Source organism: Ascaphus truei, chromosome 2, assembly GCF_040206685.1.
Source record: "Ascaphus truei isolate aAscTru1 chromosome 2, aAscTru1.hap1, whole genome shotgun sequence".
In the NCBI taxonomy this organism is placed as follows: Eukaryota; Metazoa; Chordata; class Amphibia; order Anura; family Ascaphidae; genus Ascaphus; species Ascaphus truei.
Genome location: NC_134484.1, coordinates 238,815,635 through 238,887,723, shown reverse-complemented (window position 1 = coordinate 238,887,723; position 72,089 = coordinate 238,815,635).

Below are 72,089 nucleotides of genomic sequence, written 5' to 3'. Positions count from 1 at the left end.
GGTGGTGTTGGTGGTGGTGATGGTGCTAGGCTCCTGCAGTCTGTTCCACTGGAAGAAGGGGAGTCCAGTCAGCATCAGGCGAGCTCAGTGGTTGCCGCTGGACGTAAGAAGCATATAGAAAAAAAACGAAATATACGTTTCAACGATGAAGAGAATCAAGTTCTTGTTACTAGTTATTTGGAGCATTATGATCGGCTGTATGGGAACTTAGTTGGTAATGAAATCAATTGTAATGACTTTAAACATTTTTATAGCCATCGATGACCTAATATATAGGAATTCACATTGAGCGGACATTTACATATAAATGCAATTGTTTATATATACACATGTTATCATTGGGTGTTTCCAACCAGGATAGGAATCGAGCAGTTTTATAATTGTATGTAAATATGACATATTCTCATTCATCATTTGGTTATTATGTATCCCCATTTTTTTAATTTTCATGTGCCACACATATTATTTATCAAACAGCATGTTAAAGAAATGTAAGAAGCGTTCTCACATTTGTTTCTAAAATAAATTGGAATATAACATATTTATATGAACATCTTTTTTTTGTTATATCTAAATGCAAGACCAGTTCACACGTCAAAAAGGATTTGTGGGAACATATTAGACTGTCTGTGTCCGCCTGTGGAAATCAGGTCAGAAGTCATGATAATTGCAAAAAGCGGTTTGATGATATTAAACAGAAATTGAAGGCAAAAATGCAAAGTATACGTTTACTGCTTCAGGCTCTGGAGGAGGACCTCCAGGTCCCAATCTCAGGTTCACTCCATTGGAGGAGGAACTGAGTGAAAAATTGTTACCCGTCATGGTTGAAAGCTTGTCTGGTGATAGGGATATTGGGGTGCACGATCACCCGTTTCCCCCAGGTCAGTACTTTTGCAGAAGTAACCGTTTTCAATAGGAATGTTGTTAATTAAAAATTAAAACAACTATATCATTAGTGTTTCAGATTGTTTATTTTGTTATAATAACATGATTTTATAGTGTATGTGAAAAAAAGAATACTTAATAGATTCTGTTTATGTAGACTCACATAAACTGTATTACTCGCCCCATCATACATATCTGCATTCACATAGTATGTAATAGTATTCACATTGTATTCAAAATTATGATACAGTTAGGTCCGGGAATAATTGGACACTGACACAATTTTCATAACTTTGTCTCTGTACGCCACGACAATGGATTTGAAATGAAACAACCAAGATGCAATAGAAGTGCAGACTTTAAGCTTTAATTCAAGGGGCTGAACAAAATTATCGTATGAAACGTTTAGGAATTGCAACCATTTTCATACACAGTCCCCTTATTTCAGGGGCTCAAATGTAATTGGACAAATTAACACAATCATAAATAAAATGTTCATTTTTAATACTTTGTCGAGAATCCTTTGCTGGCAATGACTGCTTGAAGTCTGGAACGCATGGACATCACCAAACATTGGGTTTCCTCCTTTGTGATGCTTTGCCAGGCCTTTACGGCAGCTGTCTTCAGTTGTTGTTTGTTCGTGGGTCTTTCTGACTTAAGTTTTGTCTTCAGCAAGTGAAATGCATGCTCGATCGGGTTGAGATCAGGTGATTGACTCGGCCATTGCAGAATATTCCACTTCTCTGCCTTAAAAAATCTCCTGGGTTGCTTTCGCAGTATGTTTTGTGTCATTGTCCATCTGTAAAGTGAAGCGCCATCCAATCAACTTCGCTGAATTTGGCTGAATCTGAGCAGACAATATATCCCTATACACTTCAGAATTCATCCGGCTGCTTCTGTCTTCTGTCACATCATCAATAAACACTAGTGGCCCAGTGCCATTGTCAGCCATGCATGCCCATGCCATCACACTGCCTCCACCGTGTTTTACAGATAATGTGGTATGCTGCGGATCATGAGCCGTTCCAAGCCTTCTCCATACTTTTTTCTTCCCATCATTCTGGTACAGGTTGATCTTAGTTTCATCTGTCCAAAGAATGCTGTTCAAGAACTGGGCTGGCTTTTAAAGATATTGTTTGGCAAAGTCTAATCTGGCCTTTCTATTCTTGAGGCTTATGAATGGTTTGCACCTTGTGGTGAACCCTCTGTATTTGCTCTCGTGAAGTCTTCTCTTTATGGTAGACTTGGATAATGATATGCCTACCTCCTGGAGAGTGTTCTTCACTTGGCTGGATGTTGTGAGGGGTTTTTCTGTACTATGCAAAGGATTCTATGATCAACTACCACTGTTGTCTTCTGTGGACGTCCAGGCCTTTTTGTGTTGCAGAGCTCACCAGTGCGTTCTTTTTTTCTCAGAATGTACCAAACTGTTCATTTGGCCTCTCCTAATGTTCCTCTAATGTCTCTGATGGATAAATTTTTTTTGCAGCCTAAGGATGCCCTGTTTCACTTGCATTGAGAGCTCCTTTGACCGCATGTTGTGGGTTCACAGCAACAGCTTCCAAATGCGAATGTCACACCTGGAATCAACTCCAGACCTTTTACCTGCTTAATTGATGATGAAATAACGAAGGAATAGCCCACACCTGTCCATGAAACAGCTTTTGAGTCAATTGTCCAATTACTTTTGGTCCCTTGAAAAAGAGGGGGCTACATATTAAAGAGATGTAATTCCTAAACACTTCCTCTAATTTGGATGTGAATACCCTTAAAGTAAAGCTGATAGACTGCACTTTAAGCCCATATTTATTATTTAACTGTAACTTGAATTTCTTTTGGTACACAGCCGAAATAACAAAACTTGTATCAGTGTCCAATTATTTCCGGCCCTAACTGTATGTCTCAATTTCAAACATTTGAAATATGTAGCATATACAGCTGCTGCTGATCATAGTTAAACTACAAAATATACAAAGTACAATTTATTAAATATAGTGTATTTATCAGACTACAGAAAGTGTTATGTTAACATACTTGACAATATTAACAATTGTCTTCTCTGTAATTTACATTGTGGCCCATGCATCTCCCATGCGACAACTGGTGACAACACCTTAATATCAAGTGTCATCACCATTAATGAAAGGTGAGGACATGAAGTTTGTACAATATTATGTGTCAATTTAGATGGCACAACTACACATTCATATGACCATAGTACAGTTGCAGATGTGAGTGACATTGGCAGAGTTGTTTATCAAAGTTATCAAATCTGATGTTGCAGTCACATAAATGTAGTTATTGAGTTGTCCAATCCACAGCAATACTTAAGATATTACACAAATATTCCAAGTTGAGATTCACACTCAATATTTACAGTTTCAATGTTGTAAAATGAGTCATGTGCAATTGTATTTCAGACATTACATTCATTATGACTCTGATGTCAAAATTAAAGGTGTTAATGACCATGAAATCAATACGCATTGTTACAGCAAATGATGGGAACGATATTTTAGATGTGACAATCAATTAATGTCCTCATTTTTTAGATATTCAATCTCCTGGACACATCTCACAACTTGACGATCCACCATGTATGTCTTTTGCGACGGATGTTGAGAGTTCGGAATGAAGCCATCATCAACCTGCTAGCGCACATCGTGATACTGCCCACCAAGATCAATTGGCCTCAATAGAGCAATCTGAAGCTCGTTTATTGCAAAGCCAAATGTCACATCATCAACAATTGATGGGTGTTCAAGAAAGAATGGTAGCTCAATATAAAAGGTAACAACTGAAAGATAAGACAAGAGCAAGACACAAGACACTGGGAAGCACTAGGCTATGAGGAATTATGCTGAGCACTGACTGAGTGGGAACCGGATATTTAAGGGACCAGGAACCAATAGGAGAGGGGGCGGAACAGAGGCGCTGTCCTAGCGAGGACTGGGATAGGGCGCAGGGGACAAGGAGGTCATTAGTACTTGCCACGCGGCTCGTGATCGTGGCGCAATGTCACGCATGCAGGCCGCGGTCGCAGAATGTGTGACGTGCTGGCGGGGCGGAGTTGAGCTCAGTGGAGCATGCACAAGACGAGCGGGTATGCGCACGCTCTGTAAGGAGAGTGGGGCTGTGCGTATGGATAGCAGGGGCAGCGGAGGCAGCAGCAGCTACTGTACCATGAGCGGGTAAGGAGGGAGCACACCCCAAGGGATGTGCTCCCCGATTCCTTACAGTGAAATGACAATGGGTTGATCTTTTCTGTTATGTCATAAGGACCAAGAAACCTGGGCGCCAACTTCAGTGTGGGCACTTTGAGCCAGATGTTCTTGGATGACAACCATACCCTGTCTCCCGGGTTGAATTCTTGGATCCCGCGACAGTGACAATCTGCCTGAGTCTTTTGTCTAAAAGTTGCCTTCTTATGATTCTCCTGAATTTTTCTCCATGAATTCTGTAGGAACTGAATCCTGTCATCAGCTGCCGGTATTCCAGAACTGGGTGTGGAAATGGGCAGGAGAGAAGGATGAAAAACATAGTTTGTGAAAAAAGGTGACTCCAAGGTGGAATCGCTGCGCAGGTTATTGTGCGTAAATTCGGCCCAGAGAAGAAGGTCGGACTAATCATCCTGGGTGTAAGAGATGAAACAGCGTATGTTATGTTCCAAAGACTGATTGGTTCGTTCTGTCTGATCGTTCGTCTGGGGGTGATAGCCTGAGGAAAAGTGCAAGCATATACCCATCTGTTGAGAAAAAGAATGCAAGAACTTGGAGACAAATTGCAAACCTCGGTCGGAGACAATGATTTGTGTAACCCCATGCAGCCAAAAAATTGCCTTGGCGAAAACATCTGCTAACTTGGAAGAATTGGGAAGGCCTTTCAGAGGAACAAAGTGTGCATGCTTGGAGAAGCGATCATTGACCACTAAGATGGTGTTCATTCCCTTCGAAATAGCCAATTCCACTATGAAGTCCATGGACAAGTGGGTCCATGGACTTTCCGGGATGGGGAGAGGGTGTAAAAGTACTAGTGGCTTGCTGCGGGTAGTCTTGTTATGGGCACATGTCGAGCACGCAGCAACAAAATCCTTGATGTCCTTCTGAATGCTAGGCCACCAGAAGGTCCACTCTACTAGATCGGTGGTTCTTCTAGTACCTGGATGTCATGAAGCTTTCGAAGAATGACCCCATTCTAGAACCTTTCTCTGATAGGGTGGAGAAATGAAGAGGCGACCCTCCGGGACTACAATGCCATCTGGAATGTTAGATTGGTCAAATAGATTGTCGTCCAAAGCATCAAACGTGTTGGCTCAAAGTATGAGTTTAGAAGGGAGTATGGTCTCTGGGCGATCCTTGGACTTGTCGTCAACCATGAACTGTCGTGAAATGACATCGGTTTTGATGTTTTTACAACCCGGTACAAAAGAAATAATAGAATTGCAACGCGCAAAGAAAAGCGACCAGCGATCTTGACGGGACACTAGGTGTCAAGCTCCTTCGATATAGAGTACGTTTTTGTGGTCAGTCAAAATGGTGATGGGGTTCTCCATGCCCTCTAAAAGATGTCTCCATTCTTGTAGTGCTAGTTTAATGGCAAGAAGTTCCCGGTTGCCCATGCCATAATTGTGCTCCACAGGCACATGGTTGGAGTCTGGCTTGAGGTGTACTTCTTTGTTTTAGAATAGCTCCTGCCCTGGCGTCGGATGCATCAACTTCTAGGATGAAAGGTAGCTTGGGGTCTGGATGTACTGGGATGGGTGCAGAGACAAAGGCATCTTTTAGTTGATTGAAAGCTTGAATGGCACCTGGAGACCAGGAAGCGGGATCCGCACCTTTCTTTGTCAAGGTCATGATAGAGGCTACCACAGAGGAGAAATTCTGGATGAACCTGCGATAGTAATTAGAGAAGCCCAGAAAGCATTGTACCGCCTTAAGAGTAGTAGGGCGAGGCCAATCAAGTACCGCCTTCACTTTAGCTGGATCCATGGTGAGGCCGGTGTCAGATGATGTACCCCAGGAATGCCATGGAGGATTGGTGAAACTGACATTTTTCTAGTTGGGTAAAGAGATGGTTCTCGTGAAAGCATAGTAGTACCTGTTTGACATGCCCGACGTGTTCTTGGATTGATTTGGAGAAGATCATTATGTTGTCCAGGTAAACAAAAATAAACTGATTAAGAAGATCCCTGAAAATGTTGTTAACAAAGTCTTGAAAGACAACAGGGGCATTACAGAGATCAAAGGGCATGACAAGGTATTCATAACGGCCATCACGTGTGTTAAAGGCCATTTCCATTCGTCCCCCTGGTGAATCCTGACCAAATTGTAGGCACCACGCAAGTCCAATTTAGTGAAGATTATAGCCCTTTGAAGGCGATCGAAGAGTTCGGATATCAATGGCAACAGGTAAAAATTCTTCACAGTAATCTTGTTAAGACCTTTATAATCGATGAAGGGATGCAGAGATCCATCCTTCTTTTTTTACAAAAAAGAAAACTGTGCCAGCTGGGGAAGAAGATTTTTGGATAAAGCCTTTCTGAAGATTGTCCTGGATATATTCTTTCATGGCCTTGGTCTCTGGGAGAGAGAGGATATGAAGTTCCCCTGGGTGGTGTTGATCCAGGAAGAAGATCAATGGGGCAATCAAAGGGACGATGTGGTGGCAGGACTTCTGACCGTGCTTTATCGAACATGTCGCGGAATTCCCCATATACCACGGGTATCTTCGGGAGCAGCCAAAGCGCATATTTTCTTGACAGGCTGTTGCAGCGTACATGCAATGACACACGCGGGGTCTCTTGACAAGGCTTATTTATTCAGCCTTAAAACATACAGCACACAAAACAAAATAGCTTTTCTTCAGCAGAAAAAGCAAAATAGATTATCTTCAGCATGGCAAACAAAGCAGGTTCTCTTTAGCATGCAAACAAAACAGGTTTTCTTCAACATTCAGGACACAACAGTTCATAAAAAAATGTACTTTGCAAACAGACCATATATCAGTAATCTCTTCAGTAACTCACTCCTGTCTCCTGACCAGCCAACTGCATGTGTGCACATCCTGGTTTTTTTTAACACACCTTGATTAGGCAGCAGGAATTCAACTAATTGCCATGAGCTTCCCAGCTGAAGTTAACCTCACCACTGCTGCACTGCAGACTAAACATATGTCTGCCAGGCATATAGCTGGTGGCTTTTATTTACCCTGTCACATTCCTCCCCTGTTAGTGTGTGGCTGGGGATATGCACGGCTGAAGCCCGACCATCCACCCCTTCTCTAGAATAGAAATCAGCATTTGCATTCTCTTTTCCCGGCCTGTGCTGAATCTCAAATTAGATGGGTTGGAGGGCCATATACCATCTAGTTAACCTAGCATTGGAATCTTTCATACTATTTAACCACTTCAGTGGAGCATGGTCCATCACCAGAGTAAAATGGACTCCTGCCAGGTAATGCCTTAAAACCTCTATTGCTCACTTTACTGCGAGGCACTCCTTCTCAATCACTGAGTAGTTTTTTTCCCTCGGGAACAATTTCCTACTCAGGAAAAGGATAGGGTGTTCAACTCCCTCAAACTGTTGTGACAACACTGCCCCTAGCCCTATCTCTGATGCATCCGATTGCACTACAAAAGGCCTGTCTGGGCTTCTAAGGACGGGACCCTCTGATAGATGCCTTTTTATGTCCTCAAAGGCTCTCTGACACTCCCTTGACCATACCACTTGTGTAGGGGCACACTTTTTTGTGAGGTCCGTTAAAGGGGCTGCCACTTCCGAGTAGTTGGGGATGAACCGCCGGTAGTATCCTGCTAAACCCAGCAGAGAGCTTACCTGCGTTTTTGTTTGGGGGGTCGGAACCTCTTTCAGGGCAACTACTTTGTCGGCTAGTGGCCTTACTTTTCCACCTCCCACTGCATACCCTAAGTATTTGGTTTCCGCCTTACCCAAGGCACATTTCTTAGGGTTGGCTGTGAGCCCTGCCTCTCTTAGAGATTTGAGGACCGCTTTCAGCCTATTTAGATGGGCCCGCCAGTGTTTACTATAAATGACAATGTCATCTAGGTAGGCCGAGGCATAAGTCCTATGGGGTCTCAGCACCTTATCCATGAGTCTATGAAATGTGGCTGGGGCTCCATGCAGTCCAAATGGCATTGTCACAAACTGGTATAAACCCATGGGAGTGGCAAAGGCTGTTTTGCACTTGGATTTTTCCTCTAAGGGTATTTGCCAGTATCCTTTTGTTAAGTCCAGCGTGGATATATATTCCGCATTGCCAAGGGCGTCAATTATCTTGTCCACCCTTGGCATCGGATATGCATCAAACTTGGATACCGCATTGACCTTTTGGAGGTCCACATAAAAAATCTTACCTTCCCATCGGGTTTAGGGACCATAACTAATGGACTACACCACTCACTGCATGATTCCTCAATTACTCGTAAGTGTAACATTTCTTGTACCTCCTTCTCTACCAGGGCCCTACGACTTTCAGGCAACCTATTAGGACGGGAACGTACTTTTACCCCAGGGGCTGTCTCGATCGCATGTGAAATTAAGTTAGTTTGCTCTGTTAAATCAGAAAAAACATCATGGAATTGTGTAATTATTTCTAACAAGCCCCCTTTTTGTTCAGAGGACAACTGTTTACCCATTAGGATTTTATCGTCACCCACAATGTTCTCCCGTGGAGGCTGAGGACCCAAGTCCGTTTCCTCCTCCACCAGGTCGATGAATAGAGACCGCTGCATCTTCCAGGGTTTCAGCAAGTTCACATTTTAAATTTGTTTACCCATCCTGGACTCTGGTTGAGCGATCTCGTAATCCACATCACCCGTGCGGCGGAGTACTTCGAATGGGCCCTGCCATTTGGCCAGGAGTTTACTCTCGCAACTGGGTAATAACAACATCACCTGGTCTCCCGGGTGAAACACACTCATTCGAGCATTCTGATTGTAATGTCTCTCCTGACTGTCCTGGGCTGATCTAAGAGTCTCCCTAGCAAAATGGCCGACCACATCTAGGCGCTTCCTAAGGTCTAGTACATATTGCAGGGAATTCTTAGAAGGGGACCGCTGTTCCTCACAGGACTCCTTTAGGAGGCATAGGATACCCCGGGGTTGGCGGCCATACAGCAGTTCAAATGGAGAGAATCCCGTGGAGGCCTGGGAAATTTCCCGCACTGCAAACAGCAGAAAAGGGAGAAGTTCATCCCAGACTCTCTTCTCTGAATCTACAAATGTCCTCTGCATCCCTTTTAGAGTTCGGTTACATCTTTCCACCAATCCGTCAGTCTGTGGATGGTAGACCGATGTCCGAACAGACTTGATCTCTAGTAATTTTAAGACATCCTGCATCAGTTTAGCCATAAAATTTGTACCTTGGCCTGTCAACATAACCTGGGGAAGTCCAACCCTTGAGAACAGTTCCAAAAACTTGTTGGCTACTTGCTTCGCCGTTGCTGTTCTCAGGGGGAATGCCTCAGGATATCTTGTTGCATAGTCAACTATTACAAGAATAAACCTGTGCCCTTTCGCAGAAGGTTCTAGAGGTCCTACCAAGTCTACCCCAATCCTCTCAAAGGGAACTGACACCAAGGGTAGAGGAACCAAAGGGGCTGGTTTTTGTCCCTTCGGACTACATAGCTGGCACTCCGGACATGCCGCACATAACTTAGCAATATCACTATGCATCCCTGGCCAAAAGAATCGGGACGAAATACGGTCCAATGTTTTATCCCTGCCCAGGTTGACCACCCCAAGGGACAGTATGGGCTAAAGTGAACACAGATTTAACAAACGCCTTGGGAACCAATACCTGTCTGGTGACCTCCCCTGTTTGTGTTTGCCTATTCACCCTATACAGGATACCATTTGATAATTCAAAATTGGGGAATACTATGACCCCCTGTGCATTTAAGATCTGCTCATCAATTTTCACCACCTTGTCATACTGTCTAGCAAGGACTGGGTCTTCCCTTTGCTTCTTGCGAAAGTCAGGGATGTACAGTCTGGTAAATCTCCAGGGCCCATATCCCCCTCCCTCTGGCCATCCCCAGCCATCACTTGTGACCTCTGGCTACTAGAATGGTCAGCTTGAGACCCAGATTTCTGCAACCAGTCCTGTTTGTCAGAGCGTCTTTGCTTCCGAGTCTTTTGAACCCGGTGTCTACTGGGAAAAAGTCTGCCGAGAAGGGGAACAGTTTGCCAGGGTTCTCCTGAGCCATAGAATAAGGCTCCTCGTGAGAGACTGGAGCCATTAGGTCCGAAAAGAAAGGCCAGTCCTGGCCGAGCACAACGGGGGCAGGAAGCAAAGGAGCGACTCCTACTTCGAGGTAGGCCTCCTGACTTTTTACCTGTAGCCGGATTTTGGCCGTCGGATACCGTTTTACATCGCCGTGTATACATTCTATACTCCATGGGGAGTCAAAAGAACACACGTTAGGTGGTAACAGTTCCTGTAAGACCAGAGTTTTCCCAGAATCTACAAGGGCCTGGATGTTTTTTCCCCCAACCTGGGCTGGAAGTAGCCAGGGCTTGTAATTTTCTCCGGTGAAGGCCGAGGCGACGGTCCTGCTGAAGAACAATCTATCTGTGGACAGTCCACCTGCCAATGGCCTTGTTCTCTGCAGGCGGAACATGGAGAGGGTTCCCTCGCAGGAGGGGTCCTTGGATAGCACTCCGCTGGACTGGATACTGAATACCAGGCATCTGGTGGGTCTTGTGGGCGACGTCCTCGGAAGTTCCTCTCATTTTGCGACGCGCCGACATCAGGAAGGAGATGAGGGTCTCGTCGGGGACCAGCATTTGTACTCCGCCCTTGCTGGAACGACTGCTCCTTCCGTTGGACTTGGCGGTTGTGCGTGGACGGGCCGTAGGTTCCCCGTTGATCCGACCTCACTCTTTGGGCATCCGCAGGTGCCGGTGGAGTTGGACCTGTCGGGTCTAGGACACTCGCCTGTTCCTCATCCCCAAGGAAGTTCTCCACGAGTCGGACCACCAAAGCTATGGTTTGAGCTGCGTGGCGTTTTACTCACGAGCGTGCGGAAGGGGGTATTATATGTAGGAATTGTTCCAAAACCACCTGCTCAAGAATTGCCTCCTTAGTGCACTCCTTGGGTTGTATCCACCGCGTACACAAGTCCAATAACCGCTGAGCGAGGACCTGGGGTCTCATCTTAGCGTTGTACTTCATGTTCCGGAACTGCTGCCGGTAGGTCTCTGGGGTCAGACCTAAGCGATCCAGTATGGCGGCTTTCACTTGTCGGTAGTCCATTGCCTGATCTGCAGGGATGCCCTGATATGAGGCCTGGGCTTCTCCTATGAGGAGTGGGGCCAAAGCAGTTGCCCAGCGATCTGCAGCCCAGCCCTGAGCTTCAGCAACCCTTTCAAATGTCAGTAAAAAAGCCTCTGAATCCTTGTTCGGAGCCATTTTCCTCAGGAGTATCGGAGGTTTGTTTGCAAGTTCTGGACTGGCAGACCCCTGAAATTGGGTCAGCAGCTTGGCCATCCGCTCATCCTGTGCGGTCTGCTGCTGGGTTAGGAGCTGGGTTTGCTGTTGCAACAGTAGTTGGGCCTGCTCCTGCATTAACTGTCCCTGCTGTCTGGTCTGTTCGCACAGAAACACTTAAAAAAATTCTTCCATTTTTCTCATTTTTGTTTGTGTGTGTGGCCCTTTTACTGCAGGAGCCTTTTGACAATCCCGGCACTTCTGACACCATATGTTGCAGCGTACATGCAATGACACATGCGGGGTCTCTTGACAAGGCTTATTTATTCAGCCTTAAAACATACAGCACACAAAACAAAATAGCTTTTCTTCAGCAGAAAAAAACAAAATAGCTTATCTTCAGCATGGCAAACAAAGCAGGTTCTCTTTAGCATGCAAACAAAACAGGTTTTCTTCAGCATGCAGGACACAACAGTTCATCAAAAAAATGTACTTTGCAAACAGACCTTATATCATTAATCTCTTCAGTAACTCACTCCTGTCTCCTGACCAGCCAACTGCATGTGTGCACATCCTGGTTTTTTTTAACACACCTTGATTAGGCAGCTGGGATTCAACTAATTGCCATGAGCTTCCCAGCTGAAGTTAACCTCACCAGTGCTGCACTGCAGACTAAACATTTGTCTGCCAGGCATATACCTGGTGGCTTTTATTTACCCTCTCACACAGGCACCGCACAGTTCTCAGAACAGGAGGGACTCCATTGGATCTGTTCCTTACTGGTCCAATCGATACGGGGATTGTGACGTTGGAGCAAGGAGAGATTGAGAATGACTTTGACCGATGGGGTATGGATGACATCTAGGTGGATCTGTTCCGTATGAACCTCACCTATACATAGAGAGAAGAGAGAAGTTTGTAGGGATATGAAGGCTGGCTGAAGGGGTCGACCATCAATGGCTTCTAGGCCCACCGGATACCTTTTGTGAACGAGAGGGATGTTGTTCCTCTCTATAAAGCTTTGGACTATGAAGTTGCCTCCCGACCCAGAGTCCACAAATGCGAGTGAAACGGTATGAAAGTTTGTGCCGGATATGGAGACCGGAATAAGGATCCTGGTGGGCAAGATTTTTTTTCTGATAGGGAAAATGGAGAGTGTTCCCAATGTGATTCCCCTGGACCTCATTGGGAGTTGGCGTTTCCCGACTTGTGGGGACAGACTTGTGGGGACATTTAAGTGCATAGGAAGTGTTTAACCACTGCTCAACCTTAATATTCAAATCATATAAGTAGACAGTAAGCGGTGCATGGGAAAAAGAAACATACTATTTGTAGGGATGATCCAGAATGACCACAAAAAAGAATTCCCATAGATTTGCACTCAACTTAATAGTATATCTGAGTAGATGGAAACAAATTTCCAAACCATATGGGAGGCCAGAAGGTTTAAAACACAAAACAAAAACATATGCCTGTAATACATACAAATACAGGAGCCCAATATGTTAGTATGGTCACATAAGTTCAGAGCCAGAGCAGACCAATGCCGTCAGCCGGTTTCTGTTTTGGAGTATGAGACGGAGCATGAGGCAATGCCGGAAGCCCTGCAGCTGACTGGTTGTATGAACGAATGGGCTACCTTGATAATATGCGCACTACAGGCACAATGCAAACCTAAGGAGATTACTCAATTCCATCCTGGGGAGTACAAATACTATGGGAATATAGATGCATAGCATGTGGTGACGCATTAGAGATGGTTTGGGCTTATTGAAGCCTATCTATATTGTTTATCAAGCCAGTGCACCTAGGCATAATTAAGCCTATTCACACTGATATCTAAGCCATCTAATCTAGTTATACTTAGACATATATTGAAGAGCTCTGAACTTATGTGACCATACTAACATATTGGGCTCCTGTATGTGTATGTATTACAGGCATATGTTTGAGTAATATACCAAACATAAATGTGTGTTGGCATACTCCGTCGCAACTTCTTTTAGATGATTTTATATATAAGTAAATACCAAAAAAAAATTGTGTTTTCAATTAAAAGAGTTAATTAAATAATTAAATAATAAATACATTTTTGTTTTGTGTTTTAAAATTTCTGGCCTCCCATATGGTTTGGAAATTTGTTTCCATCTACTCAGATATACTATTAAGTTGAGTGAAAATCTATGGGAATTATTTTTTGTGGTCATTCTGGATCATCCCTACAAAAAAAAAAAAACGGGACATTTAAGTACCTGATGGCCGGAATTGCCACAGTACAGGCAAAGACCAGCGTTGCGCCGGCGTTGTTTCTCGGAGTAAGACAGTTTGTTAGCTCCTAGCTGCATAGGTTCGGGAACCTTGGGTAGAAAAGATTCCGGTGTATTTGTTTGAAGAGAAGGGTACCTCGGGACCAGTTGGCGATGACGGGATCTTCCAGCTCTCCTTTCCTGCAAGCATTGATCCACGCGAATGCATACGACAATAAGGTCTTGGAGAGGAGAAACGAGATGGCGTGATTTCAAACTGTATGAAACATTGATTTAAAAACCCTCGGCATCCGTGGCGTCCCCACCATAACGGTTGAGAGTATATACTGCTTCATTCACACACTACAATTGTCATAAAAACATTAGCTATGTGATATGACATAATCATTTTGAAAAATGTTAAGACCCTCAAGGTTTCGCAATAAAGATTTTTTTTTTAAATGGTCAACAATGTTCTCATCCACTTAATTCAAACTTGAGGGAGAAAAAACTACATCCAATTTCATTTTTGTGTTGTGACCTTCAGAATTACGTCACATTGATTAAAAGTAACAATTTTGTAGCTAAAGCAACATGCTTTCACACATTCATTTTAAACACAGATCTCCAAGATATTCGACATGGCAGGGGCATCTTCAATGCAGAGACGTCCATTTCAATCATATCGATATATGATATTTTAAGTTTCAAATTTCAGGACGATATGAGAGCTACAGTTCGAGAAATCTATGCGTATATCATACAGAAATGCCCATAATGCAAAGAAGCAACTCCTCAAAAGAATTGGAAAAATTCTGTCCGCCACAACTTATCCGTTCATGAATGCTTTTTTAGAGTAATACCAAGGTCAGGACAGAGCCTTTATTTAATAAAAATCGTTATTTTAAAGACAATGAAATCACAAATACAAAGTAATATGTCTCTGTTCCATAGACTCCATGCTTAAAACATATGTTTACAAAAATGCCTTTTTTTTCTAAGTGCCGCCTCGTCGCTAATCGGCAGCTTCTCACATTCTTGCCATCTTTTTGTGGCGGGACTATTTGGAGAGGAAATCTCAATTCTAGAGCGGCGATCAGCCTCGATAAGCTTATCGGGGCTACTAGATTTGCACGAGTTTGATAAGCTGGTGATAAGTGGCTCCTAGCCGTGCGTTTGGCGTTTCTTTTCCTTCCTTTCTTTCTTCACGGCAAAAAAACCCAGCGATTTTGATCATATCGCCAGCTTATCGGGACTTACTGAACCGCTGTATGATTTTTTGGCGATAAGTGGTTTATTGCTGCTTATAGCATAAGGCCCTTAGTGTTAAAATTGTGGTTTAATGCTTCTTTATTTTGAAATAAAACGACACAAATTAAATGCACAACGTTATTTTATGGACTACTTATTTTTTTTTATGGTTTTCAGGACTCAATAATTTGAGTCCTTATCTACTTCTGCACATGGTTTTATTCATTTTCTTTCTGTGCAGGTATTTAGAGCAGTGGCTCATATTTTTTTTGTTTTTTTTAATTCATTTTCTTTACTCAGATAACCTTAACAAGAACAGGCTTACAATGTGAAATCATGGAGGGCATTATTTTTGTATAGGACGAAAAATGCTTCTTAATTCGAAGGGGAAAAAAATGTAACGACCTTTTAAAGATGCTTTCATTTATATCAGAGGGATAGAGACTTTATAATTAAAATGAATGGGGTTGAAATTTCACATAGTAAAATCAATAATTTATTTTTAACTGCAATATATCTGCAACAAATGATATTCAGACATTTTATTCATGTCCCCTATAAGATTTCTTTTGCTCTTATCACCCTACTCTAGGGGTGTGCACTTGAACTAGTATTTTGGGTCCAAAAATGAATCCTTTGGTTTTAGATGTGGCGTTTGTTCTAAAAAAAAAAACCATTGTTTGAGTTTTAGATTTTTACAAAGCCACACACAGAGTGTTCTAATTGTATGTTATTTTCTACAAGTGTAACTTGTAAAATGGCATCAACTATGATAAAATATAGAACATTTCTAAATATCTCTTATCCTCTTGTGTAAGTAAAACAACAGAATCACCTAATCACCAGGTGCAACCTTCCACCATTCCTCAAATTGGGCCTAAAAGGGAAAAGAAACAAGCGCAAAAAAAACCCTTTGAATGTAAAAGGATACGATATAGTCCATAAATAATGGTTTCTTTGATGGGTGCCACACCGGATAGCAAATGGGTTCGTTCTAGGCCACTTGAGTAGTTGAGGAAAAGGGTTCCCAATGCGCACAGTCTCATCAAGGTATATATCGAAAAAGAAAGAAAGGCACACAATAGTGTAATATTGTATGATACGCTTTGAGCAAGAAGAGGTATTACACTCACATTTTATGAAGTCAATCGGGCATTTCGCAAATTGGGCCTGTCTGCACAATCCTTCCCCCACTGATATAACACTTCACCAGGTCCCAGGAAATGACTGTAGCCCTGGGCCCTGGCTATCTTGTTGGCTGCTGTGTTCCATGGTCTCCTATTGGTCTCCATTCCATTCCTAGTCTCATTAATCACTAACCTTCAGTGCCCTATGGAAATACAACATTTGTCAGTAAAGCTTGCATCACTAACCTTCAGTGCCCTATGGAAATACAACATTTGTCAGTAAAGCTTGCACCCTGGAGGTCCTTATGATGCAATTTGTACGTCCTGCACTTCCCTCCCCCTGATTCAGAAGAGGCTTTAAATCAGCTCCTGCCAGTTGGAGCATCTCAACTACATTTAAGCAAAGTGTAGATGAGATAAAATAACCCAGATCACTTAACAATAATCTGTCTTATTTTAAATAAAAATAATGTTTAAAAAAATTGGAGGTTCCGTCCTGTTCCCTTCTTGCACTCGGATCTCCCCCCTGTAGCTTGGGGGGGAGTGGGGGTAGAGGGGGGTGAGATCGGTGGTCATTGGGTGGGATTCAGAGGGAGAGGAGGGACCCTCCTTAAAAATGTTTAACTCTGTCTGGCTTCTGGGGTCTAGTGTCACCCGTGTCACCCGTGGGATGACGGAAACTGGTGATGAAGGACCCTGAAAGTCAGACGATGATTTACGACAGCAAGGGGAGACAGCACTATTGTAAGGTGGCTCCCCATTGCCGCTCCATTGAAAGCCAACTGGACCTTGACCATGTAGGAGGTAGAAAGCCGGTCATGGAGGTTAACGTTACATGAAAGAACATTAAGGGGTTATTTTTTTTTGACTGAGCACACAAGTGGCTAACATTTTTAAAGCGTGTCCCTCCTCTCACCCTGACTGCCCAGTGACCACACATATCTCCCACAAGTCCAGAGGGTAAGGCTGCGTCCAGGGTGGCGCTGAGCTGGTGCGGGCGCTCACGCTGGCCACGATGAGACACATTGCAACAATGTGTGTGGCCTGCGTGATCGCCCCCCCATGAGCGTGCCCGTGAGCTGCAGTCGGAGCTCAGTTTCAGGAGATTCAAAATTTTGACTCTGCCGCTCCGACATTTAAGCACATGACCAAATGTACCCAATCAGAAGACAGCAAGCAAAACCAATGCAATACAAGCATTGGAAGCTTGTATTGTATTGCATTGCATTGGTTGCTGTCCTCTGACACGAAACGGGGGGGGGCAAACAAAATGGGGGGGCAAACAAAACGGTGGGGGGGCAAACAAAACGGGGGGGGCAAACAAAATGGGGGGGCACACGAAATGGGGGGGCACACGAAACGGGGGGGCACACAAAACGGTGGGGGCACACGAAACGGGGGGGCACACGAAACTGGGGGGGCACACAAAACAGGGGGGCACATGAAATGGGGGGGCACACGAAATGGGGGGGCACACAAACGGGGGGGCACACGAAATGGAAAACGGAGATATGTGAATGGGGGGGGGAAACGGAGTGGTGGTGTGGTGGTAAAATGAAGTGGTGGTGTGGGGGGGGGGTAAAATGAAGTGGTGGTGTGGGTGGGGGGGTAAAACGTAGTGGTGGTGGTGGGGGGGTAAACAAAGTGGTGGTGGGGGGGCAAACAAAGTGATGGGGGATGGGGGAGAGAGGAGGGAAGGGTGAGAGAGAGGAGGGAAGGTGGAGAGAGAGAGGAGGGAAGGTGGAGAGAGAGAGGAGGGAAGGGTGAGAGAGGAGGGAAGGGGGAGATAGAGAGGAGGGAAGGGGGAGAGAGAGAGGAGGGAAGGGTGAGAGAGAGAGGAGGGAAGGGGGAGAGAGGGAGGAGGGAAGGGGGAGAGAGAGGAGGGAAGGGGGAGAGAGAGAGGAGGGAAGGGGGAGAGAGAGGAGGGAAGGGGAGAGAGAGGAGAGAAGGGGGAGAGAGAGAGGGGGGAAGGGGGAGAGAGAGGAGGGAAGGGGGAGAGAGAGGAGGGAAGGGGGAGAGAGAGATGAGGGAAGGGGGAGAGAGGAGGGAAGGGGGAGAGAGAGAGGAGGGAAGGGGAGAGAGAGGAGGGAAGGGGGAGAAAGAGAGGAGGGAAGGGGGAGAGAGAGAAGGGAAGGGGGAGAGAGAGGAGGGAAGGGGGAGAGAGAGAAGAGGGAAGGGGGAGAGAGAGAGAGGAGGGAAGGGGATAGAGAGAGGAGGGAAGGGGGAGAGAGAGAGAGGAGGGAAGGGGGAGAGGAGGGGGGAGAGAGGAGGGAAGGGGGGAGAGAGAGGAGGGAAGGGGGGAGAGAGAGGAGGGAAGGGGGGAGAGAGGAGGGAAGGGGGGGGAGAGAGGAGGGAGGGGGTAGAGAGGAGGGAGGGGGGTAGAGAGGAGGGAGGGGGGTAGAGAGGAGGGAGGGGTAGAGAGGAGGGAGGGGGGAGAGAAGAGGTAAGGGGGGGAGAGAGGGGAGGGCTGGGAAAAGACAGAGGGGAGGGCCGGGAAAAGAGAGAGGGGAGGGCCAGGAAAAGAGAGAGGGGAGGGTCGGGGAGAGATTAGGGGGAGGGTCGGGGAGAGATTAGGGAGAGGGTCGAGGAGAGAGAAGGGGGAGGGCCGGGGGGAGAGAGGAGGTAAGGGGGAGAGAGGAGGGAAGGGGGAGAGAGGAGGGAGGGGGGAGAGAGGAGGGAGGGGGGAGAGAGGAGGTAAGGGGGGACAGAGGAGGGAAGGGGGGAGAGAGGGGAGGGTCGGGAAAAGAGAGAGGGGAGGGTCGGGAAAAGAGAGGGGGGAGGGTCGGGAGAGATTAGGGGAGGGTCGGGGAGAGATTAGGGGGAGGGTCAGGGAGAGAGAAGGGAGGGTTGGGGAGAGAGAGAGGGGGGAGGGTTGGGGAGATTGAGAGGGGGGAGGGTCGTGGGGGAGGGAGATAGCGCGGGGGGAGAGAGAGGGCCGGGGGGGAGAGAGAGGGCAGCGGGGAGAGAGAGGGCAGCGGGGAGAGAGAGAGCACGGGGGGGAGGGAGAGAGCGCAGGTCGGAGAGAGAGGGCGGGGGGGGGAGAGAGAGAGTGCGGGGGAGAGAGCGCGGGGGGAGAGAGAGAGTGCAGGGGGGGCAGGAGAGAGAGCACAGGGGGGGGGCAGGAGAGAGAGCGCAGGAAGGGAGGGAGGGGGTGGGAGAGAGGGTGGAGGGAGAGAGGGGGAAGGGGGGAGAGAGGGGGGGAGAGAGAGGGGGTGGGGGGGAGAGAGGGGGGAGGGGGAGAAAGGGGGGAGAGAGAGGGGGAAGGGGGGAGGGGGTGAAGAGCAGGGGAGAGAGAGGGGTAAGGGAGAATGCATGGGGGAGAGAGAGGGAAGGGGAGAGAAAGAGAGGAGGAGATAGAGGGGATATATATCCATCTAAATATATATATATATCCATAGATATATATATATATATATATAATATTTATATCCATAGATATATATATATTACTGCAATAGATGCCCCCGCCCCCGCCGTCCCACTGACACGCCCCCCACTGACACGCCTCTCGCAAATTTCCTCTAGCAGGACAGGATTTGTCTCCTGCTTACATGCAGGTGACGTCACTGCTCATGAGCACCAGCCTGCTCGCCCCGCTCTTCGCTTCACCTTGGACGAGGCCTAAGAGAGTAGGTCTTAGTCAGTTTAGAACATTTGGTCACAGCCGTTTCACCACAACCAAATGACTACTGGCACTTGCCGCAGCTCACCTTACCGCCAGGACACTTACCGCTAAGGTAAGACCCGAACCATAACCCTTATAATAAAACTCCCTAAATAGCAAAATGGCTATGAGCAAATTGTAGGGGGTAGTGTAATTGGGGTCAAACCTTTTGACTCCGAATACTGTCTTGAAACAGGATTATATTCTCACACTAAATGAGAAGCATTTTATTACAAAGTTGTATCTGTAGAAAAAGGCCTTAAATCATAGGATATCGTAAGTACAATAACAATGAGTTTGAGAGTAATATAAAGTAACATCTATGATTTATTGTATACAATAATAATAACGATGAAAGATAATGAATAAGATAAGAATAATGAAAAGCAGAGTACAATTCTTAGTTATATACTTGCTTATACAAACAACCAAATAGGGTACCAATGTCAGTTTCGCTAATCTCTCTGTCTGGTCTGTTCTCTGTTCTGCCTGTCATTTCTATACACTAACTTATATGTCCTCTATACAGTATACGTCATATCTGTTGCTAAGCAGAATATCTATTTTTTCTACAGTATGTTCTGTAGGTAAGAGACATATTGGCCTACATCTCACCCTAGCCCTTGGTACTTTCCTTGTGTGGTTACTGCGTTTATGCAAGTGGATTCTGTATACCTAAAAACATGTGTTCGTAAACGTTTTGTGGTTTCCTACCTCTCTGCATGCTGAACAAAATAATAATCAGGCCATAGGGAAACAGTAAAATTAGTACAATTTATATGTATTAGCTGAGTATACTCAATGCTGTACTAAATGAATACTGCATATGCAACCTAAATAAGCTTTTTTATAAGCTTTTTTTTATATATATATATATATATATATATATATATATATATATATATATAGTGGGTTTAATGGCTTTGCATCTCATCCCAGCCTCTGTCTAAAAGCTGTGTTTAAAACAGCATGCATTGGCTTGAGGATTTGCTTGTGTAATACGAGCTTGAGACAAAAGATGGCACTGAGTGCTCATTTGCATGTCATTTCCCAGAATCCCTTGCTGCAGTGGAAGCGCTGTATGCTGGGCGATAATGGGGAAAGACAGGGTAGCAGACCTGTCTAAGACATGCAAATGAGCATACAGTTATATTTACAGTTGCTTTAAGCTTTACTGTGGAGGATTTTTGTCAATTTTTTTACCCACCATAACCTTAATAATTGTGGTGATTATATATATATATATATATATATATATATATATATATATATATATATATATATATATATATATATATATATATATATATATAAAATAACACAATTACAGCCTGCAACTAACTAGATAAATAATACAAACTTGCTCAAATCAAAAGTAGGTACACTGATGAAAATAACAGCCTAATGACGGTGCTAGGGACAAGTATAAATGAATGCCAGCAAAGAAAGAGAAAAGGGTCCCTGTAAAAGCATTCAAGTAAAGGTGATATATAAATTGATTTATTAAAGAAACATGAATTACACAAAATGAAATAAAACAGTCCCCAAGGTATCCCTACACCATGAAGTCTGACCTAAACATAGAATGAGATTACTATAATGTAATATGGTATATGGAACACACATAAACCATATATGATGTGCAGAGCCAGAAAAACAAATGTTTAACCTGCTAAGCAATGTGTAGATCGGCCGGTCAGTAAGGAATTCTATGTAAGGTAGCTGAATGCTGTGACCAAATAACTGCTGACAAAAGATTTTACCCATAATGCAGTACCACTCAGTTAATCACTCAATCAGCCACAATAAGGCAATACAAAGCCTGAAACCCACAAGCAAAAAGCAACTGCAGAGTATACTTGCAAGTGATCATATGTTTGCAGAGCAAAAAAAGTCCTGGAATGGTATAGGTTGCAGATTGGGGTGTCCATCAGGGGTTCACACTGAAGTGTTGGGGGTCCAAGGGGAGTGCAAACAAGCACAACCCCGACGTACGTTTCGCACCCTGGCTTCGTCCACAATATATATTTGTGCTGTATATGACCGTAACGCCCTCTTCTTTGCCTATGTCATTATTATGTGTGCAAAATAATACTTTCCTTTCTGGTATCACAGACTAGTAACAATATGTTTGTCCTGTGGCTCCCAAGGAACAACAATTGGGGGAATTTACGCAATGTCCTCTAGTTTTGGAGAAAGTGGAGTCATAAATGACATTGGAGGAACTCCAAAAAAATAACATTGGTTAACATGGGTACAATTAATTGGTGCATGTGATAGGGTTAATCTATAGAAGTCACCCAACTGAAAAATTGGTGTATTGTGTGGTTCATACAAACTCAACATTGTACTGTTCCATCTTGCCCCAAAACAACATTCATGCAAGCGTTCTAAACATGCCATTAAGGTTGTACAAACATTTGTCCCATGGCTGACAATACTAATGTCTCCTTCCTCAGCGGTTGTCACAGTCATTTGAAATATCTGATGATCAATGTCCATACATTTAAAATATGGTTGGTCAGAAATATTCAGCATAGCCCTCACTTGCCAGAAATTGCATAATATCTGGAGGCTGCGTGGTAGCAATGTTGCTCTGGGTGTAATAACGCAAAAAGGTCTTTCGCGAGTAAGCCTTTCTTGATACATAAAATCTCTCATCATTGCCAATAATTGTTGCTGTCTCAGAGGCTTTCGGTTTGGTAAAACAAGCTGGTGTAGATAAGTTTTCATTGAAGCTTGATATGCTCGCGGACGCTGCATTATCTGTGATGTCACTGTCACTTTTCCTTTCACGCAACAAAACATCTAAGCAGTGAAATTTGTGCTTGTAAAATGATGTATACCACTGATTTATATGTTGGTATAAAGCAGTTGATACAAAACCTGTGTGCTTATGAAACATAGGGCCTCATACAGTTAGCGCCGATAGAAGAAATCGCCAGGCTTTTTAAATCTCCATTTTTGACAGCGTTGCTACTGTATCACGGTATGCAGAAATTCCCGAATACAGTGATAGCAACAGTTGCAAACATGGCGAGTTGCCGGCGACAAGATGATCGGACCTCTGAAAATGGCTCACCCAGCGAGTTGATTTTGCTGCACAGAGAGCCGCCTCTCTCTCTGTGCAAATCTCGCCTGAAATAAAAATATTTTAATTAAAATTTTATTACTAGTGTAGATGAGCAGGGTGTCTCCGGAGCAGAACCGCATTGATTTCAGGTCTGGGGACCCCCTGCTTCCCGAGATACCGGCACCCCATAATGGGGCCTGTATCTCCTATGCATTGAAATGTCCAGGTCATGTGACGCGAGACACTTACATGCATAGGAGATACCGGCACCCCATAACGGGGCCTGTATGTCAGGAAGAAGTGGGTCCCCGGACCTCAAATAAATGAGGTTCTGCTCCAGTGACCCCCTGCTACAAAACACTAGTAATTAAATTTATAAAAAAATATGTAATAACCACCAATACACAACCCACCCCCTGTGCCCCACATAAAACCATTATTTAATTTTTTTACACACAGGATTAATACCACAGGCCGGTGGATGTCCCCTGGTGGTCCCCCGGGTTTCCGTGGTCCCCAACGGTCCCCATGGGTCCCCAATGGCCTGCAGTACCATTCCTGTATTTAAAAAAAACAAAAACATGGCCCACATTTCAATAAATACACCTCCCCCCCATCAAACACATACAGTACAGTAATTTGCAAAATAACTATTATCCAGATATGGATAATAGATTTTTTGCCCATTATTAAACACAACATTAGCCAGCCAGCATAAATAAAGTAAATAAAAACTGTTCTACTTACCCCTGCCAACATGAAGGACATCCTCATCAGCATAGTGCAGGGTCATGTCCTCCAATGCCAGCAACAGTACATAAAATACAATCTAATGGCCCCTAACCCCTTAATCACCTTAGTGGTTAATAACCGCTATAGTAATTAAGGGGGGTTCCCACTGGTCCCTGGGGGACCCCCTGCTACAATACACTAGTAATTACATTTAAATAAAAATATGTAATAACCACCAATACACAACCCACCCCCCCTGTGCCCCCACATAAAACCATTATTATTTTTTTTACACACAGGATTAAAACCACAGGCCGGTGTATGTCGCCTGGTTGTCCCCAAGGGTGTCCGCAGGCTCCTAACCCCTTAATCACCTTAGCCGTTAATAACTGCTACAGTAATTAAGGGGCTAAGCCACCCTCCCTCACTACCCACCGGGAGGCCTAACTACACACACCGGACCCACTATACCCACCCTGTACCCATTGAGTGGCATAGTAGTACATCATACCCATATAATATGAGCATGATAAGCTACTATAGCAGTCAATGGTCACACTAATACAAATTTCTCAAACAATCCAGGGGGAGCATGTAAGGGAAAAGAAGACAAACTACGCAGACAATATAAGTGCAGGTGTTTGGAGTATCTGGGATATGATAATGTCCATAATCTTGACTCTATGCACAGCCTACTCAAAGGATACAGAAGATATAAAGACACTTGCAAGGGGGGCTGCTACCCGTGGTTTTCAGTGGATATTTCTTGATTATTGAGTGTGATTATTTCTTGTTTTTCTTCATCTTCTGTCTTTAACTTCATCTGTTAATCCAATAACCCCATGTTAAATACACGATGTTGACTCGATGACTTGTTGAACTCAGATGAGACATTACAGCCTTAAATATGGCCTGTGACATCACAGTTGGGCGGAAAATGGTTCCCAAGCCATCTGATTGGCTGTGAAAACCATGTACCCATTTTTTTTAAGGTGACATCATGAAAGGGACTGTAGCCAGTCAAACAGAATAGCTGCGCTTCATTTCCCTTTAACATGACGTCACCAAACCCACGTGGCACATGGTACTTCAGCCAATCAGATTTTGAGAACTATGGGCCTCATGCAGTAAGCGTTGATAAGGATTTTTTCGGCATTTTATAGCCAAAATTGGGTTTGAGATTCAGTAAGCGCCGATAAGTGCTTGATTTCGGCAGGTTTCGTAGCCGATAATTTTGTTATGGCCAGTCGGCTGCCGATAAGCCTGTTTTCGGCACTGATCGCCACTTTTTTAAATCGGCTGTATTCAAGTACCAAAATCAGCTTATCGGGGCTGATCGGCACTAGGAAATTGAGATGTTATGGCCAATTTCTCCCGCCAACTAAAGTTGGCAAGTTGGAGGGGAGAACGATCGCTAAGGCTGCCGGAACGGCACTTAGAAAAAAAAACTCTTCTGTACATCAATGGAGTCAATGGAGCGGGGACGTATAACAGTATAGTACTGTTTACGTTTCATTGCTCACAATACAAAGGTGATTTGCATTACAGTGTGGGGGGCATTCCCTGCATTGTGTCACAGCTGACGTGTATTATTTGCATAACATTGTACTTTTAGATGTTTTCATCATTTGCGTGTCACATTACTCATCATGTGATGATGTGTCAAGCGAAAATCCTATACTTAACTCTTAAAGGAGAACCTCACATCATATCACACATTTTACTGAACTGAGCGACAATTATTTATATGATGTTACACATGTCACACATCTAACACATACACCGTATATTCATGTTGCTTTACATTACACAATGCTTGTAATGTGTAACGCATCTTGAAACGTTCATGTACATCTTTCTTCTCATGTTTACATGTACCTTTTGGGTCCTCCCTTTTTTCATGACGTCACTTATTGGACACTCAATCACATTGCATGTTTACATTGTAAACGTTGCATTACAAGCACTTCAACCTAACTTCCACACACATCTACAGTAATTAATCATTGTGACACCTTTCAAACTGATTCTATAGCAACTATCCTCATTACATAAATGCATGCATATGCACACGACAATTCATTGTTGTCAACATGTGACAATAACATGGCTAATTACACATGTTGCAGCAAACATTTTCCACGTCAATCTCAGGCTTTTTGTCTAATTACATGACTGACTGTTGCGTTCAGAAGTGTTACATGCATTGCACATTAAACTAATTATTTTCAAGCAATGTTTGTACAAAGCTTCACGTGACATCATTGTCAAATATCATGATTCCCTGCAGAATACACAGAACAAATACTTCTAACATCAACTGCAGACAGCTTGGGACAGAAGTACTTTAATATGTTAATGTAACACCTTGCATTTTACTATGTCACCTGACATCATCACATACCTATTTAAAGGACGCCCATTACCTGCTCATTCATAGCTACTCATTTCAAAATGTTGCGATTGTTTAGGAAACGGAGGAACATTCTTTTCCATGACATGCTTGCTGATCAAGAGAATGATCCAAACACAAGGAGGGGAAAAGGGGAAGTGGAGGGGGAAGGAATACCCTCGCTACTGCTTGCTGGATGTGGCTATGTGGAGGTGCTACTATCAGGGGTAATGTCAAATAGAAAAAACAGAGAGAGGTAGAACCCCAAGGAGAGCACTCTACCAATGTGTAGCCAAAATGTATCAGAACCTAGTAAGGTGGGTGAGTAATGAATTAATTAAAACCAGAAACTTTAATTGAGTCTTAACTCTAAATATAAAATAATATGGGAACACTATAGGTCAAGTAATATACTAATGATAGCCAGTGTACAGTGAATTAATATTAAAAATGAGCAAAGCAAACCACAATAAACTCTGTACTGTAAACCCAGAGTCTGGGATATGGCCGCACGATAACACTAGTGGTGTAGAGTAGATCCAAAGGATGGTTATAGGTCAAAACAGGTAACGGTAAGTGTCTAGTTTGTACTATGTCGTATGGCATAAATCAGCATGTCGATATCAACACTGACTGTAGCAGTATACAGGTATAGCTGGTTACTTGTACAGGTTAGTGGTATTGTACCTATATCAGTAACACAGCACACAGAGTCAGTTATCTGTGTAAATAATACCAAAAGCCGTGCCTGTTGGTGGTGGATCTCTATGTACAAAAGCCACTTGATGTTAGTATGGTGCGTGAGTATTGTACACACAAGTTAGTGGTATTGTACCTATATCGCTAGCACAGCCCACAGAGTCAGTTATCTGTCTAAAAAATGCCAAAAAGCCGTGCCTGTTTATGGTGGTTCTCTGTAAGTATAAGCCACCTGGTGTTAGTGCGGTGCGTGAGTGTTGTACACACACATACACGTAGCAGTATACAGGTATAGCTGGTTACTTGTACAGGTTGGTGGTATTGTACCTATATCAGTAACACAGCACACAGAGTCAGTTTATCTGTGTAATTAATGCCAAAAGCCATGCCTGTTGGTGGTGTATCTCTATGTACAAAAACCACTGATGTTAGTATGGTGCATGAGTATTGTACACACAAGTTAGTGGTATTGTGCCTATATCGGTAACACAGCCCACAGAGTCAGTTATCTGTGTAAACAATGCCAAAAGCCGTGCCTGTTCATGGTGGTTCTCTATATGTATAAGCCACTTGGTGTTAGTGCGGTGCGTGAGTGTTGTACACACACATACACACCATATCAGTGTCAGTATTAATCTAAAACAGTGCACAAGTAGTGCCTGTTAACATGGATTGTGGTAGATTCGCGAAATTCATACAGTATGAATATGCCAGGTTATGACGTCATCGCGTCAAAGGGGCGGGATATGCGCTGGCGGTCGGAGCGCCTCCTGCACCCAGTAGCTTCAGCTGCATGGCTGTGCTACCGATGGTATCAACTTAACTTTTAGCTATCACCAGACGCACCGAGGCTGATACTAGAGAGCTCCTGGCATGCTGCCAAAGACGCCCAGCCCCCCACATAGGAGGTATGTCTGGTGTGTTATGAGCAAAGCATTGTGTGATTCCACTCCATGTTAACAGGCACTACTTGTGCACTGTTTTAGATTAATACTGATTCAGTCAATATATTCTCTGACATGTGTGTGAGTGTATGAATTTCGCGAATCTACCACAATCCATGTTAACAGGCACTACTTGTGCACTGTTTTAGATTAATACTTTTCCATGACATGCTTGCTGATCAAGAGAATGATCCAAACACAAGGAGGGGAAAAGGGGAAGTGGAGGGGGAAGGAATACCCTCGCTACTGCTTGCTGGATGTGGCTATGTGGAGGTGCTACTATCAGGGGTAATGTCAAATAGAAAAAACAGAGAGAGGTAGAACCCCAAGGAGAGCACTCTACCAATGTGTAGCCAAAATGTATCAGAACCTAGTAAGGTGGGTGAGTAATGAATTAATTAAAACCAGAAACTTTAATTGAGTCTTAACTCTAAATATAAAATAATATGGGGAACTATAGGTCAAGTAATATACTAATGATAGCCAGTGTACAGTGAATTAATATTAAAAATGAGCCAGAGTCTGGGATATGGTAAACCCAGAGTAAACCCAGAGTCTGGGATATGGCCGCACGATAACACTAGTGGTGTAGAGTAGATCCAAAGGATGGTTATAGGTCAAAACAGGTAACGGTAAGTGTCTAGTTTGTACTATGTCGTATGGCATAAATCAGCATGTCGATATCAACACTGACTGTAGCAGTATACAGGTATAGCTGGTTACTTGTACAGGTTAGTGGTATTGTACCTATATCAGTAACACAGCACTGCACTGTTTTAGATTAATACTGACACTGATATGGTGTGTATGTGTGTGTACAACACTCACGCACCGCACTAACACCAAGTGGCTTATACATATAGAGAACCACCATGAACAGGCACGGCTTTTGGCATTGTTTACACAGATAACTGACTCTGTGGGCTGTGTTACCGATATAGGCACAATACCACTAACTTGTGTGTACAATACTCATGCACCATACTAACATCAGTGGTTTTTGTACATAGAGATACACCACCAACAGGCATGGCTTTTGGCATTAATTACACAGATAAACTGACTCTGTGTGCTGTGTTACTGATATAGGTACAATACCACCAACCTGTACAAGTAACCAGCTATACCTGTATACTGCTACGTGTATGTGTGTGTACAACACTCACGCACCGCACTAACACCAGGTGGCTTATACTTACAGAGAACCACCATAAACAGGCACGGCTTTTTGGCATTGTTTAGACAGATAACTGACTCTGTGGGCTGTGCTAGCGATATAGGTACAATACCACTAACTTGTGTGTACAATACTCACGCACCATACTAACATCAAGTGGCTTTTGTACATAGAGATCCACCACCAACAGGCACGGCTTTTGGCATTATTTACACAGATAACTGACTCTGTGTGCTGTGTTACTGATATAGGTACAATACCACTAACCTGTACAAGTAACCAGCTATACCTGTATACTGCTACAGTCAGTGTTGATATCGACATGCTGATTTATGCCATACGACATAGTACAAACTAGACACTTACCGTTACCTGTTTTGACCTATAACCATCCTTTGGATCTACTCTACACCACTAGTGTTATCGTGCGGCCATATCCCAGACTCTGGGTTTACAATACAGAGTTTATTGTGGTTTGCTTTGCTCATTTTTAATATTAATTCACTGTACACTGGCTATCATTAGTATATTACTTGACCTATAGTGTTCCCCATATTATTTTATATTTAGAGTTAAGACTCAATTAAAGTTTCTGGTTTTAATTAATTAATTACTCACCCACCTTACTAGGTTCTGATACATTTTGGCTACACATTGGTAGAGTGCTCTCCTTGGGGTTCTACCTCTCTCTGTTTGATCAAGAGAATGACATAGGGCAAGGGAGGGACAGAGCCAGGGACAGTGACAGGGACAGGCACGCGGATACGACAGGGACAGGGACAGGCCGAGGGAGAGGTAGAGGGACAGGAGATCAGAGGAGAAGACAGAGGAGACAAGTTGTGCCTCGTCCGCGTGTGTACAGGGAGAGAACCCTGTTAGATGGGATGAGTGAGGAGGAGATAGTAAGTCGCTATCGTTTGAGTTCAGCAGCAATCTTATCTCTTTATGAGGAGATAAGGGGAGATTTAGATTTTTTGACAGCCAGAGGTCGTGCAGTCCCTGGGCTTGTTAAAATGCTGTGCTCATTACATTATCTTGCTTCCGCATCATTCCAGACAACTGTGGGCATAGTGGGCGGGGTCTCGCAATCTACATTCTCGCGGGCCTTTACCCAGTTTCTCTATGCACTCAATAGACACGCTAGGAATTATATTCATTTTCCTAAAGAGGCGACAGAGTGGCTGGAAGTCAGGACTGGCTTTTATAATATAGCAGGGATACCATGTGTGCTGGGTGCAATCGATTGCACACATGTTGCTTTGATTGCACCTAGTCAGAGTGAGCATGTTTACCGCAATCGTAAGCACTACCATTCACTCAATGTACAGGTGGTATGTGATGCCACGATGAGGATAATGCATGTGGTACCCAAATTCCCTGGTTCCAGTCACGATTCCTCTATCCTGAGGAACTCTTCAGTCTTCCATGCGTTCGAAGAGGGACATTTTGAACATGGTTGGCTGCTGGGTGAGTACAGATTTAGATGTTCTAACACAAAACACATTTTTCTTTAGGAATGTTGTCATTGTAGAATCTTATCACTAATGTAAGCTTATGTGTGCTCCATTCATTATAGGTGACTCAGGATACAGAATTAGGCCGTGGCTCTTGACTCCGGTGCTAAACCCTCAAACTGAAGCAGAGGAGAGGTACAATGCAGCCCATATCTCTACAAGATCTGTTATAGAGAGGACATTTGGCCTACTCAAGACCAGATTTAGGTGTCTGGACAGAACTGGTGGGGCTCTTCTATACAAGCCTCAAAAAGTGTCTGATATTATCCTTGCCTGTTGCATTTTGCACAATGTTGCACTCAGACACAATGTACAATCAGACCTAGCTGAGCCTTTGGTAGACGAGCATCCAACCCATGTAGCTGCTGAAAATGAACAAACAGCCAGTGGTGGCCAGACACGCCAGAATCTCATCAATTCCTTTTTTTCTTGTAAGTAAAAACATATATGTTCCTAGTACTACTTTTATAGATTAATTATGTTATATTAACAATAATGTTTTTTTATATAACCTTCTGTTAGGACACAGATGAATATGGGTTGCACACCTTTCTTTTCTCTGCTGTGTGCACAAAGGGATATGGCACCGGTATGTTATTGTTGCACAGGTTAAATAATCCCTCTTCAATTGTACATTAGTTGTGTGTATGTGAATACAACTGGGGTAACAAAGCAGTAATATTTTAGCATTGTGTTGTTCCTTATGCAAACACAATACACATAGTATGGCCATAGTCATTCATTCTTGCAGTATGCTTACATACAATGTTATTGTTGCAGTGTAACATGTACATCCATATGATGTGTACACCAGGCTGCTTTACATTTTGAATGTGATTAAATATACATGGTGTTGCACATTTAACACCAAATACACACTTTGCTGTGTTGCTTACGGTACTGAAGATGGCATGTCAATGTTTGCAATTTATATATTGTTCCATTGCATTATAGGTATATCTCCAGTATGACTGATCATGGTATGTATATTTGCTGACATCTGTCATAAGATGTGGCTACCTCAATATTCGTATAATTATTTGAAGTAAAAACCCAACATATTGGTTAAAAGAAAAATGTTACATATATGTACTTTCTGTATCATGTACATGCATTTAGCTACTATTGAGGTTTCATGTGCATTGTATTATAAAATGATTACTCCCATTTCATCACATTTAATGTATGTTCCCTTATAAATTCCATTAATGTAATATAGAGGTGTTTGGAGAGAAGGGGATAACGGTACTTATTTGTTTACTTACGGGAGCTCATTAATCACGGATGCAATTGACTGATCATAACACTCCATGCATGAATGCCTGTAATCACAACAATGCGTGGTACATCTTATATTTAGCAATGTAGGTGATTATTAATGCTACAAATTATTTGTCAACATTAATTAAAATGTGTCACATGTGTATGTATAAGTCACACGTGTGTTGATGTGACCTACATGTAACAAGTGTCAAAGTGTAAACAAAACCACAATTGTGTCAAAAATGTTACTGTAATTTTGCATTTCTAATTTCCCACAATGACAATGTTGGTAATATATTTGGAATGTCATTGACGTCACTTCATCATTATCATGATGATACTTATCAAGTATTCTCAAAATACACTGGCGACACACTTTATTCGAGCTTGGCTAGTCCCACGAATTCGGGTATACCCGGGTGTATTGAGGTTTGTGACTGTTTTCTGCCCGAGTACATTGAGTTATTTTCCAAGCAGGGATTGAAGCATTTTATTCCCGCTGGCTGCAATACTGCACAGTATATATATATAAACTGCATTACAATTCATGAATTTATGCCATCTGGTAGACACGCGAAGCATTGCAGCCTATTAAATCCTAATCATTATCATTTAACAGATCAGCCGCCCATCAGCCAGGCATGAACCCAGGCTGGGAAGGCAAATGCAACGGGGCTTGTCAGAGGTTAGGAGTGGCGCATTCCAGGTATCTGCCAGGTACATACCGGGTATTTGCTCGAATAAAGTGTGTCGGTGCAGTATAAACGTCAATCACGTGCACATTAGCATAGGCACACTTTTTAAGACAACTGTTTGTGTCTGTATCAATTTGTGTATGATCCATGTATAACACCGACAAATGATAACAGCAGGTTTATTATGGTAGCTTATATCATCATATTGACTGTACTATGTATGTGTTGAACGTTTAATAAACACAGTAAACTATAGTTAGTTTGGTACATGAAATATACACATAAACGTACTTCATTACATACAGGACAGTCATACGTTCCATTACACAATGTATGTATGTATGTATGTCTTTATTTGTATAGCGCCATAAAATGTACATAGCGCTTCACAGTAGTAATACATGTCATATAAATAACAAATATAAATAACAGATCATGGGAATAAGTGCTTCAGACATACTGTAAAAGTAACATTAAGGAAGGAGTCCCTGCTCCGAGGAGCTTACAATCTAATTGGTAGGTAGGGAGAACGTACAGAGACAGTAGGAGGGAATACTAGTAAGTGCGTCTGCAGGGGGCCAAGCTTTGTGTCATGTGTCCATGATTATCCAGTGCTACTCATATGCTTCTTTAAGCAGATGTGTCTTAAGGTGGGTCTTAAAGGTGGATAGCGAGGGGGCTAGTCGGGTATTGAGGGGAAGGGCATTCCAGAATACACAAATGTGTTAGCAGAGTGGGAATGGTTGTTATATATATACCATGGCATAAAATGTTAGTAGTAATTAAAGAACACTCAAGAAAATTTCTAGCTGCACTCTTTTGCAACATCATTATGTTAATTAAGTGCTTATGCAATATAGGCATAAGGGTATCACATTTTTAATTGTTTGTTAATAAGCGCTGCAAGCAATATAAAATTAGTTCCATATGTAGAATAGTAGTCGGTGGCTCCTCCTCACAATCATCTCATATAAAGGTAGACTCTTCTGAAATCATACATTGATCCGATTGTATCTTCCCCGACATCTCTGAAATACAGCAAACACATGATGGTCAAAGATGGCACCTTACTATATATGTATCCGTGACAACGCGTTACACAGCTCTATATGATTGTGTAGATACACACGTAAGTCACTTATATGTTAGAACTACAAGTGTACATCATTATGTAATCGTTAATTAAATTAGTAGCAGGCATAACTATGTATATGAAGTTAACGTTGCCTGTATACTGAAAAATGTGCGCGCACATCTTAGTGTGCGCACGCACTTCACGCTTGGGTCGACTAACTGTTAGCGCATGCGCAAAGCAATGCGTACATTGTGCGTTCAATACATGTTGAAAATAGCATTAACCATTAAATATTTATTTCAAATACAATGAAGGCGAAACTACATTCGTTCTAAACGAGTACATCTGTATTCTTTTTAAACAGACGTGTGTGGACAGAAAGCACGGCCGATAACACAATGCGCAAATGCAATACGTGTGACGTCATGTTAAGCCAGCATGAAGCGCACGCAAACACTCCTCCCACTCAATTAACATTCGGCTAATGCCCAGTGTACGCCCACAAACACTGAGGCGCACGCATGACACAGTGCAGTTACCGTAACTATAACAAAACAACACAGGCAATAGGCTTTGACGCGCGCATGTCGCTTGGGGGCGGGACTTACATCCGTAATCCTTTTTAAGGACGCCTTGGCACATGACAAGGGTCCCACGTCATACGTGGTCGACCCGGTTTGTTTTTTGTAGATGTTGCATGATAACAAAACAGGTGTGTGTTACAGTTATGGTAACATGTTTATAATATGTTTAAAGGGATAGGAAAGTACGTATATTTATTCCGTGAGCAATGTGTACTACTCTTTCAGGTTCTACTATATTGTAATAGGAAACAATGTGTTTGTGATCGCTACATGTTATGCAGTCTGCAATGTTACGCTGTATCCACGCATTTAAAGTCAAAATGGTGGTTAGAAAAAAAAAACTTTTAACGCTGAGTCAACGCATAACGATTGTTATATTTACCATTCTTGTAGAAGTAACACTTCGTCTGCCTGCAACTGGTCGCTCCAGAAAACCAAGGCATTTGCATCCACGGTTGACCCAAACACTGAATCCTGTATGACACACATCTCCTCCATGAAGCGCTCATAGGAATCGCCACTGCTTTCTTCAAACAATTGGTCCGGAGGTAGGTTCATTTCTTCGGGAACCCACTCGAATGCGTTTGCAGCAGAAAGGCTTGGTACAAAATCATAGTAGTTATGTTCTTGTAGAATGTGTGTTTCAGCAATGGAGGGTGCAAATATTGCAGCAGGTATCGATTCACACGGAACAGTAGTAGCGGATCCATTGCTATTGGCATTAGGAATAAATATGCCATTTAGCACAATATGTGTGCCGTCTTCCACGGTGAATTGTTTTTCCTTAGCAATCTTCCAAAAACCATACCTTTCTTGTAGCTTATCCTGCACACGTTCAAAACAGTCATTAGTTGATAAAGTGAATCTTACTGAGGATTTAAAATTTCGCGCACGCCCAGGTTCTTGGTAATAAGGATACTTTGCTCTAATCAAATCATAGATTTGTCCCACGTTGGCTTTCTGGTCCGCACTTGACACTATCGCTTCTGCAATCATCAGTTTGTACCCCTTGTGTGGATGCATATTTGTACATAAATCATCAGCCATTGCAGATTATCAGAAATGATGTGTGCAGTTCTATGTTCTTTGCTCATAATAATGAAATGGTTCAAATGCTAACTATTTTGTGTCTTTCCTTTTCAAGGTCACACATTGTTTCAACTTGTACTCCTTGTTTCAAGCACCAATTGGAGGTCTAGAAATAATTGGTTTCACATTTGTGGTTTCTGATAGCCATTTGACTGACCAACATGTAGCAACTTTAATCAACTTTCTCAAAACATTTGTAGACTTTTAATTAAGAAACATTGTGGGTTGAGGAAAAAAACATTGTCCACTTTATGAAAATAGTGCTTACACAGCCATATAATGAAATACACACACACCTGCAAAAGTAATTTTTTTTTCCCCATAAATTTCTGTGTCTATTTTAAAGTCTGGTTAACTCCCTGTCTGCATCAGAGTTTAAGTACGTGTGTATATGTAGATATATATATCTCTCTCATAAATATATATATATATATATATATATATATATATATATATATATATATATAATGTCTGTAAAACCAAACTTTTAATGTGTGTGTATATTACAATATTTAAGGGTTTATATGTAAAGAGGGATTTTTATATTGGTGTGATTTATTTAAAGGTTTAAATAATAGAGGCTTAAAATGTGTTATGGCCTATTGCATTGACCTGTCTGGTAAATGTGATTTACCATCAAACAAGGTTTTTTTTTAATTTAGAAGGCCTGTAGTGTTACAACCAATAATATCTCTGTAATGCAGGTGTACACAGAACATATTGATGGCAGTAAGTAGGCCTTGTATGAAACCCATTTAAATGGTGATAAACATGAGTGAATTAAGTAATAAACATTTGTTTTAGGCCAATACTGTTATAGGCTCACAGTTAGTATAGTTCACAAACATTAGGCCTGTATTATTAAAATACTGTGTTTTCACAAGGAAGCATGAAGTGTATGTTTTCTGAAAATACATCTATACCAGTTTAGATAGTACAAATCATATATATATATATATATATATATATATATATATATATATATATATATATATATATATATATATATATATATATATATATATATATATATATATATATATATATATATATATATATATATATATATATGTATATGTACACACACACACACTGTGTGTGTGTGTACATATATCCATACATACTACATATATATTAGTATACATTCACAGATATGTTCTTGAAACAAGAACACATAAATGATTAAAGGACAACATTACAATGGGCAAGCAAGGTGAAGGTAAGTAATATTTTACACTTAATCCTGCTGTACACGGACAAGAAAGATGTTTGCAGTTAAATACATGTGTGTTTTTAATTGCATGTGAATAATATTAACATGCAATGATTACATCAAGTAACACACCCAAATATAATGTTTTGCAGGTAAGTCAATGGCAGCTTCTCTAAACATAGCAACTGGCTCCTGGTGGACCATTACTGAACAGATGATTAATACATCAATATTAATAACACTATTCATTAATTAGGACTGTTAACATTTCCAAAACTTCACGTGTACAAGAACATACTTGAAAGTTTGGAAACAACAGGTCTTCAGCATACATACAATATTCATTAGATAATCTGAAGTCAACAAAACAAGGCCAAAGACATATTTAGTGAATTATAACATTTATTATTTTTTTTCCTTTTGAGAGCGAGTAACAGGCCTGCTTGTTGTCTCTTGGATTTTCCTTTTTCGTTTAGCAACAACTTTAGGCACAACAGAGCCACTTTGAGTGGCCTCTGGCACTTCACGGGCAGGGCTTGTGGCCTCTGGCACTTCACGGGCAGGGCTTGTGGCCAGTGACTGTTCACGGACAGGGCTTGTGGCCAGTGACTCACCGACAGGGCTTGTGGGCAGTGACTCACCGACAGGGCTTGTGGGCAGTGACTGTTCATGGACAGGGCTTGTGGGCAGTGACTGTTCATTGACAGGGCTTGTGGGCAGTGACTGTTCACGGACAGGGCTTGTGGCCATTGACTGTTCACGGACAGGGCTTGTGGGCAGTGACTCACCGACAGGGCTTGTGCCCACTGACACATGTGAGCAAGTTGGTAGACACTGCACAACTGATGGTTGGTCCGTTTCATGTGTGGTTTTTTTTGTTTGTGTCCAAAACTGGTCAGTAGTAACTGCTTGTGCTTTTTTGTTTTTGCCGCCTCCTTTGTAGGTGTCAGCTCCTGATTTTCTACAGATGGCAGCGGTAGGATGTCGTCAGGAACATGCACAGAAATGTCTGCTACTTGACCGGTAACATTCCGACCTGGGGAATGAACATCAGATGCATGTGGTGAAAAATTACCAGCATGTAAAGATCCTGCCTGTGAGGTGTTGAAGTTGAAATTTGGTACAGTAGTCATTCTCAAGTAATTAGCTTGGGTTTGCTGCACAACCATTGCTTCTAATGACGTGTTTATTTTTTGCATTTGTTTAGGCACTTCAATGAAGACTCTGTGGAGATGTGCCAATTGTGATATCGTTTGTTCCTGCAGTGAAATCATCCTTTCGAGCACTGTCATCAGATCAGAATGGCGACGATTTTCAGCTTCCACAATTTTTCCCTCTGAAGCTACTATTGCATCGTATGTGTTACTTGATGGACGAATTGGCTGTGTAACTGTTTCAATGGGAACCTCTTCATGGTCACTTGGTTGCTTTTCTGTGTCTATGGTGGCATAATCATCATCATCATCTTCATCATCATCATCTTCATCATCATGTTCTAAAAATAAATGTACACATTATGAAATGGCATGTTAATCTCTGCTGTTTTACTATGTAATTATACTGTGTCATAAGTAACAACTAACATGTTTCCATACGTTTTATAACGTCCCATTAAAAACTACCTTGACTTACGAATAATGTTTGGACTCAGTATGAAATAAGAATGAATGAAAAGTTGTTCTAAACTCACAACTCCTACATGATACTTAACATCACAAACACAATACATGTTGTCTTAAACTTAATTTTCACTGACACTAAGTAATCCTATTTAAAGAACATGTGCAAAACAAATAATGAACATGACAACATAACATATAGAAGTGCACATATTATATGGCCACCACCTCATACACCCACCTTCTAGGTGTGTTGAGCTGCATGACCCAGGTGAAGACACTTGTTCCATCTCAGGTGACACATGTCCTCCAGGGGCAACTATATATAACAATAACATCAGTTGTACATTTACATGTGTAAATATTGAACAAACAGTTATTGTATGTTCTGTATTTATGAGTAACTAACAGCATCAGTTCCTTAACCAAAAATGTGTGTGAGAAAGTGAACATAAATAGGTGTAATAACAATGTACATGCCTGTGTACTTAGAACTTTTGAGTTCCCTAACATACAACATACTATGTTTCTGCAGTAATGCGTTAGGATAAATTGATTAAATTTGTAGATACAAATCATATGTTGTGTCGTCATATCAGTATCATAATGTACATAAGTATCATGAGATGAACATTCACAATGGTTATCATGAAGGTGGTCATATAGCAAAAAGCTTTGTTTTTGGTAGAGGATATGTGTGGTACATTAATAGAAGCTGTGGCACACCTGAATGTGGCTGTCACTCAACAACACAACACATGAAGTGTTTGATAATGTGTTGTTGATATCAGTTGAACTATAGATATGAGTGAACGAATGTGTGACGTACGGTTTGATAAGTAATGACTTGTTGGGGGATTTAGTACCTAGAGTTAAGCTTTCAAATGAGTGTGATTACCTTCAGTTTTGCTAGTCAGGTTGTAAGAACGGTATTCCCTTCCCCAAAAACCCTAATCAGGCAGACCTTACAATTACTTCAAACAGGTGAAAATGGTGTGCACTAAGTTGACCGTAAGATGACCCTGTAATTTGGGTGTGTGCTGAACCCCACCCCCTCTGTTGACGTGTATGCTGTGATGACATATTCATTGCAGCTGCTTTAACACAATGGTAGAGGAGCAAAATAGTCGTCTGAAGTGTGCAAGTTATGAACACAATGACATAACATATGCTACGTGTGCCTCATTATGCTGTCTGTATATGACATAAAGCAAAAATTGACCTTTTAATAAACAAGTAGACATTTGTTTGTGCTAGTGATGTTTGTAGGCCGTTGCATGCAATATATTCGATGCATGATTAGAATAGCCAATAATGTCGTGTTTGTATGAGTTAAATAAATAATATACACATTAATATTATACATATTTATGTTCTGTAACAGTAGCTAGTAATAATTTCTCATTAGCATGTGTTACACATGTGTGCTACCCTGTTGTTCCCCATCTTCGCCCACCATAAATTGCTTCCACTGCAGCAAAGCATTGTGGGAATTCACATGCAAATGAGCACGCAATGCAACGTGGTATATTAGTTACTGCTTTTAGTAGGACTACAACATATATGTCTAATTTGACACACATATATATATATATATATATATATATAGTGAATAAATGAGAACAAGGCACTACGTCAGGTAGATATAGGTGGGTGCTAATCCTATATAAATCAAATAGGCTATACGATACCGTGTAAGTAGATATCAGAGGCAGCACTCCAGAAGATAGTCAAAAAAATTGGTATTTAATGTGACATATAAACCAACGTTTCGGTCCTCCACACGGGACCTTTCTCAAGGTGATGAACAAACAGAGTGAGTCATAACACATATATATACCCTAAACCACCAAAGCAAACAGTGTTGCACCTGTTTGCTTTGGTGGTTTAGGGTATATATATGTGTTATGACTCACTCTGTTTGTTCATCACCTTGAGAAAGGTCCCGTGTGGAGGACCGAAACGTTGGTTTATATGTCACATTAAATACCATTTTTTTTGACTATCTTCTGGAGTGCTGCCTCTGATATCTACTTACACGGTATCGTATAGCCTATCTATCTATATATATATATATATAAATATATATATATATATATATATATATATATATATATAGAGAGAGAGAGAGAGAGAGAGAGAGAGAGAGAGAGAGAGAGAGAGAGAGAGAGAGAGAGAGAGAGAGAGAGAGAGAGAGAGAGAGAGAGAGAGAGAAACAGACATATACATATATAGATGTAGGTATGCTTATATTGGGAAGAAACTATAAAAAGCAGCGGAAATGTTTAAAATAACTGTAAGCAACGACACGCCTAGTACAGTAATATTTCTCACCTGGTGGAAATTGTGAGGGATAAATTCCGATGTCCCTGTCACCGGGCAAACCCTCCACGACGACGGGAAGTAATTTTCCCCGAAGCAGCTCCTCCAATGGAGTTAATATCAGACGCTGTGGTGGCGGGCCACCTCCAGTGCCAGTAGCATGCACACGTTGGTCTTGTATTTTCTCTTTTAATTTTGCCCTAATATCGTCAAATCTCTTGCGACAATTCTCCTTGACCCTGACACGATTCCCACACGCATTGACACCAATTACTATTGTGTCCCACATTTCTTTTTTGCTTGATGAACTTGTCCGCGCTTGAAAAACATACAAAATATATGACGTTAATTCATAATAATACAACCACCAGTTTCCTACACTGCTAGCTGTTCCAAGAGAAAGCAACCATGCTGTTTTAGGTGTAATATGTGAAGCACATGAGCATTCACTACTAAACCTATACATGTAAGCAAGGTTGCATTAATATTGTATGCAGTTATCGCAAATTGTACGCCTGAGTTTTGTTGTCCTTGTAACGCATGATAAAAAGATGTGTTTCCACACTAATTAACATAGAAAGATATTCTGTACCCATATTTGCATATTAACAAAACTCACATGACCTAGGATCACATGTATTTGAAGAATAAATGGAAAGGTACACTTTCCTACTAAATGTCCATAGAGACTGTCATAGTGCTCCAGAATCCCAGTGACAAGAGCCCTATTTTCTTGGTCATTGAAGCGAGGATTACGTGGCTTCTCCACACGTTTCTTCCGAGCACGTTTAGGCTCAGAGCTTGCCTGCTGCTGACTGGACTCTCCTTGTTCCAATGGAAGAGACTCCAAAAGCTGGCCACCAGCAAGCACGCCACCACCAGACACCCCATCAGCAACTGAGCCACCAGCAGCACTCCCACTCCCAGCAACAGCACTCCCACTCCCAGCAACAGCACTCCCACTCCCAGCAACAGCACTCCCACTCCCAGCAACAGCACTCCCACTCCCAGCAACAGCACTCCCACTCCCAGCAACAGCACTCGCACTCCTAGCAACAGCACTCGCCTGAACAGTACGTTCACTCTGACGCGTACTCGCATGAGTAGCACTACCACTCCCACCAGCATCACTCTTCCCACGCTTTGCGGGCATACTTACAGCACTCACAAAAAACAGAAAACAAATGTACAGCCAATCACACAAAACACTTCCACATAGAATACAAGACAAATATGTAAACAAAACAACAAAGGACAAAGCTTTCACAATACACAACAAGTCTCTCAGTCAATATGCAAATATTAAATCGCCCAGCTTTGTGCATCTCTCTCTCTCTCACTCCCAACAACACAGAGAATGATTAACAGTACACGTTGCCTTTAAATATGGCGCGCTATCCAATACATGCTTGCTTCGCCTGATTCAGCAAGATTTTTGATTGGCCAACCTAACAGCACCCCGCCACGCACGCCGATACACCTGTGTGTGATCGGCAAATCATCGTGAGAGTGGGCGGATTTGTTTTCGGCTTCATTTTGAAGACATTCGGCACTTACTGCATACGGAGAGGGAAAATCGCCAATAACATGACTAATCGGTAAGCTTGCCGATTTCACATATTCGTCGCTTACTGCATGAGGCCCTATATCCCCAATCTGATTGGTTGTAGTAGACCATGTGATGGCAGCCATGTTTGATTTGATGACATCAGTGGATGCTCTGTTTACATTAATAGAGCCCCTTGAAAATGCTGTTATTGCACAATTACTACCCTGCAATTTAATATTATACATTGCATATGTTGTAGCATTTCCTCACAGACTAAATAACCTTTATCAACACATAGCATAGTACATAAGTAATATTCTTCCCCACATTTACTAGACATGTATTGATATGGTTGAACAACCTGTACTTTTGCAAAATATTGCCCCTTCTCTGTCAGATGACCAAAATTAACTAATTTACAATTTGTTGTATATACATCATCCGGGATTATTAACTCATAATACAGAAAAACTTCCCATTGACAATCTTCAGGATTTTTAAACCTGTCTGTCTTATTTGCTGTATATCAATACTGTTGTTTGTGAAACATGTGCCATAATCTCAGTTTCTTTTGGAGTTAAATTTAAACTGTGTCTGATCCATGTTAGATTCATAAGTGATTTATTTATTTTATTATTCTGCAGTGTCAATCTCATTGATGTTATGCGAATAAGAATAAGTGCCTTAATTTCCTCAGACAACATTGTAATAGCAGACATTGCATGTGATGCTATTGTAACCAGATGATCTCTTAACACTAAAATTCCTCTCCGTAATTCATCATTATTTGAATCAGTGATTTGACTTATCACAGACACCGCATCACTCAATAAGTGTCCTGTGGTGATAAGAACATCAACATTTGTCAGTAATCTTCTAGTATTTCACTTTCTAGAAACTTCACACTCATTTGTAGTAAATGCAACATACGTAGAATATATATCAGTGAATGTGTGATTAGTACCCCTTTTTGCCTCTGCATAGGGCATGTCAATAATATTTTCAGTGGTGCAAACGTCATAATGACAAGGTTTATCATCTTTGACTATCTGCACATTTAATAAATCACGCATTGCATGTATAACTGTGTCCACATTAATATGTAAACTATCATTGAGACATTTCTGGAACGGAGTAAATTGTATAGTTAGCTTTTATAATTCGTATCTTCTCCACGCACCAAAAACCTGGCAATCCAGAAAAATTTAAAGATCCTTGATCAAGCAGTTTTGGTTGCCATTTAAAATAGTTATTTGTGAGATTGTAGTATAAGAACAGGGAATACATCTACAGTATAGCCTTGTGAAAGATTGTTTTCATTGCAAATTTTTCTTTCTTCAACTGTTCCAAAGTGATACCACACTTATTGATGAACCCTTTACAATAATGGCTGTTGTATATGTAGTATTGGCAAATGTTGCAAAGCGTGTTTGAGTGCAAGTGTCCCAAGCAGTTGGTTCACGAAAAAGCTTACCACCACCTTTGTCATTCCACTCAGTCGGAAGTGCTTGTCTGCATAATCTTCCAGTTTTAGCATCCTCCATTTCAATGATTAATTTCTTTAATAGTTCATTAAAACCAGCATCACTGTGTGGATTTGTTCCACCATTCCGAGTACATACTGTCAGAGGTAAATTTAACACCATTATAGGGTCTCACTCCACCTGGGATTCTGTATTCCTCTTCTTCTGCTCCTTCCCTTAATTGTATGCAAGAGTCATTGTAGCCATCTGGTACAAATCCTTTCTGTGTATTTTGTCCTGTATTCAGATAGAAAATAGAGTATTGTTTATACCTTACATTGTCTATGGTTACACCAGGCCGTGGGCATTGATCAGCTTTCAGTTCCTTCGGTGGCCATTTACGTGTTCATCCATGAAATAGCAATGTGCAAAAGTAGCATAATCACATTTTTCACAGTAGTTGTGTTGCTTCTGATGGTCATGCAGGGGTAGATCATATTTTAAAGTTGTAGCTTGAATCTGTTTTATCTGCTCATTTAAATGATCTGTCATCAATTTTCTTCCATCCAGCGTAGTAATACCTGTAGCTTTAGACAGTACTGTTGAATCAAACAGTAGAACCTGTGAAATGCCCAAAGTATTTTTCTTCTTTATTATCGGTTTAGGAAAAGGTTTCCAATATACACCTTGTGGTATACCCACCAATTTTACGTCCATCTCTTCAAAATCATAATGGACACTTCTTTTCACGAGTCTTGGATCTGGTGTGGTAATACCGTGTGCTTCCGTAAGATTCCATCCAATGGTTTGTCCTTGCTGCTTAGTCACAAAATTCCATTGTAATCTGAGAATAACACTTGCAAGTGTCGCAAGAAAAATAATACACAGTAACAGGTACAACCAAGCCATGAGCACCGATTTGGCAGAGTCCACCTGCAAATGATCATTCATATCATCTCCCGTGTTTGGAGAATATTTGGTAATTCATTTATACACTCGTAAATATTTTCTTGTAGTTTCACATATGCATCATCATCTTCATGTGGTTGATTTTCCATCAGGTTAGATGCTTCCAGTAGCATGAGGCACTGCAGGTGTGTCAGATTCCTTGTGGGTTTAAGATTATCAATAATAACAGTCCTTTCTTTTCCACTTTTATCCTGGATAACAAAAGTTCTTTCATTCCATTTTTTCAGTATTGTTGAGGATATTTTCCATTTAGGCCACAATGCTTTGGCCATCATGACCCTCTCCTGGACCAATTTACCAATCTGTGGTGTCCAAGCTTTTGTATTATTAGGCGCATGGGCTGGGTGGAAAATAGAATCAACATCAACACAGACCAAAACATCTTTGTATGTGTGTTATGTTGGCAATGGGCCAATGTGATTTAAATAAATTAAATTAAAAGGTTTGTTCGGTATTTCCTTAATAATGCGTGGTGGTGTCTGATGATTAGGGTTGTTAACCAGAAGACAAGGTTTGCAGTTTCTTAAAACTGTTGTAACAATGTTTCTCATATTTGGCCACCAATACTTTTGTTTTAGCATTAACAACACTTTTTCTCTCCCTACATGAGGGTGGCCCACACAATCATGAGCTTGAGTGGCTAAGACAATTCTGTTTGCCACTGGTGGAACAATAAATTCATGTGTGTCAATTAAAACCATACAATTATTGTTGGAGAAATTTGTATGAGCATTATTTAGGATAACCAGGTGGATTATCCCCTTGACCTGAAGCAATGGATTCTCAGTTTATAGAAAAGCAGTCTCCAGTGAGAAGTTCTTTCTTTTTTTTTTTTTTTCCAGATGTGAATCTGTATTTTTACAATCGTGCAGAATGATCACAATTTCATAATTTTTATCTGAAACATTATCATATTCATCATCTTTGATCAGGGCAACACTACCACAAATGTCACTTAAATCATAGTCTTTTACAGCATCAGCAGAATTTTCCTCATTCATAACAAGTGATACTTGAACGGATGAAGCCCTGCTCCACAAAGACATTAAGTCCCTGTGATTGAATTTGTGATTCTCCCTCTTCAACATCTGACTGTTTTAACAGATCTTCAGAGTCTAGTAACATCAATGTCAGAACTTGTTCAGCACTAATTGCTTTTTTGGACTGTGGCAAGAAGGATAAGCCTTTTGAAAATGACTTAATTGTGGTAGGCATGTTGTTGGCACTGGCAGCAGGAATGGCCTCAACCACAGCAGTAGTAGTTTTATTATTATTATTCACAACATTATGCTCAGTGGTCGACAAATCACCAAAAAATCTACGCGCCGAACAACAAAATCTACTCACCACCTAGTACCACACATGTGCTGCTTGGGCCAATAGGGGAGGAGGACAGGGGGAGTGGGGAAAACAGTGATTAAAAAAGAGCCCAAATGTATAAATTAAAAAAAAAACAAAGGTTTGTAATAAAAAACTGGAGACTACATACAGCTCTCTACAGGAAAAAACATGCATGATCTACAAAAAAAAAAGGAGAGCGCAAGCTCCATAGCGTGATTCTGTATAAAACTATTTCATTCAAACTCAAATTAAAATCCAACTACTCACAAACGTAGTCGTTAAATGCGTAATACAGGACAAAACAGGGGCCATCTATTCAGGAGTTGATGGAGACCAGCATTGGGAACACCACTCCTGGTTAGACCGATGACAAATTTCCTCTTCCGGGTACGGGTCAGGAGGTCCAGCTGCATACGGCTTCCTCCGGTAACTCTATTTCACAGAGTTCCACAGCTCCTTAATTCAACAGCATGTACATTTTGATTTTTTTTTTTCTAAATAAGGTGCGAATAAATTGCGGGACTTAGAGAAAACATAATGTGAAGAATATTTGTCATATTTAACAAAATCTAAAAAATTTAAAATCTAAATTTTTATATTTGTAAATTAAATTGCATACCGTACTATATCTTTACATGTGCAATTTATGAAAACATTTAATTGTGGGGACAAATAAAAAATGTAATTTATCATTTTCAATAATATTCAATATTAACATTGCTCCTCGAGACCAGGTTTATTAACACCTTTTATACCGGGCTCATTGATTGAGCAAAGCAAGGAGGTAAAATAAATTTATTTCAGGAAAAGGCATACACACAATGTAACACAATTTGCACGGTTAACACACTTACTGGGAACGGGGCTAACGAATAAACTTGTCCTTTAAATGAAACTCGCAAAAATGACCTCTGTAGGAGCCCTTACCACTGATCGGTAGGTAGTCCTGGAACTGATTTCGGCATGCAATGCCAGACGTGACCGCTACGTTCTTCAGAAGTGGGACTTAGAAAAATTCTTGAGACAAAATCTTCGAAGCCGGCTCGCGTCTATTCAGTACAGAGCATCTTTGAATTTGCCGCTGATGGTTTGGCGCTTGGAATCTGCGTTCCCCATTGACTGCAAGATTTCTTATGGGTATCAGGGTCCCATTCACAAAGCTCTAAAGCCTGTCAGATCGTGGGAATTCTCCTGCCAGCCAATCACCGATTTCCTGCTATTGTAAAGCCGGGTGGGTACATTTTCTCATTCTACAAAGGGGCATGCGTCAACCTGGCACCTCTGCCTCTTTGCATATTCATTCCACCCGCTGTCCAGGCTCCACAGAGTCTGGCCTCTGGCAAATGGTGGCCGGATATTCCTGTGTTAACCCAGGATGCGGGTACTCAAACAGAACTGCAGTACCCCTCCTGTCTGACACCTTGGCATCCCGGAGACTTTCAAGTCAGGACTCCGCACAGACCCATAGGAACCAAGCTTGGTAGCCATCTGGTCTCTCAGAATCCATCATTTGGAAATCCCACAGTTCATTTACAGGTTATCAGCACATATACCTATTAAATATAACTCTTTAATAAAATATACTGTGTTATGTCTTATGTGTGATAATAAAATATTTAAGTCCCTGTTCTGGTGTCAGTGATGGAGTGAGAGTATATGTTGCCTTCAGTCACTAGCCTCATTCTTGGCACACTTTAGAAAATAACTTTAAAAACTTTTACACACAAGAAATCACGCTCAGCTTTATCACTTAGCTGGAGCACCCCCTGAACCCCTAAACCAGGTCCAGGGTACATGGACATGTATCTGTGCACACCTCCTTATACTAGAAACCCCTCTTTATACTAGCGACCCTGTGTATGATTGCAGGTATACATTAACCCATTCATGCCCATTTACTTTGTCGGGAAGATGCTGCAGCAGGGATCCTGACAGTGAGTTGTAATAACATTTTCAGAGTTTGCCCGGAGCAAGGTGCTTGGCTGCATCCGAGAATCTCACTCGATTCCCGGATCCAACTGCTGGGGTATCCCATAACTCTGGAATCCCGATACATAGACACATTCTGTAAATACTTTCTCCGGCAAAACCACCCTGAAACATACAGCCTAGAAATCTCCAGGTTCCAGCACCCCAGGAAAGGCAAAACACACAAATCTTTAATGTCGCATAATTTGCAGAGTCACAGTAATGCATTTAGGACATCTGGGTCCAAGAGCTGACACTCTAAGACCTCAACACATGTATCAGGGGTAACCAAGTGGGCTAAACCTTTATTAGTGAGCCTGGTTACCCCTTCACCGTAACAAACATTATTAATAAATAGACTGAATTTCTCATTTGTCGGAGAAAGCACCTTCGGTATGCTTGCTGTAGATAAGCAAAAATATTCCACACACACAGTCTCAGGAAGTGATCACTTTTATTAAAATTTTACACGGTATTACTCTCATGGAGTGAACTGTTTTTTTTCCTCATTCCATTTGACTATTTCAGTAGATAAAATAGACGCCTTGAGCTGCACCTCCTTGACACGCAGGGCTGTTGCATTACACTTCCATGTATATGCATAGGACACAAGGCCTGCTTAGAACATTCGAATGTCTTGAATAACAGTGGAAAATTGAACTTAAAAAAATTACATTCAAACCGAAAGACAATTTTGATATTTTATTTCTCTAAATATGGAGAGAATAAATTGTGGGGCCTAGAGAAAACATATTGTAATGGATATTTGTCATATTTAACAAAATATAAAAAAATTAAATCCTCACATTTTTATTTGTCAATGAAATTGCATACCACAGTATACTGTATCTTTCCATGTGCAATTTATGCCAGAAAAATGTAGATATCCATATTCCGGTATCAATATCCTCAAGGGACAGGACAGACGGGACTGATACAATAAAACAATACTGTACATGAACAATACAATATTACAATTAATTACTTATCCCCTACATTACCTTAGTGGCTAACTACTAAGGTAATCAAGGTTTTAACCCCTCCCACCACCCCGGCAGGGCTTTCTACCCTCCCCGGGTTAAATACCCCATTCACCCCCCCCAATCTCCCAAACAAACCTACCCCCCCCTCTACACTAATGCCCAATATCCCTATTAGCCAAATGTAGGGTAACAGTATTTTGTTTCAATTTAGGTAGGAACATAATAAACAAGTTCAGACCCCAGATTACACCAGTGTTAAGATATATACATAGGAGCCAGACACATATCTACCACTACACTGTGCCCTTACAATGTCATTAATCAGTCCCAGTGCCGACCAGTTTTGGAGCTCCATGACTTTATTCGGAGGGTTATAGATGCAGGCCTGACACTTCTCAAAGGTAAAGATGATGTGTGTGGATTGGTAAAGTATACTGAAGGGTAACAGAGCGATTCCTTGAACGCCTCTCCTTGTATTCTACTCACAGATCCGGAATTGAACAAATAAAGCTATAACAAGCTCCCAATCCGGTGTGCAAGACAACTCCTCATATGTATAATTTGTATATATCACAACAATGACAAGCAAGTTCCTCTAGTGACAACAGTAGGAGTGATGTACAAACATAGCATGCGATCTTCGTGCATATATAACTGACAATGCTTGAGTCTCATAAGCCTGGGTGAGAAAGGGGTGCATGAAGGCCCGTGCTAACGCGACCTAACATGTCCCCGTCACCCTGTGGCTGGAGTCTTTGATGATCAAAATAACAGCAGCAACTGGCTAAGCATTAAGCACAATAATGTTGATAGCTGAAGGAAACTCACGGTATTGTTGGACCATCTCCTGCTGTGCTTGCGCCCAGGCGAAGATAAGGTAAAGTGGGAGGACTTCCGGATGAAGGAAAACATGCTGGTGCACCGCTCATTCAAAAAAAGTGGTACTGGGACATAATCTGGGACCCTATATGGCAAGGTAGAGCTGTGTCAATCCTGGATTACACCCTTCCACTCCTTTCAGATGGGGTGGAATAGCACTGCTACCACGTTACTCTGTCTCAACTCTGATCCTCTTGGGTACAGATTCCTCTCAGATCCCTATCCATAGCAGCTCTGTCTCCTTAATCACATCCCTGTCTCTCTCTTGGCTCCTCCTCCAGTGCATAATCTTTCCTAATACCCAATCACATCAATTCAATTCTGGGATCACAGTCATTGGCTGGAGAATCTGTCCATCATTATACCTTAGGTATCTCTGAACGGGGGGATACACATGTATAGTGTAAAAAAAAAACAGCACCACATTAAACATACATTTGTATGTATGTCTTTATTTATATAGCACCATTAATGTACATAGCGCTTCACAGTAGTAATACACGTGATACTCTATAAATAACACATAATATAAATAACACATAATATAAATAACAGGTCATGGGAATAAGTGCTTCAGACATAAAAGTAACATTTCGGAAGAGGAGCCTCTGCTCCAAAGAGCTTAAAATGTAATTGGTAGGTAGGAAAAACGTACAGAGACAGTAGGAGGGCATTCAGCTAAGTGCGTCTGCAGGGGGCCAAGGTTTATGTATCTTGTGCATAGTATTAGCCACGGCACTACTCATATGCTTCTTTAAGCAAGTGTGTCTTAAGGTGGGTCTTAAAGGTGGATAGAGAGGGTGCTAGTCACGTATTGAGGGGAAGGGCATTCCACAGGTGTGGGGCAGTCATTGAGAAAGTTTTAAGGTGAGAGATGGCTTTAGATACAAAGAGGGTGGAGAGAAGACATCCTTGAGCAGAATGCAAGTCAGATGGTGCATAGCAAGAAATTACTGCTGAGATGTAAGGGTGTAAAGCTTTAAAAGTGAGAAGGAGAATTGGGTGTGAGATGCAGGATTTGATAGGAAGACAGGAGAGTGATTTATGCAGGGGAGACGCTGAGACAGATTTAGAAAAGAGTAAAGTGATTCTGGCAGCAGCGTTTAGGATAGATTGTAAGGGAGACAGGTGAGAGGCAGGAAGGCCAGACAGCAGGAAGTTACAGTAATTGAGACGGGAGAGAATGAGGACATGAGTCAGAGTCAGAGTCTTAGCAGTCGAGCAACAGAGGAAAGGGCTTATCTTTGTAATATTTAAACATTAACCACATTGATGTCGCTGTACAATATTAAATTAAATTACTTATTACTCTTAATTACCTTTGTGGCCAATCACTAAGGTAATGAATGGGATAACCCCTCCTCCATCCCCTACCCCCTTCAGGGACCTTGCCTACATCCATTGGGCAAGTACCCCTTCATCCACCCCTCTACCCCCCAAAAAATACAGTAATGGGCAATAGTCATATTAGCCAAATTTTGCTAATTCAAAAGCATAACAAATATACATAATTTTAAATATACATTAAAATAAATAAAACAAAGTAATACAAACAAAGTCATTACATTCATTGATTGTCACTATGACTGCTTAAGCCTTCAATGGGGACCTAGCCACATTAGCAATCAACAAACATCTTAAATAAATAAAATAATTACGTACCCCTGCTAGGATGAAGGCCATCATCAGTGGCACAACACATACATCAAATAAAGGGCCAATGCCCAACTACTAAAAATAAATCCAAAAAACAAAACCCTGCTCGATGGCCAATAAAAAAACCCCACAACATTAATGCAAAATAATCCCATGCCTGATGGCACAAAAATAAACAACAACTGTAAAACAGGTCAAATAAATCCCGACCCAAAGCAATGAATCCTCTGTTTTTAATATGGCACATACAGTAAAAGTGAGACGAGACCTGCCTGAATCAATGTTCTTTTTCATATATTGTGCCATCCAAGACAGTACAGATAAGAGGTAACTCTCTCTGAGATATATCAGTATATTGCTCCAGAGTACCCATTCAATGACAACAACAAAAAAGCTGGAAGAATTCTATTTGACACAACTTAAGCATTAATAATTGCTTTAGTAGAATAGGGTGCCCCAGCAGGAGGGGCGGGTACTGGGAACTACACACGTATGTTCAATTTTGTCAATATTTGAAAAAGAAAAAGATTGAATGGACCTTTCCGAACCGATCCCTCTGATATGATCCCATCCGAGTACCTTCCCCCACCCGAGTACATGATGTCACCCGAGTACCTACCGCACTCGAGTATATGCCCCCACCATAGTACGTGCCCCAGTTCCAGTACCTACTGACCAACTCTGAAAATGAGATGAATCTCCACCCCAAATACATTATCAACCCGAACAACTGTGGGTAGCACACCCCTTTCATCAACTCATACTGTACAACATCAACACCATATTCATGTAGGAAACACATCCAGCAATACTTTAAGGTAATATAATTCATACATCTATTTCTTCTCTAAATAGCACTCACAATTATTTTAAATTTTGAGCCTGTGAAAGAGACAGCAAGAAGAAGATGTTGGTTGAAGTTGATTGTATTATTTAAAAAAAGTCTGTGCATTATTTGTGTCATTGTTTAATCCTTGATTTCATCCATTTTCGAAGATTTGGCACGTTGATCAACATCAACACTTTGATCGTGTAGGAAACACCTCCAGACATAGTAGATAATGAAGGTAATGTATTTGTTCTATTCAATTGGCAATACCAGAACTTTGCATGCATTCCATACAGTTCAAGCACACAGTTAGCATGTGCAGTAAATCAATGACATGCGTACACATTCCATACAGGTAACATAGAAAACGCATGCGCAGAAAATCAGTGACACACATTTGCTTTTCATACAGTTGCCATTGAACATGCATGTGTAGAAATTCAATGACATTCATATGCATTCCATACAGGTTGCATAGTATATGCATGCATTGTTTATCGATAGTATGTGTTGCACACAGTGTGATTCATGCATCTATTTCTTCGATTATGAAAAAATAACAATATCAGAATTATTTTACACATGAAACTGTACAAGAGACAGCCACAAGATAGCAGTTTAAAAAAGATTGTATTTTTGTAAGAAGATTGAAGAAGATTGTATTATTTCACAAAGTCTTTGCTATTTATCTCTAAACTTTCGTTTACTATACTACAATAAAAAAATGTCATACTTTAAAAATACTTTTTAGTTATCTGAAGTTTTAATCATAAGAGGTGGGATATCACACTGTATGAAATGAATGGGAATAAGGGATGGGTTACAATGCATTTAAATTAAAGGCACACACTAGCACTCCCTATCATTGCTGCAGAATTATACAGTCGCCACTAAACTCCATTTTTGCGCCATGCCTCAGTCATGGTCGCCACATCCACAAAATGCAAATAAATGCTTTACTCTTAGCTTCTTGTGGTCACATGAACAGTATGTCTTGCTATATCTGTACATATATAGCAGCCCTTATTGCTCCCGCTGGTGCATTACAAAGGGACACACACAATGTGGTAGCGGGAGCAACTGCCTTTCTAAATGCAATAACCATGTGTGAAAAAGGGATGGGACTAATGCAAAAAGAGGATTGGTGTGACAGGGTGAAGATAATTATGCCTGGGAAACATACATCTGAGTCCTTCATCCAGCAATCAGAAGGTTAACCCAGTAAGAATAGTTGGGCAATCAGGAAGTAAGCTGAGACAGCTGACAACCAGCTTGCTAAGGATGCTAATGCTTGTAGTAGGTGGCTGTCTCAGACTACAGAGCTGTTCTGTGCAAGCGCTTATCCAGAAGTATTTCCTAACCGCTCTCTAGGGACAGAGATTCCCAACCAAAGATACAGTAAGGACTTTTATATTGTTTCATAACCATTGTGCTATATGTTTAGGGTTTGGGAACTGGACAAGGCCAGCCAGCCCGATAGATAGGGTCTGGAGTGTTTAGCAAGATCTCCCTATGGGGAGTAGGTGTTCTTTTTATTAGTTTTGTTTTGCCTTAAAGGGACAGTGTACTCAAATATTTATTTGTGTTGTGGAGAAATAAAACTACTCAGCATTTGGTTTACCCTGAAACTGCATGTGTGGGCTATTGTCTGACCTCGCCTACAGGCCGTCCTGCCACAGGCGGGCTACAGCACCAGCAGGTATAATAACTCCTGCTACAGATGTAATTTCAATCAATGATTCTTGGTACAAAATCTTACTTATGGTATGTTTCAGATTTCTTGAAAAAAATCAGACTTTAGGTGACATTTTAGATGATGATTTACTTTGTACATTGGATGTAGGTACTGTAGTTTATACATCCATTCCACATGCTTCATAACCTCTAGTAGATCTTTAGAGACACTTAACTTGGATGAATCCATACATCCATGTCTGAAGGAAATCCTTACCCTTATTTTGCAATGAGGTCTAATGTGGCCTCATTGTATGTAAACGTATTAATTAATTAGCATGAACAAACTGAAGAGACGAGACAAAAAATATAACTAATAAAACCATCAAATATATATTGACCTTTAATAAGGACATCATCATCTTTTTGGATGTGACAATAAACAAGAGACAGGATAACATATGTGACCCACTTTAGGCTGGAGTAAACCCTATTATGCCTATGTATATAATGATCTTTTATAGTGGCTAGGGTCATTGCAGAAGATGTGTCATAGGGAGACTTGGAACATCAACAAATCTGAATGCTTAATGTACCACGTGCTTCCCTCCATTTATTATGACATCATAGATATTGCCAACCATAGATATTGCTTGATTGGAAACATCCGTAATGTCAGAATAAACAGCCAGGGCTCTCACAGAAGACCCTGGGTTAAAAATAGGCCATCTGACATTTGATTTTTTCGAATGGGTACTTACATGTTTTTGGGGTGTCCATTGGTCCTTGGATTGTTTTTTTTATGGTTTGCCATCACCATTTTTTGTATTGGTTCCAGGGGGCCACAGCCTTGATGATGAGGGCAGACATAATCCAGGATAGGGTAAATTGCCCTTTGTTCTTACAGCTTCACATTGATTGCTAATGAGGCTATATAGGCTACCATTGAGATGTATTTTTAAAATAATGTTTTACATTTTATTTAATGGTTATGTTTTTTTTTTTAAATAATTACATAAATTCTGTATTTTTAGTGGCCAAAGCCTAACAGGGCTGTTGGCCATTACTCAACAACGGGGGGGTTATGATTGTTATGGAAGGTGGGGGGAGGTGTGCTGGGTGTTGGAGGTAGTTTTACCAGGAGGGTGGTGAAAGAGGTTGCCTAGCTGTTAGCAATGCTTTACTAATGACTTAGTTAGACAAGGAGAGTAGTGATATAGTTTTAGAAATATTGACCACTTTAATGCCTGTGGTATACCTTGGTAGCCACAGGTATCAAAGGGGTTAATATAATTTGTACCATAGGGTTATGTAATGTAAATTATTATTACCTGCGATGCGATTTTTTAACAGTAGCTTTGATACAGTAATAATGGAACTGATAATAACGCGTTAATTTCCTCATCGCAGTCATGGGAGAGAGTAATGTACTGTAAGGGTAATGTAATATAAATTATTACATAACCCCATGGTACAAATGACATTACCCTCTCCCATGATCGTTATGCAGTAATTAACGCATTATTATCTGATCCATTAATTTCTGAATCAAGGCTACTGTTAAAATATTGCACAGGGATAATATTACCACAATCCTGATGTATTAGGTCATATAATTGCAGTAATACGGCCCAATATTTTCTTTTTTCCCGTGTGTGGGAAACGTACTTTGATAACCCCCTTTCATTGTCTTTTGTAATATGTAATATTCTTTAATTTACGTTATTTTTGTATACATTTCTTATAATATATATTTTTATAAAATTGTCACATCCTATCACATTGATTATGTTTATATGTACAGTATATTTATTTGCAATGATATGTTTGCACACATACAGTATGTTTTAAATCATTGTTACTTTTTCTAAGGTCAATGTGTTAAATATGTACAGTATACAGGCATGCTAATGTCATGACATACGCTAAATGTGATGTGTATGCGCAATGAAGTCATGCTGTCCAATGGACAACGTGACATCATATGCGTAATGGCGGCTACCTAGTTAAATTGAGTACATGGAGTACTCTTGAAAGGTATTTAAATGCTGATTATTCATTAATCCTATCGAGTTCAGCCAAAAGGTGCACTGTACCTGCAACATTAGGTCTCCTTGCCACGGTGTCATGCCAGGTATGTGAATACCTTTCTATTAATATTCTTTTGTAGGTATTTTTATGATTTTTTGTTTTTATTCTTTCAAGTTGTATTATATTCACATTATCACTACCACGTTTGGGGATTTTCATACATTGCTACACGTGTTTATCTTAATACATTTTTCTATCATTTTTATATATTCTTTTTGTTATACTTTGATTATTTCAGTGACTTTTTATCCCATACAGTACCTATATTTTACTATTCCGACAAGTAGTAATTGAAAATAGTAAAGTATAGACCTTTGCATGATTCTCTTATTGTACAGTATTGCTAAGTTTCCAAAGAAAATAACATTCCCAAACAAGCAACTATCATGTTGAAAGTGCAGCCCGCTAACCTGTAGAAATTATCATGTATAATATATTCATAATTACTCATGCTAATATATCCATAGTTTCTGATTGAAAAATTATGTTTTGTTGGATTTCAATTCTATGAGAAGTAGTTTGAATCTGAAGTGGCCCGTGTTAATTTAGTTTAAGTATGAGAAAGATGAGTGCAATGGAATAAATGTAGCAAACATTTTCAGTAAATTTCAAAATGAATCTTCCAAACCAAAACAAAAATAAAGATGTTTTTTTTAAGCTGATTTGCATGGTGTATGTGTATATATCTCATGTTGCCTTTACTTCGTGTTAACTTTCTCTTGCTGAAAACAGCAAAAAATTACTAAAAACTTTCCAATATTTATTTTACTGGGATATTTTTCAAAGATTCCACTGTGTTTTTTTTTTCCATAACACATGAAAATCCATAACTAAAATACAAATGATAGATTTGTTATATTTCTGATATAAATATATATACAGATGAAACAGACATTATTACTTTTGCTGGCACATTGCAGTGGGAGCATATATAATGTGCTGGTGAGAGAAACTTGTTTAGAATTAGGCATGCACGAGAAATGGGCACGAGGTGAAAATCTGAACCAATGGCATGTGCCAGCAGGATCATTAATGGTTGCTACATCTGTAGATAATGCAATACTAAAAGTAATACAGTAGTCATGTTCACCAACCTGGGACAGATACAGAGAATCCAAAATGACCAGTGTAGGATCCAATTGCCCACCTCAAGTAAACGTATCTTAAATGAAGAAAAAACACGCTATTTAAACTTTTTCGTGGTAAAGGCCACAACACTAACTTCATTAATTACAACATAAATAAACATAATTCAACAACTATAATATCTATAAAAAAAAATCAAAAACACTATCAACCCTACAAACTTTAGTTGGCATCTCACCCCAGAGTAAAACCATTATTTAGACAAAACTTTACCAATTATAAGAATATTACCACCACCAGTCCATTTGGGGTCTCAAATTGGACTCGTCTTGCCACCCAATAGGAATCATCCTCTTTCTATTCCCTCCTGTAAACTTAAATTAAATATGTCTAAGCCAATTTCTGACATGAATTCAATCAATTCTGTAAAAGCCTATACAGTATCACTTTTTTTCAAAATCTACATGACTAATTGAAAAGCTGCCCATTGATTTAATGTATATAAAAATTGCCTTATTAAATGTTCTAAAGGCTGTACATGTTTTGCCACTAATCATTTAAATTAATGCAAAAGAGATCTGAGATAAAGCCTCTTTATGAGATGCATCATTTCCAGTGTTTGCATTTCCCTTAAATCATTTCCCACTGCATGTATTAATAATAAGTCTGGGTCACTGAACCATCTGTTTGTCCCTATTAGCCATGAATGACTTCGCCTCATTTTCAACCTCTTTGAATAAGCAAATGTACCTAATCCTTCAAAACTATTTATGAGCAATATGGCCAAACCCTTGCTCTCTAATCCACCGAGTGGATAAAAGAATGTCCCAGGATCCATACAAACTTCTTAACTATACCTACTATGCAATGCCTTACTAACTGCTAAGTTAAACAAATGGCTAAACTATACCACCACTCACACAGAAGTCTTAACCATCCTCCTGGGGCAACTACCCACAACATCCACTCCCTTACCTCTCCCCTGAGAAACATCACCGCTACCCCAGTAATTGTCTATAATACTATTAGCCAACTGTGGCTATAAAGACTACAGTATTTGCCATTAGAAGTGCAACTAAATAAATATAACATAAAAAATACATTAATTAACATTAACATTGGTGGTCAAAGGGCCTTGGATTGTTTTTGTATGGCTTTTTTTATGGTTGGTCATAGGCACATTTTTGGATTGTTTCCCGAAAGCCTTCAGCCCTGAACATGAGGATGGGCTTCATCTTGGATGAGATACTGTGTGTGTGAACATTTTATAACAGCTTGCAATTGAGTGCCAATGTGGCTATCTATTGTCCTATTAAGAGGCCCTAACTAGCCAAAGGGATAATCAATAGGTTAATGTTTAGGTTAATGTTTACAATCTGTCTTTAAGTCTGTTTACATTATTTATTGTATTCTTCTTCTTAATGTATGTTGTATGTTTTATATAAAAAAAGTGTTCTTCTAATGGCCCAAAGCTCTATTAGTCATGTGTCTAATATATTGCCCATTGCTCTACATGGGGGGGGGGGGGGGGTGTTGTTGGATAGTTGCCTCCGAGAGGGTTGTTAGAACCCGCAGTAGAGGTGGTAGTACTAACTTCTTATTTGACTTAGCGATTAGATAGCCAAGTAGGTTATGTAGTGCAGTTTCACTTTAAAATTAACCCATTTTGGTGTCTCTATATACCTTGGTAGCTAAAGGCATCAAAAGCATTAATGTATTTTCTACCATGGGGTTATTTAATAATTGATAATACCTAATAATTAAAACCAGAGACAGAACATAAAACACAGACAAAGCTCAGTTTTAGCACATCCAGTGAAACTCATACACGGTACAGTGCCTAAATATATATGTATAAATATCTATTAAGTAAAATGGTCTTTTAGTTTGACATTTTTGACCAAAATTGTTGTAAGCCCCTGAGCCAACTTCACTGCAGACCACAATTCAGGGGTCCCTAACGCTAATATAAATTCTTAGTAACCTGTGTAATAACAGGAAGAATGATTTATAGTAAATCTGTCAATATTAGTTGTAAAGTTCTAAGTCTGATTGAAGCCTTTATTAACCTGTACATTACCAGGAAAAGCACTCTGTATTAGAGTTGTCACAACCATCCTGCAAGCAAACAAGTTCCCCTGTGTGGAAGATGCTATGGAGTGAGCCCTTAACCATTTAAATGTGGGAGGGGGTGAGCTTCAATTAAGTAGGAGGTTGCCACCCTCCAAACAGCCAAGACCAGCTGAAACACAATTGTAAAATATACTGGACACCTAACAAGCTCCTATTGAACCCCCAAAATAACCACAACATATATATAAGCATATGAGTGTCACAGAGGAGTGCTACTGAGCATGGCAATATATATTTAAAACCAGAGACAGAACATAAAACACAGATAAAGCTCAGTTTTAGCACATCCAGTGAAACTCATACACGGTACAGTGCCTAAATATATATGTATAAATATCTATTCAGTAAAATGGTCTTTTAGTTTGACATTTTTGGCCAAAATTGTTGTAAGCCCCTGAGCCAATTTCACGGCAGACCACAATTCAGGGGTCCCTAACGCTAATATAAATTCTTAGTAACCTGTGTAATAACAGGAAGAATGATTTATAGTAAATCTGTCAATATTAGTTGCAAAGTTCTAAGTCTGATTGAAGCCTTTATTAACCTTTACATTACCAGGAAAAGCACTCTGTATTAGGAACTCTATAGATACACCGGTAGCCAGGCACATCATTAAACATCACAAAGGGGACTCGAGAGCCATGCACTTTTGCGGCATCGAGCATGTACCTAGGGACCCTAGAGGGGGTGACTGGGATAAACAACTGCTTCAAAAAGAGTATCGTTGGACTTATCAACTTCAGACCCTCTCACCCCTCGGTCTTAATGAGGGTTTCATATATTCCTCCTTTATCTAGAGGGATATCCTTTGATATATCATTAACAATTGGATATGTAATTATTTAATGGGTCTAATACATATATGCATGGAGCTTTGACATACAGATTTTTCACCGTTGAAATTAATGTTTCTTTAATTATATTTTTTTATATTAAACATTTGGGGATCCAGGTATATAGATATTAATACCCTCTGGACCTGTATTGACCATTATGGGCAGGTCACCTAGACATCCATCACTCCTACACAATTGATTTATAATGGATTAAACTTTATGAATATGACATAGTCATTCACATGACACTGAATCACAAAGTTCCTAGTGTTTTAGACACCAGTAACCACTATTTTGACCTGCACTGATCTTCATGTACAGGCCTCTATAACTTTATCCACTCCTACACAACACAGTTTTTCATTTATTATTAATTATTTTTTATCCTTATATCTAAGTATGAATAAGACACTGAATCACCAAATCTTATTTGAGTATGTTTATATATAATATACCTTAAGTACCTTTGACCTGTATTGACCATTATGGGCAGGTCTCTATGGTATTATTCACTCCTACACGACACATATTCCATTCCCTCCCCACTTATATTTTATTTTTTATTTTTATATCTACAATTATTTTTATTTATTTAATTTAATTTAATTTATTTTGGTATATATGTACATTAGAAACAACACAAGAAGTATGACACCGCATTTATTTATTCAATTTATTCATACACAATCCACATTTCTGTCCGGCACAACTATATCCACATATAAATATAATGGGAATAAACTATGAACATTCTTTTTAGATATCTACTATATTCCACTCTGACCGGCCGTTTCAATTGATCGATCCACTCTATAAGGATAAGAAACATCACAGCATAGCATGATATAGTCAGGTGTCTCCTAGTGCATATATGTTTAAACACTTGCATATAGATTGTTGTAACATTATGGCATTTTTGGCCTATTGAATTTACCTGCTCCGTACCTCCCCTTAGAGGCTATAAAGACAGCCCATGGTGCACCTCTAAGTACACCTGCCATCCACACAATGGCGAAGTATACTTACATTCTCTGACCCGATTGGATCTCGGGCAGTAATCACGCCCCCTGACTCAGAGGGGCGGGACCTTTTTCCTATAAATATTTAAAGGCATAGCTAGGAAACACACTCCTCCCCTTGAAGAAGCGTGTCAGTCTACGCGAAACGATCGTCGGGACGTGGTGACGTCATAGGTGACGTCATCTGAAGTGGCAGCGTCTGCGTTTCGAGACAGCAGCAGAGAGACTCCAGCCAGGCTTGTATTCAGACAGGATACATTGTGATTTGGATGCGATACTAAGTAATTTTTGCCCGCGGTGGGGGCGTCCTGCTTTCCTGGGGAAGCATACTTACTACACTAGTGACAAGAGTATATACTACTATATTTTTCCTCCCTTTGGAGCGGAGCCCCTTGCACCCGCTGTACTACATCCTAGATTGTGTGGCAGTTCGCATACCATTCCTGAGCCAGTGCATACACCTGATACACATAGTGTTTTGGATGCGATACTAAGTCATATTTTGCCCGCGGTGGGGGCGTCCTGCTTTCCTGTGGAAGCATACTTACTATACTAGTGACAAGAGTATATACCACTGTATTTTTCCTCCCTTTGGAGCGGAGCCCCTTGCACCCGCTGTACTGCATCCTAGATTATGTGGCAGTTCGCATACCATTCCTGAGCCAGTGCATACACCTGATAACTAAGGTTTATATATTGCACCTCTGATACCACCTTACCTATAATCATATACATCGTGAACGTTTCACTATATAGGCTTAAAGGGATACTTACCTGCTTGTCCAGGAATAATTATATTCCGCAATAAGACGTCTGTGGAGAGCAACTAAATTTGTATATTACATTGATACTAATTGTTTGATTGATTGCTCACCTTACCACTTCCTAATGGGTTTTTTTTTAATGTTTGAATGTTTTATATGTGTTTTTAACCTTACTAACTGAAATTACTTGAATAAAATTTTATTATTTTTCTTAGCTAATCCGGTCAAGATGGGCCTAATTTTGTCCTATCAACGGTATTTAAACCGATAGACCACTGTGAGTCTTACTACTGCACCCCAACATTGAGTGCTCGACATATGAGGGAGCCTTTTTTGATCCTTTTGGGATCTACTCTGTAATACAATTGACTTTTCCCTTAGAGCACCTGTTGCACAATACACATACATATACATACATGGATGAGCGGTTTATTTGCCCTTTATAAACCATAATGTGGTAAGGAAAGGATGGTACTCATAGTAAGATGACGTCCATTCTGTGTTGGTGTGCCTCACGCTGTAGATAATTGCAGAGGATCCGGTGAAAGAAAAAACAGACCACAGTAGCAAAAAATGGGAGGGGTACAATACTGAAGCTAAATTAAAATCGATTTAATGAAAAAAGGACAACATGGCACAGATGAAGTAAGTAAACTGTTAGGGGCCTATGCAGTAAGCGTTCATAAGCCACTTATCACAAAAATCACAGAGGCAGCAGTGATAAGCCACTTATCACCGCTTTTCGGCATGTACATAAACTCGCGCAATTCTAGTAGCAGTGATTAGGCTATGAACGCCTATCACCGCTCTAGAATGGTGATTTGATCACAAAATCCTCACGCCAGACAAAGTTGGCGTGAAGGTGTTGGAAACCTGCAGAGAAGCGGCGAGATGGGACTTAGAAAAAAAATGCATTTTTCCTGCATAGGATTGATGCCGGGAATCTCTGTAGCTGATATCCATTAATATTAGCACCAGAGACCCCTGGCATGAATCCTATGCAATAAAAATGCATTTACAGTAAACTTCATTATGATAGCGGAAAGCCTCAGGGACCCCCTACTTCCCGAGATACAGGCCTCGTTATGGGGTGCCGTTATCTCCTATGCATTTAAATGTCCGTGTCACGTGACCATGGGAATAAAATGCATAGGAGATACCGGCACCCCATAACGGGCCTGTATCTCTGGAAGTAGGGGGTTCCTGAGACTGAAACCAATGCGGTTCAGCTCAGGAGACCCCCTGCTCATCTAAGCTATTAACAAAATTAAAATTTATACATAAATTTCAGGCGATATTTGCACAGGGAGAGACGGCTCTCTCAGAGCAGCTCTCTCTGCAGCAGATACATTACAACTCGCCGGGTAAGGCCTTTTCAGAGGGTCGTTCATCAGATCAGCGGCTAATCGCCCGTTTTGTGAATTTTGCTATGACAGGTAATGAAGGCTTTCTGAATACCATGATAGCAATGCTCATAAAAACTGTGATTTAAATGGCCGGTGATTTCTTTTTTATGAACCTTTAGTGCATAGGCCCCTTAGAGTTTACTTACTTCATCTGTGCCATGTTGTCCTTTTTTCATTAAATCGATTTTAATTTAGCTTCAGTATTGTAGCCCTCCCATTTTTTGTTGCTGTGCTGCATTTTTTCTTTCACTGGAGTACAAGGAAAGTGAAGGAAAGGAGGAGAACATTGTAGGTGATCCGAAATATGATGGGAAACCGAGAGTGATTTAAGGTGGAGATGAGCAGAAACTTTTTTGGGAGAAATTAAATTGTTCTAGCAGCTGCATTTTGGATAGATTGCCAAGAAGAAAGTTGCATGGCAACTCTATGGTATCAACTATAATCATTTTGCTTTGAAGCTCTTAGGCCCAGATTTAATAATGAGTGCTAAGCTTTAGCATGTCTTAAATCCTATTCATTTTAATTTTACTGGTGATAAGTAAGCTTAGGTCTAGAGCCTCTGGTAAAACAGAATCTGACATTATATTTCCTAACTTAACATGGTATCCACAAAGCTAATTATATGCAAAAACTATGCCTGAATAACAACTTATTAGCAAAGGCTTTGCCTTATCTTTCATTAATTTGACATTAAGTAAATCTTGGCGTCACTCCGATCCAGACCAAAAAATAGGTTTTTTTCTGGAGTGGACAGAGAGATGAGGAGAAGGAAACACCACAAGGAAGTAATATTGTTATTTAAATCAAGAGGGTGCGTTCCAGTCTATGCTCTAAAAGGATTGAGAACGTATCCTTACATCATTGCATCAAAATTGGAGTTTTTATGTGGACATTTCACATCGGCGAAATTTGCATAACCCGCGACTGAGCCTTGATGACGTCATCAGCGCACTCCCGAAGTTTCGACATCCAGACCCAGTGAAGAGCCTGTGTCGGCTCGCATTTGCAGCAGCAGAACTCCTCTACACAGTGAGACGCGCACTGATTGAGAAGGGTCTGATTCCTTGTCTGGCCTGAATAGACGTGACGGGATGCAGTAGCTGATGTGGTAACATGTCCCTAACATGTCATGCCAATATTTTAATTGATTGATGTACGTGTAATACTTACCCGCTGATATATATCAATACATTATTTATTTACTACACTATGAGGTTTTGCGCTGTTTTCTCTTTTTGTTTTTTTGCTTTAAGACACTGCAAAAGCCTTATTTCAGTTATAAATAGCAGTAATGCCAAGTGACTTACATGATGTAACATTAAGTCTTCACGTTAACCTTAATTAATTTTAATGGCTGGAATTCCCTAAATAGTGATATGGGGGTATAGCACCCTACTCTGGCATTAACTTTCATGTATTTGAATAGCCATAAATATTGCTGCTTAATGAGTGAATATCTCCTCTTGTCAGGCAGCACTCAAGGGTTAAGAAGTAAAGGTTGAACGAGGGGTCCTCAACTCACTACAGTGTCCCCCATGCCTTTTATGGCCAACCAGTTTATAATACGGCGTAGTTCAGGGTTCTCCAACACATTGATCGCGAGCTACCGGTAGTTCATTGGGTGCCAATAAGTAGCTTACCGCAGTGCCATCAACAGGTACTGCGGGCCCGCCAAGAAGTTGGGCCCAACTTCCGCATCCATAAGCTGGACTGGCACAGCTCTGGAGGCCTCCACCCTAGGTAAGTGTATTTTGTGTGTGTGGGTGCATGCGTGCGTTTGTTAATTTGTTGGTGTGTGCCACTCTCTCCTGAACTCTCAAGTGTTCCCTTGGACACAAAAAGGTTGGGGACCATACAAAGTAAGGAAGCTCATATCAAAAGCTGACTGGATGTTGTTGAGGAATCTTTATCAGTTCATTAGTAAATATTCTCCCAGATGAGTATGGAGGGTTGGACAGTACAATATAACTATGATTTCTATTCAACATCCTTTTATCTTTTTTATAAAGCTGAAGATCAAAAAATAATGCTTAGCTATACAGTACTCATAAGCATGAAATGCAGACAATCAAAGCTTATTATATGCAACCCGTCAGCCTTTAATTGGGTTGTGAGGCTTGTGTAGAGAAACTTTCATGTGTTAACACAATAATAGTGATTTCTTTGCCTAGTGAGACAACCGCAATACTCACAACAATAGCATTCATAAAGTTGTTTCAAAAATTGGCATAGCGCAGGGCAAGATAATTTCAAATGCCCAAAGCCAGTCCCTGCCAGTAACCGCGAGTGTTTTGCGCTGCTCCGGCGTGGGCGTGATGACGTCACCGCTTTCGTTTGCCAACTGGTGATTGAATGAGTGTCCAGGTTGACATCTGTTTAGGCTCCTCCCTACGCGTTTCGGATCACCATTGTGACGTTTCTCGGTTTGCAGTGTAGAACTCACACAGCGAGGCGTTCTCTCTCCGCTCCGGACAGAAGGGTGCACACACGTGGGTCTCTGTCATTCAATCACCAGTCGGCAAACGAAAGCGGTGACGTCATCACGCCCACGCCGGAGCAGCGCGAAACACTCGCGGTTACTGGTAGGGACTGGCAGAGACTGTTGGTTGCTGTGGGATAGCCGGGTCGGGCGTTTCTAATTTGTTTTTAAAACTCACGGATCTTGTGAGTATATTTCTGTACCAAGCTAGGAGGCGTTATTAAAGTTGTTTAGATTATTGCGCAATCCTCTGTCTTTCATACCCCTTGCTGGAGATCACATACAGGAGACCGGGACAGAACAAGGAGACAATTTCCTGAGATGGAGTTTCTTCCAGAGCCCAGCGGAAACGGGAATACCACGTGGGGTTCGTGTTAACCTGTAAACGTCTGGACCAGAAGGAACACATATACAGATTCTCTCAACTGCATGCAGCCCACCTTAAATCTAGTAAGTGGGCATCCATTCGTGTCATACAAGGGAGGACTTCATTGCTGAAAAGTCAATACTGTGCAATGTTTTGTCCCTGTTTTTTGTCTCACATCACAGGATAACAGTTTGCTGTAAAAGAGAAACTTTTTTCAACCCACATTGAGGACAGAGTCCATCACACCATTTCACATTTGAAAAAGGACTTCACTCGATCGTTATACATATATCCTTTATTCACTTTGATTTTGCATATCCACATTATCATTGTTTGTATGCGCCAGGTTTTAATTCCACATTTGTATTTGTATACTGTTATAGGGTTCTTTTGAGATAGTTCCCTCAGTAGAATCACCAGGCTGCTTTTCTTACACCGAATCACACACTTTGATGCACTGCACATTTATATAATTGGTCTAGCGCTGGTTTAGTAATTTTGTTTTCACTGCCCAAAGCCAGTACCTTTTTCCTTCATTGGTTAAGCCTTCCAACCTCCATGAGTCCCAGCCAGTTCCAGGTCTGCTGACCGGTAGCAATGAAGGTCCAGAAATAGTGATAAAAAAATGGAGCACTTTCCAAAGCAACATTTTATTTATGAGAGTCTCATGGCCAACAAAAACAAAATGGGCACCGCCTACGCGTTTCGCACTACAGGAGCGCTTTATCAAGGTGTATTTTTTAAGGCAGACTTTTACCATATTTCAATTGCCTCAGCTCTAAAATTATTATTGATAAATTAAAACCTTTTAAATTATTTACTTGCTTTATATCCATTAAAGTATGCAAATTAATCAGTTAATTATCCTCAAATCAGCCTAAAGCGTTTTGTTAAATGTACTCAAATACATGATTAAATACATGATTAAATTTATTAATATGGTGTAAGTGTAACTGTATTAAACTTGCAGTTCATTTTCACTTTAAAATACCATAAAACCATGAATGCTAATATCAATTAACATCTTAGGTGTTAAATATACCTAATTTACTTATGTTTTCTATGCCATGACTGCCATCTGTAATGCTGTAATAAATGACATTCACACTTGAGTAGGACATTAGTATATCAGGACTCCAAGGTGATAGAAGCAACATATTAAAGAGTTCATTTTAATTTATAGATTGCATATACAGTGGCAAGAAAAAGTTTGCGAACCCCAATGATAATTACAGAAATTCTATTGTTTTTCCATTAGAGCCTTCTTGAATCAAAATCAGTAATTTCTTAAATATCCAATATGCTTTATATTAAGCAATTCCAGACAGTAGTAATTAAAGAGTCAGGGTAACTAAGTTAGTGAAATCCTATTTTTATTAGCTAAATTAATAGGGATAATTAGAATCAGGTTTTGAAATAATTAGGTAGATCTTCAAGGGTGAGTTTGGGAGGCCTGCCCTATATAAGGTTCAGAAACTTTGTGAATATGGTCTTCACCATACAAGTGTGTGGAAACACATCATGCCACGATCAAAATATATCTCTGAGGACCTCAAAATATATAATATACAGATAGTCTACAAATGAAGAAAGTTCAAGACCACAGTTACTCTACCCATGAGCGATTGTCCTACCAACATCTCTCCCAAAATCATCCAGGAAGTCTCAAATAACCCCAGAGTAACATCCAATGTCTGACAGGCCACTCTCACCTTGGCTAATGTGAGTGTTCATGACTCAACTATCAGAAAAAGACTGATCAAAAATGGTGTTCATGAAAGGAAAGCCAGTAGGAAGCAGCTGATCTCTAAAAAGAAAATTTCTGCCCTGCTCAAGTTCGCCAAAAAGCACATAGATGATCCACAAGACTTCTGGAACAATGTTCTCTGGACAGACGAGTCAAAGGTAGAACTTTTTCTGGTCTCAATGAGAAATGTTATGTTTGACGAAAACAAACACTGCGGTCAATCAGAAGAACTTCATCCCAACCATCAAGTATGGTGGTGGGAGTGTGATGGTTTGTGGCTGCTTTGCTGCCTCAGGACATGGACGGCTTGCAATCATTGACACAACCATGATTTCTGCATTTTATAAGAAGATTCTAGAGGAGAATGTCGGGCCTTCTGACCATGAGTTGATGCTGAAGGGAAAGTGGGTTATGCAGCAAGACCATGTTCCTAAACATACACACAGAACTACAAAGAATGACTGTAGAAGAAGAAAATCTGGGTTTTAGATTGGCCTAGTCAAAGTCTGGACCTAAACCCCATCGAAATGTTGTGACAGGACCTGAAGTGAGCTGTTCATGCAAGGAAGCCCTCAAATGTCATGGAGTTGAATCAGTTCTGTAAGGAGGAATGCACCAAAATTCCTCAAAACCAATGTGAGAGACTCGACAGCAGTTACAGAAAATGCTTAGTTGAAGTCATTGCTGTTCAAGGGGGTGCTACCAGGTACTGAATCTAAAGGTTCACATACTTTTTCACACATGGATATTGAATGTTGAATCATTTGTTGATAAATACATGTTGAAAAAGTATCATGTTTTTGTGTCATTTGTTTGATCGGGTTAATTTTATCTATTATTAGGAGTTATATGAAGATCTAATAACATTTTAGGTTTGAAATATGTAAAACCAGAAGAATTACCCAGCATTTGGAGGGAAGAGCGAGTTATCCAAAGTAGGGAGATTTCAAAATATTTGTTTTAAATTTTTAAAATAGTTGGACTGCTTAATGTCTTAATCTTTGTTCTTTATGTCGGCTACTCCTTTGTTATTCCATTTTAGAATTTCGCACTGCTGTACCCGGCGTAACATACGCCGATATATCAGATCTTAAAGATTATTAATTATTTACCGCCCATGGGCCCCTACACATTCCCCCACCTCCCTTCACCCCATATATCTCTCCCGTTGCCCCTATATCTCTACTGTCTCCCCCTTAATCTCTCCCCTGCCCCCTATATCTCACCCATTGCCCCCTATATCTCTCCCATCACTCCTATATCTCTCCCATCACTCCCTCCTGTCGCTTTCTATATCTCTCCCACACCTTCTATATCTCCCACAACCCCTACAACTCTCCCCTATTACACACGTGACCCCTACATCTCCTCAATCAACTGTGTGACCCCTACATCTCCCAATTAACTGTGTAGCTACATACCCCCAAACCTGTTTGGACCCTGTTCTTGTCCTCAATCAACCCCACCCTTCCTATAACAAGCACCCTCTCCTTCCAAGCTGTCCTGGGATGACCATACCTCTGCCGGCTCATCCTCCATCCACAATTTCTCTATGCAAGTCACCCACTTGGGTGTTGTACCTGGTAGGCTATATGTAGGCTGTAGGCTAAAAAGGGTTCTTTACAGTAAGGGAAGTTAAAATGTGGAATTAATTACTGTCATGGGAGAGGGGGTTTGGCCCAGTATTAAAGGACCCCATTTGGCCACCCCATGCGCTCACTTGGGAAGCAAGGGGTTAACTGGACTGCGGTCCAGTAATGTGTTTTTACCCTGCTTCAGTACCCAAATGTGTATTCCCCTGTAAATATGTATTGTTCCCAATTCCAGTGTCTGCACCAACACATACACTGGGGTTGATGCGGGAGGGAAAGGGTTAATAGTTAAGGAGTGATTATAGCCCTATGTTCCCTTTTCCTGCCTTTGCAGGCTTCATTTTGCAGTTTCTCCATAGGTCGCCGTTGGAGCTCAATACAACCCTATGGAGATTCCGGCGATTTGGGCCCGTTTCCACAGAACACCTGCAGGTGGCGCCCGAGAGGAGGAGCGGCGGTTCCCCATTGTAAGTCAATGAAGCCATTCATTTCAATGGGGATTCCTTGACGCCGACCTCCAGGTTGGCAGCCATCCAAACCGCAGACCGCAGAAGCGGATACAATATCTGAAAGAGAGCTTTGATCACACTGAGTTTAAGTTCAAATACAATTGGCGTGGGAAACTTAGGTTCTAGGGCACCCAGAAATAAAATTATTTTTGCCCCTAGACCCTAGGAACCCCCACACTCGACCACCACAGGGTCCAAGAAGGAAGGACCCCCGCAAAAGGTCGTGCTCGCCACTAGGGTCACGCCATTGACTCTAATGGCGGAGGGAAGAGCCGCGTGTAAAAACGACTAAGTCCGAAAGTGTAAAAAGGGTAAGCCCATATCTCCGGTTCTGTGAGGACCAGAGGGCTGGGATTTTGGTCGCATGTAGTCACTGTTCAGGCATGACTGCATGGCCATTCCCAGCCCTCTACGATCAACCAGACGGAGTATGGGCAAATGTGAAAATTGTAATTTTACTATTGACTTCAATGGTGGAGTTGCTCCATTGAAAGCCTATAGCGGCGGAGCCCGTTGATTTCAATGGGAGAGTGAAAAGCAGAGATTTCTGCATTAAAGTTAATAGGGGATTTAAACTTGTTTTTTGTATCTCCAGTTCTGGGGGTCGTGGAAGGCTGAATCTTGGCCACTTTGGCAAAGGTCTTCCGGCATGAGGACCTGGCATATTTCAACCCGCTCAGACCCACAGAACGGATTATTTTAATATGTGTAAATATTAAAGAAGGTATTGTATTTTGGGTCTGGTAGAAAAACCCAGAGCCCATATGGTATGTTAAAGCTCAGGGGGGGAGACAAGTGGTCTACAATAAACCCCTGATCAAAGACTCCCCCACCCTGCTTGTGTATGTTATCACAAAGGAAAGCAGGACGTGAGTAATTTATGATAAGTGTTGTGTTTCACGCCTTGGGACAAAGGCTTTCCTGTCCAAACCAGACTTTAAGACGTCAGTCATGTGGGAGGGGGGCTATGGAAATAAGCCCCTGATTAGAATAATATCCACCTAGTGGGCAGGTATTACTGTGTCCCTCAGGTGGGGTGGCAAGGAGGGATTGGGTGCAGATAATTGTCCTCCAATGACTTGCACTCAATGCCAGAGTATAGGAGTGGAACTCCATATAAACGAGTGTAAGCTCTATACTCAGTGTCTTTCATGTCCTTTCGTGATGTCCTCATCTGAACCTGAATTGCTGAATGAATTGCCAATCCAGTAACCTGATTGCTTCATTGTTCTACCCTTAAGTAAGTGCTATTTCTTGTCTGTTATTTGTATATCTTGTGTGTTCACCTTCTTTAAGGAATGAACTATATTTATTATATCTAAGTCGTGTTCAATTCAACCCAGATATTTTGGTGTGTATTATAACCTATCACTAGCTACCGTGACAGGCAACTGGTGGCAGCAGGGGGATTGAATTGAACCTGTATTACAGTTTACTGCGGGACTCTGTAATACAGTTGGAACTCGGGTGAATTGCGAGTTCCTAAGGCTAAAGATATTGGACACACAGTGTACAACATATAACACAAGATATGGCCCACCTCACTGTTCCCCTACTTGTGAGAAGCATTGCCTCCAGAACGCAAGTGCCGGCCATCCGTGTGACTGGAACCGGGCACCGTGACCGGGGGAATGTATGAAGTCGGAGCGGGAACCTGCAGCCGGTAAAGCTGAGAGAGAGGCGGCGATCGGTGAGCACGAACCCCGGCAGACTGAGCAAAGAACCACAGCTGCAGCCGCTGTAACCACCAAACCGCCCGGAGATCAGGGAATGGACCCAGCTCCGGGACAACAGACACTTGCGGAGGGAGCGGGTGATCGCGGAGACCATGGGAGCCTTGCAGCAGGAGAGGTATCGGCCATTGCGGCGGCCAGTCCATCGTCCCTAGAAGAGCTAGCACTGATGTCTGCGTGGGGAGAGACGTTGTCCCAGGCGGAGCGGAACGAGCTCCAGAAGCTGGCGATGTCCTGACCCACTTACCACCTCCCTGAGCCCGGCGCTCGAGCAACTCCGCTCGGGACTCAGCAGCCTCTTGCGGGAGGTAATCCACCGGCGGCGGAGGAGTTCCGGCACGAGCCCGGCACTCCAACAACTCCGTCTTGGACCTTGCAGTCTCTTGCGTGAGGTGATCCACCAGCGGCGGAGGAGTGCCGACAGAAGTGGTGGTGTTACCACTGCAACAAAGCGGGCCACATCAAAGCCCGATGCCTGGACTGTGCACGGTCATGCAAAGAAGCCCCTCAGGGCCAGCGCTCACGAGCTGCGGAAAAGGTGACCCATTTAGCGGCACCCTCCGATGGCTCCCCCACAGCCGGGGCGACAACACTTTGCGGGACGTCCCCTGAAGAACCTGGCCGGGCTGCATTGTCAACAGCGGTGGAGAGTGGCGGCCATCCATCTGATCCCGGCAGAGAACATCGTAGCGGCGGCCAGAGCCCATCTTTTCCGGCCATCAGCAGCGGTGCTCGGCAAGCGGTCGGCTTGCTACAGGAAGATGCTGTGGTACCCCTAGCCCGACCTGATATGGTCCGGCCAGTAGAAGTGCTCCCAGGACGCGGGATGCAGGCGGCGGAGGAGAAGCCGCGATTCCGGCAAGCTGCCGGAGCCGATTTGATTTGGGGGGAGGGTCGTGGTGTGCGGGAGGTGGGTGTTTTGCATTGTTAGGAGGAGTCGACGATCCTCAGCGATGACCGGAGCCCCACGATCTATGCCGCCGACCCTGTGCCAAAGCCGGGTG